The 72089-nt window shown below is 35.7% G+C and overlaps 1 protein-coding gene and 4 pseudogenes across 1 annotated transcript; all 5 read right to left on the minus strand.

Moving 5' to 3' along the window:
- Positions 1–1959: 1959 nt before the first annotated feature.
- LOC143534765 (putative carboxylesterase 18 pseudogene) lies at positions 1960–2712 on the minus strand (annotated as a pseudogene).
- A 6546-nt stretch (positions 2713–9258) lies between these two features.
- Positions 9259–10951, minus strand: LOC143534277 (putative carboxylesterase 18). Its single transcript, XM_077028798.1, has 3 exons — positions 10331–10951; positions 9818–10237; positions 9259–9309 (listed from the first exon to the last, which is right to left on the minus strand). Exons 1-3 carry the CDS (start codon positions 10919–10921, stop codon positions 9304–9306), a joined length of 1017 nt encoding a protein of 338 aa, XP_076884913.1. The 5' UTR covers positions 10922–10951; the 3' UTR covers positions 9259–9303.
- Positions 10952–18761: 7810 nt separating this feature from the next.
- On the minus strand, positions 18762–20081 carry LOC143534776 (putative carboxylesterase 18 pseudogene; annotated as a pseudogene).
- Positions 20082–24998: 4917 nt separating this feature from the next.
- Positions 24999–26019, minus strand: LOC143534787 (putative carboxylesterase 18 pseudogene; annotated as a pseudogene).
- A 30076-nt stretch (positions 26020–56095) lies between these two features.
- Positions 56096–56878, minus strand: LOC143534797 (putative carboxylesterase 18 pseudogene; annotated as a pseudogene).
- Positions 56879–72089: the final 15211 nt, after the last annotated feature.

Genomic DNA, 72089 nt, shown 5'->3' on the forward strand with positions numbered 1-72089 from the left:
TTTCACATAGACATTCGTGATGCTACCTACATAATACATATATAAATCCTACACAGTATAAAATGAACTTTTTTTTATTTTTCACATTAAAGTACATATAATAAATAACGTATCATATTAATAGCTTGTAAGGCCCCGAGCCAAGTAACCTTACATTCGGGTGTTGGTTATACTCATAAACACAGTTCTAAAATCAGAGTTAATTAAAACTTTTCGCAGGAATATAAAAGTCAACCATTCTTTCAAACCATCAAGTACTTGTCTTAAACAACAAAACAAAAGTCTTAACAATAAACATAAAACGACACGTGAGTCTTCTTTCTTCATATGCCAGCCTATCTGTCTCATTCTATTTACCTGTGTGCATACTAAAAGTCAGCTACGCTGAGTGAGTTCTAGTTAAGCAGTTAACATACATTACATTCATTTTTCTAACTCATACCTATCTGAAGGTACGTATTACATACCTAACTTACTAACCTTTCATACATACATACATACATACATACATACTTTTTTTCATAATTTTATACGGTTTACCATAAACTATTTTATCTCTACCATCTCAGATATTATTAGGGTCTGATCTTTTCCGTCTCAGATATTATTAGTCTCTTTTTTCTCAAATATTGTTAGGCTCGGTCCCTCTTTCACGAATAACCATACAACCTTACATACCTTGTCAAGAGACCATACATTCGTTACCATATATTCTTGCATACTCTATATATCTTTATTCGTCACCTGGATCCTATTACGCTAAGAGTTAATTGTAATCCCCTTTCTTAGTTGTGCATGGCTAACTGTTTAACAAGTTATAAGTGTTAATTGTCTAGTTCTAAATATCTCATATTTTTAAGTTAACGAGACCCAACTTATTAGTTAACGAAATCGAACTTACCAGTTAAAGAAACCAAACTTGTCAGTTAACGGAACCAGACTTATAAGTTAACAAACCCTTTAAAGATCGAGCCCCATGATTTTAGTCGAACCGAGTTTGGGTCGAGTTCCCCTTAACCATTCGACTCAAATTTGGATCTAACCCCATCTTGTTTCCGTTCGACTAGACTTGAGTCGGGTCCCTTATTCCAGTCGACTCACTCATTCGAATCGAGTCCTGATGCTCACATTCGATCCGATCGACTAGAGTCAAACCCCTATTCCAATCGACAATAATTATTAGTAATGGATGTAAGATAATAATAGATGCGTACACCATACTTTTCAGAGATACAGTGTATGAAATCTAATAATTACACAAATGTATCATTTGAAACACAGCTGGTATATATGCGCAACAATATCGGTTGCATTATACTATTACCTGTAACACATGTAATGTAATTACAATACTTATAATAAAATACTGTATATTTACCTCTTTAAAATGTTATGTCTCATGAAATTTCGTAGTGTAATTATCAATGCATGCAATACAATGTTCAAGTTTTTTTAACTTGCAATTATGCTATTTATCATTTTTTATTTTATTTTTCTTTAAATGAATTGCAGTTGATGATCCATTTAATTTTTAAAAATTTCACCATCGAAATTATCTTTATCATGAAGACTGTTCTTATTAAAGTGCTGATTACATAATAAATATACTAAAAGAATTGAGTAAATATTATTTATGATTCCACCGTAATTACAATTTAAATATACGCAGAAAGAAAAAATTAATTAACAAAATAGCATATTGCCAACAATTTAAACACAAGTTAATGTTTATTAGAATCAAACAAAATAGCATATAAACTTTTTCATAGCCTTCTTATTAAACTTCGATCTTCATGCATCTTATAAATCTGTATGAATTTTAAACGACGACTCCTACAACCATCTACTTTCTACTCCTAAAGTATTCGAAGAAAATAATCTACACCAGCCCACGCAGGATTCGAAGCATGTTCTTCTCACCAAAAGACAAATGTCTTATCACTTTGACAATGACATCTTCTAAATCTGTAGTCAAAAAAAGAATGCAATAAGCATAAAGTATAACTTTTGTAAACAAGAATTTTATACACAAACTAAAGTTCATCAATTGTTGTCTTACTAATATGTTTGTATAAGATTGAGTATGGGAAAATTTTATAGTGTAAATACATTTTGAAATTTAGAGGGAAAAGAAAGGGAGCATACCTTATTTAAGACTGTGTGCACGAAGCCTTTGACGTTCAATATAAGTTGGTCGTATTCTGGCAACTCAGGGAAGAGATAGAAACCATGAAACGTATTTGGGTAGTCCACCAAGTATGTTTGTTTCCCAGATTTCTTGAGCCAGTGGTGATACCTTAGTTGCCAGTCTCGTAGAATATCAAACCCAGTCACAACAACCATGGTGGGTGGCAAACCAATTTTGGATATGTCAACAGCATTGGGTCCGCTAACATTGATGATAGGATGGTCGCGGTTGTAGGGTTCATCAAGCGGCATGAATGCGCTCCATAACCAATCTGTCCGCTTCAATGACAGGATAGGCACCGACTCATCCAGCCGTATCTCAGAATCTGTCCGCTTCTCCCCACCAAAGAATGGTTGGATCGCCACCAGCCCAATTACCTTCAAAACATTATGTTAATTAGTTGCATTATCGTTTAAAAGGAACATCTAGGTAGTTATATATTGAGTCAGTGATGTATGTAGGGACCGTACCTGCAGTTGTTGAAAGCTGAGTTGAGAGGCTCTTTGAGCAACATGATGAGTCATGTTTCCACCATGGCTATCACCAGCGAGAAAGCAACGTGAAACAATTTTAGACAAGGGAATCGTGGAACTCAGCAAGGGTACCGCAGGTCAAATCCTATTCAAAATCGTGGAACCCAGCAGGTGACTCAATCCAATCAACATGCCCATCCAAACCGTGGGCTTAACAAATCTGCAGGCCAGTCCCCTTCACGCAACCAGTGGGCGTCCAACAATCCTTGGGTAGGTTTCCCACCACCGATGTCACCTAATTGGGCTAATTACTGGGCTCCTCCACCATGCGCTTTTCCCACTCAAGGTGGTTGGGCTGCTCCGTGGGCTGCTCAATCCCAGCCAACAACACAGGCTCACTCACAACATATACGGCCCAGGCCAATTTGGCCGAAGTCAACCCTCTTGAACCTAGTGAACTCGGAGCCGCTTTCCAAGCAATGACTTTGGACCCTAGTGAGCCTCAATGGCACATGGACACTGATGCTTCTGACCACCTCACATCCGACCCGGGTATGATTTCCCAACCTAGTGTAAATTCTGTCAATTCAATTTTAATTGGAAATGGCAATCGAGTCCCAGTTGTTGGATCGGGTCATACAACCCTTCCCCACTCCTCGAAACCCTTCCAACTCAAAGATATTCTTCACACCCCATCCATAATTAAAAAGCTTATTTCAGTTCGTAAATTCAGTATCGATAATTGGGTTTATGTTGATTTTGACCCATTTGGCTTTTCTGTGAAGGAATATCCAACTGGGAGGATCTTGAGCCGTCACAATAGCACCGGTTCTCTATACCCGCTCACCGCACCTGCCTCTATAGCCACCTTTGCTTTTGTTACCCAATCGGATTCCACGTACTGGCATAATCGTCTGGGACATCTCATGTCCCAGATTTTTTAATTTCAAATAAGTTTATTCCATGTAATAAACAAAGACTTTCGTTTATTTGTGATTCATGTCAAATTTCGAAACAAAAACGTTTACCCTTTATTTTATCTAATTCTACTACTTTATTTCCTTTTGATATGTTTCATTGTGATCTTTGGACTTCACCCGTGTTAAGCAAAAATGGCTATAAATATTATCTTATTATTATCGACGATTATACTCACTTTGCTTGGGTCTTTCCCCTTAGATTCAAATCAGAAACATACGACAAATTTACCCAATTTCACAATCTCATATTTACCCAATTTAATCGAAAAATTAAGACGTTCCAATGTGATATGGGAGGGGAGTTTGACAACAACCAATTCAAAACGTTCGCATCACAACACGGGTTACAATTTCGATTCTCGTGCCCTCACACCTCCCAACAAAACGGGACAGCGGAGCGTATGATTCGTTGCATAAACGAACTTATGTTATCACTTTTGACGCATGCCTCTTTACCACCTTAATATTGGGTCGAAGAACTTCACACATCCACCTACCTACACAACATACTCCCATCTAGACTCCTTAACTTTAACACACCCACCTCCGCACTCTACATGAAACACCCTACATATGATCACCTTCGTGTATTCGGATGTCTATGTTACCCAGACCTATCCGAAACCCGACCCCATAAACTCGCTCCCCGCTCCACTCGATGTGTGTTTCTTGGTTACCCCACCGACCACCGGGGCTACCGATGTCTTGACCTACAATCGGGAAAAATTATTATTTCTCGTCATGTAACGTTCAACGAATCCAACTTTCCCTTCTCCACTACATATACTCCCACATCCGACTCATATTCCTTCCTTGAAACTGAACCTTCCCCTCTAATTTTCCAACAACCCACCCCTCCTTCTACCCCATCATCGGTTGACCCCTCCCCCATGGCCTCATCACCTTCACCTTCAAATCAGCCAAGCATCCATTCTAGTCCAAATCCCACTCCAATACATACTCCACAAACTAACTCACACATGTCACCCACTTCTACCGACCCCCTCACCTCTCACAACACTTCACCACTCAACTCACAAATAAGCCAAGCACTCACTGACCAGCCTCCATCTATATCACAACCGTTTCACCAAAGCCCACCAACCAACATTCCACAACCACCACCTCACCCAATGATCACCAGGTCTAAATTGGGTATCACCAAGCCTAAAACACCATTTAACCTCAATGTCTATTCAATTTCTCCCATCCCCAAATCCCATATCCAGGCCCAATCCGACCCCCGCTGGTCTCATGCCATGAAAACTGAATATAATGCATTGATAGAAAATCACACATGGGATCTCGTACCTCGACCGAGTGACACGCATATTATAAGGTGCATGTGGCTATTTCGCCACAAATTTCATGCAAATGAGGCACTTGAAAGGTACAAGGCACAATTAGTTGTCAATGGTAAATCACAACAGGTTGGTATTTATTGTGATGAAATGTTTAGTGCGGTTGTAGAACCGACTACAATCTGAACAGTTCTAAGTCTAGCTTTGTCACGCTCATGGCCAATACACCAACTCGATGTTAAGAACGCATTTTTACATAGGGATTTAAATGAAACAGTGTTTATGTTCCAACCACCAGGTTTCGTTGACCCAAAGAACCCAACACATGTATGTTTGTTGAAGAAATCCTTATATGGACTTAAACAAGCCCCGCGGGCCTGGTATCATCGATTTGCCACTTTTATAACATAGTGCGGATTTAAAAGCTCAACATCTGATAGTTCGCTGTTCATTTATAAGCAAGGTAGCGACATGGCTTACTTATTACTATATGTGGATGACATTATATTAACAGCATCAAGTACACCACTACTTCGTCATTTCATTACTACGAAGTCTCGCGAATTTGCAATGACCGACCTTGGTCGGCTCCATCATTTCCTCGGCATCGAAGTACTACATCAGCAAAATGGTTTGTTTCTTACTCACGTGCATATACCAATGATATTTTGGCCCGGGCCAACATGAATGATTGTAAACCGGCTAACACCCCCACCGATACTAACTCGAAACTAAGTGCTAACATAGGGGTGTTACTTAACGATGGTTCCCTATACTGAAGTCTCGCTGGGGCACTACAATACCTAACCTTTACGCGACCAGACATCACATATGCCGTGCAACAAATCTGCTTATTCATGCATGCGCCACGTGAACCGCACTTCAACTTTCTTAAACGCGTCCTCCGGTATCTCAAGGGCACATTAGATTACGGTTTACACATATCTCCCTCCAAATCCACTTCCTTAACAGCATACTCTGATGCAGATCGGGGGGGGGGGGGGGATGCCCGGACTCTCGACGCTCCATATTGGGCTATTGTGTTTTTCTTGGGGACAACTTGGTATCCTGGTCAAAAAAACGACAACACACCATCTCTCGCTCCAGTGTAGAAGCGAATATCGGGGTGTCGCCAACACCGCTGCTGAACTTACATGGATACGTCATCTTCTTTTGGAGCTGCATGTTCCCATTAGACAAGCATCTATAATTTATTGTGATAATATCTCCGCTATGTACTTGTCACATAACCCGGTTCAACACCAACGCATGAAACACGTTGAAATTGACATCCATTTTATACGAGAAAAAGTGCGTCTTGGAGCTATGCGCGCTTTACGTGTTCCAGCAAATTACCAATACGCAGACATCTTCACAAAAGGACTCCCGAAGCCGCTGTTCGTTCGATTTAGATCCAGTCTTTGCACCCGACCAGCTACTACTTTGACTGTGGGGGCGTATTAATGGACATATTATGAATATATTGTATTTATCTAAACAGATTGTTTAGTTTAACTAGCTGTATATCTCCTTTAGAATAGGTGATTTGGTTTCCTCAATTATTGTATCTCGGTTCCTATTTGTACATGTATTTTGCAAAGGAATAAACAATCAATCGATTACCATTGATTAACACTATATAGTTTATAATATTTAAAGTTTAAACTAATGATATGAATTGTGGTGGTGATAGATTTTAGTAATATATAAATCAAATGAACACATGGACAAAAACACTAATTAACTTTTTTTTTAAATAAATTGCACACGTCTCACTTTACTTTTTTTATAGGTCCCGAAACCGGATCCGACAACGAACGGCTTTGTTCTTGATAAGTGCTCGAGACGGGTTCGGTAAATCAAACGACCGAACATAAATAATATAAAGATAAAATAAATGAACGATCTCGTTGTCGGTTAAAGATTTTATATATTAGTAAACGAACCGACCCGTCCAAGGTGAGCTCCCCTTGGGTAGATGACTTACATCATACAAAACACACACACAAAACTAACAAATGAAATCCTATTTATAGATAAAACCATTTCTTCTAGAAGCCTTTTCCTAATTGAAGCTTAAACGCGTGTTGAAGTTCTCGTCTCGTGTCCGGATTTCTCACCCACTTTAAATATTATCTTGACCATAAATATATAACGGGTTTTGTACTTTGAAATCGCAAGTCACAATTTTGGCCTTACAATCACCCCCTTGAATTGTGATCTCAAAATATCGTCGAACCGTGTCTCGCATTTCGCAAATCAACCTGATAACCGAAGCTTCTTCAATACACCCTCAAGGTATAATCCACCTAATTCATTCATGAACACGTTCTCGCTTCTTTATCCATCTCTGATATTAAGCAATATAGGTTCAGAAGAGCTTGATGAAATACCGGGGACGACGATCAAATGACAAAGCTTATTATTTACGTGAATGAAATTATTTAAATAACCCACCCTAATAAATAATTATCCCAGATACTCGTATCCCACATTTTCAGGGTGAGAACTTAAACAATTTAATTCCCTATTAACTCCAACTTGTTCAAAAATTATCACCTTAATAAATAAGCATCTTGGATGCTCGTAGCCCACGTTTTCAGGATCCAATTATCGAACGCCTTGAAAATAACATATAAATAAAAAGCTTTGAACACGGTTAAACAGTGACGAAATCCGAACAAATTTTATTTTTTCAGTTTGGTCAACCCGAACGTATAATTACTTCTCGGCCAAAAACATATTGCAAACATGTGGCTCGGTTCACTACACTTGCAATTGAATCATCTTTGTTTGAACAGGCCCAAAACAAAAGATTCCCATGCTATAAACAGCCTAAATAAAATAACATGCCCAGAACACAATTTCAGCCCAAGTATTAATAACCCAAGCCTAGTTCAGCCCAAGCCCATTTCTTAAAAAGTTAGGGCACAAAAGAAGTAAACCTTTACTATTAGCCATCATCAACATGCGACCAGATCTGGCTGGCCGTTATTCCAGTACAGGCCGCCTGGAAAAAATTCCGGCCACTACAGCCAGCGCTGCTGACCGTCTTCTTTTACTTTTAACTCCGGCCACTACTCCAACCATCATATCTCCAACATCATCAGCCGCCACCCTCACTGGAAACGCGATTCTGGAGGCCGGCCGACCGTTGGAAAAACGCGCCGCCCAAAAACCGCCTTCCTGCCACCACCGCACCCTCCAACATCATACACACAGTAGCTAACCACACGCCATAGAGGCCTCCATCATCAATATTTCACTTTATTCTCGGCCACCGAAAAACGAATTCCGATGACCACCGCCGTGCGCCGCCGTCACCAAACGCCACCAGCAACGTCTGGTCGGAAAATTGTTCTCCGGCCAACACCCTGCGCCAACAGCCACTCGCCTCCACTGCCGTACGAAGAGGTCACCTGCCACCCTCCGCTCTTCATAGAAACCCAATAAACGAGGCAGAGATTCTAGATCTACTCACGAGACGAACTTCTTGCAACTTTATTTCCCCAAATCTTCAAACCTTATTTCCAAACCTTCAACTTTATTTCCAAAACTTCAACGGAATTAACGTCTCGGTTCGGTAATAGCGGAAATAGAACCCGAATATCAAGAACAAAGTTGAGTCATTTGATTCAAACCCGCTCTGATACCAATTGTAGGTCCCGAAACCGAAACCGACAACAAACGGTTTTGTTTTTAATAAGTGCTCGAGATGTGTGCGGTAAATCAAACGACCGAACATAAATAATATAAAGATAAAATAAATGAACGATCTCGTTGTCGGTTAAAGATTTGATATATTAATAAACGAACCGACCCATCCAAGGTGAGCCCCCCTTGGGTGGATGACCTACACCATACAAAACACACACACAAAACTAACAAATGAAATCCTATTTATATATAAAACCATTTCTTTTAGAAGCTTTTTCCTAGTTGAAGCTTAAACGCGTGTTGAGGTTCTCATCTCGTGTCCGGATTTCTCGCCCACTTTAAATATTATCTTGACCATAAATATATAATTGGTTTCGTATTTTAATATCGCAAGTCATATTTTTTGCCGTACAAATTTGAAGATGTACTAGGAATTTTTTTTTCTTTTTTAATATTTTAATATTGCGTATTTGAACGTTCTAATTACATAATAAATTATAAATTATATCAAAAGGATAGAGGACTAAATATGATTTTATGATACCATTATAAGTACAATTTAAAATACAAAATGAAAGAATCAAAGAAATTTCAAAATAACACGTTATCGAAGACATTTAAACTGAAATTTAATAAGAATCACATAAAATAGGCTACACATATAGTTTCTGATATCCTTCTTATTGAACTTCGATCTTGATCTTCTAAATCTGTAGCCAAACAACACATGTAATTAGCGTCAAACAAATGCTTTAAACACAAAGTTTACACATAAATTAAAGTGTTTTTCTCTGATCTGGTTGATATATTTGTGTTATTTATATATTTTCTATTTATTACAAGGAAAATCAAGAGTTTAGTTCCTTTAACGTCTAAATTAAATAAAATTTTGGTATTAACTAAATATAAACAAAGCTAATAGATTTACTCAGGTGTCGGCTTGCAAGTTGCATCCATGAAAAAGCTGAAACAATGTATGTATTATTAAACAGAAAAGCCAAAAGAAGAATTTATATATACACATTATTGGGCAAATTGTGTCGTAATAGTAAAATCAAAGGCCTAAAGTATTATTATTTTGTTTTCATCAACGCCAAATCAGACGCTTATGCACTCATCCATTCAGGGTTGGTGCGGAGATGCTTTTAGCTTAGACATATGTTTACTTTCGATTAATTGTAGGTTTCAACACTCTGAGGGAAAAGAAAGGGAGCATACCTTATTTAAGACTGTGTGCACGAAGCCTTTCACGTTCAATATAAGTTGGTCGTATTCTGGCAACTCGGGGAAGAGATAGAAACCATGAAACGTATTTGGGTAGTCCACCAAGTATGTTTGTTTCCCAGATTTCTTGAGCCAGTGGTGATACCTTAGTTGCCAGTCTCGTAGAATATCAAACCCAGTCACAACAACCATGGTGGGTGGCAAACCAATTTTGGATATGTCAACAGCATTGGGTCCGCTAACATTGATGATAGGATGGTCGCGGTTGTAGGGTTCATCAAGCGGCATGAATGCGCTCCATAACCAATCTGTCCGCTTCAATGACAGGATAGGCACCGACTCATCCAGCCGTATCTCAGAATCTGTCCGCTTCTCCCCACCAAAGAATGGTTGGATCGCCACAAGCCCAATTACCTTCAAAACATTATGTTAATTAGTTGCATTATCGTTTAAAAGGAACATCTAGGTAGTTATATATTGAGTCAGTGATGTATGTAGGGACCGTACCTGCAGTTGTTGAAAGCTGAGTTGAGAGGCTCTTTGAGCAACATGATGAGTCATGTTTCCACCAGCGCTATCACCAGCGAGAAAGCAACGTGAAATATCTGCGTTCTGCGGTAACCATTTTGACCTGTTTTCTTTAATGTCAAGAAATTTCAACACATCAAGCCCGTATTCATGTTGCGTTGGGTGTCGATGCTCTGGTGCAAGGGGATAATCAACAGAAACAACTATGGCAGGCAAATCTCTTGCGAACCTCCCACAGAGATCGTCGTACCTAGCGTTGGGGGAGAAGACAGCGTAACCTCCACCGTGAAAGAACACCATCACCGGAAGATCTTCTAAGGCGTACTGTATGGGGACATACACGCGGAAGGAGAGCTTGCGAATTGGATCCACCACCACATCGTATGTCTTGACACCGTTGATTGGTTTGGATGAAGGAGAGGTTCGCGGGTCTACCAGGCTGAGAAGACGGCGGTTAACTGTACCGTCTTTCCGGGCCAATTGGTTGATCATAATGTCGACTGCCCATAGTGAAATTCGTGTTTTCCAAGGTAAGGACATAGATGTTGAAGCTTTGGCTGCAGATTCCATTGAATGATTAGAAATAGAGAGAGAGATTAATTGAATTCAGGGTGTGAGTAAACTGATCAAAATCCATATATTTATAGTGCAAAATAAAGGAGGTTATGTCACGCCAAATTTGATTATTCTCAGTCAAATCAGATAATGTTCGTTTAATTTTAACTTTAACCGATTGGCGTTGTCTGATTATTCGGTCAGTCAAAAAAGTTTCATTATTCTCTTTCAAACAAAGCATCTATAATATAATCATTTGTCCGAAGAAGGAAACCAGGAAGTAAAAGAAACGAAGCTTCCCAATCATTTAATTTAATTTATAGGGCACTGCATATTATTTGGACGTAAACATAAGCTGATAAATGATCCTTTTACGTCATTTATCTCCAAACAACGATCCTTCACAAGAATCGCTTATACTCGGTACTATTAGTACATTTTCGTCTCGAGTTTGATAATTACTTAACAATTAGCAAGTGTTAAAATATAACAATATATACGGTGCCTCGCTAACATTATTTTGTTGAGTAATAAAAGAATTTGGACTCGTAAACTATTTGCATGCTTAATGGAGAAAACACTAAAAGGAAGTAATATGGTGAAAGGAGTTTGGTGAACTTTAGCCAAGAAACTGGAAACTGCATATTAAACTTATTGACGAATCCATAATCTTTGTTACCTGGGCATAAAAATGTGTTACATATAAATTAGTTAGTCGAGTTAAGCAAACCTAAAATATTGATAAAATAATATGCAACATTTTCATCAACATTTTGAAAACGTATCCCTGACTCTGTCCGCGCTCTTGAAAACGTCATTGTCCACAAGCACAGAATCGAAATAAGCTTTGACGATGCACCAGGGCGGCCGCATATCATTTCTGATGGGTAAGTTTCACTTGTGATGCGTTATGCGTATCACATGACTAAGCCCCATCGTGATGGTAAGTTTAGAGCCTCGGATTTTCTTGTTTCTCATGAATTTTTTTCAGTTCATTTTCTGGAATTTGCATATTATTTACTCGTTTTGTTTCTCACAGAAAAGGATTCACTATATTTTCTGTTTTAACTCTGAGGTAAAGTCAATTAAATCAGCTTCATACTTTGCTAAATTAAAACTATCGATCTCTTTGTTATTTCCTTCACACACACACACATATATATAGAACCTAAAACGCTTACTTTTCTAATTCAAAACATTTCTGATTAACTTAAATAGGTTTCATAGTTTGACCCTAATAAATTGGCTTTCATTTATACCGTGATGGCAGGGTAACGGGTTCGGGTTATGTCGTTTTACAAAGTGGTTATTTTGGTTTGGTCGGAAGTATGTGCGGTTCACTCCCATATATATAAAAATCCCATGTTGTTTTAACTGATATTAGACAAATCAGTCACAATACAGGCCGGTCACAAATCAGTCGCAAAATTTGTGACTGCATTTGTTTTTCTAACTATAGTTTCAGTTGCAAAGCTGTTGCAAATTATCGTATGTAACTGGTTTGCTACCGAAACTGAGTTCGCAATTACTCAGTTTTAGTAGTGAGAAAAATAGAATACTAAATATGAATTGTGATTCAATTATAATTACAATTTAAAATACAGAATTAAAAAAGAATTTTCAAAATAACATATCACCGAAGATTTAAACTGAAAGTTAATAAGAATCACACAAAATAGCCTACAAAGTATCTCAGATCCTTCTTATTAAACTTCAATTTTGATCTTATAAATCTGTAGCCAAATAACACGTGTAGTTAAGACCAAACACAATTTTTACACATAAATTGAAGTGTTTTAGCTGTCGTCTGGTTGATATGTTAGTTGGTGTAATTAGTTATACATTTGTTTTTATTTATTACAACGAAAAACACGAGTTTTGTTCATCCAAGTAATATTATATATAAACAAAATTAAATAAAGCACAGGTTCAAAGTAAAGGGAATCAGTTGAATAGATTTACTCAGGTGCCGGCCTGCACAACGAAAAAGCCAAAAAATGTATATATTTTTAAATAGAAAAGCCAAAAGAAGAATATATACATAGGGGAGGTATACTTTGAGAACCTTGCTAGTTTTAAGAACTTAAAAACTTAATTCTTGACCATACATTTAATTAAATAGATTATATTATTTGGTTGAGATTAAATATGATTAAAAAATTAAGCAGGAGAGAGAATAAAAATGCATAGTGATTACACTAATTAAAACGTCCGTTACACATATGTAATAAGCCGACTCGGTGCGTAAAAAAATTGTAATATTTTACGTATTTGTAACCTACATATATTACGTATGTGTAAAAAAATAAAAAAAAAATTGTTACGCTAAGTTCTTTCGAGTTTTTAAAACTTAAAGTGGGTCTCCATTGAAATCTCCCCTACACACACACACACACATATACATATACAGGACACCGTAATATTTATTGTTCTTTATGTTTTCCGGCAAATTTATGAAGTCCGGTGATGTTTCTTTAATACCCAGGTGACATTCCCTTTCCTATTCCCTCTCCTTTAATTGGTGTATGTTAACTGTAACACCCCGACTTGGTTAGGGCTGACGTGTCACTCGATACGGTAATAACAGACTTTAAAAACGTTTTCATTAAAGTCTTAACCCTAATTTTAAAATCGCACAACGGTCCAAAAACATTCAAATTAAAGTGCTCGACAAAATGACAATAAAATAAAGTTGTTTAATTCAAAAGAATTTTATTAAGTTCCTCGTTTTCCAACGTCTAGCCTTTTACTCTCTTACCACACATTACCCTGATTCCCATGCTTCAATTGCGGCTATGTAACAACCGTAACAATCTTCAATCTCCTCCTTCAATTGCTATTGGTATCCGTTTCATGGACGTCTCTATGTTCGCCGGTCAAACAACTGAAACCAATATGCAAACATGCGATTTTTGTTTCATGGGCTCCATCTATTACATCTTCAGTTTAGATGATATGTAGCAAGGTATGATATCAAAATTTGCTTCCCTTCAAATCGCCCCCTGAAAGGAAATATGCATCTATTTGATCATCATATTACACTTTAAATCTTTATATATATATAACTTAAGTTTACTAATTTTCTTTCTGCTTTCGAATCTACATCAGGACTCGAATGACATAAAACCTTCCTCGTCTCCAAAGTCCAAACACTCCTTTAAATGAACCATTACCAGATGTCGCTGGTATACTTTTGACTTTTGAGGTCAAATTTAACAGTTTTCAAAATCAGAATTATATGACTTTTGTGTTTAAATGCAGGTATAATTATTCAACATCTTCACAAAGTTTGGCAAATTGTGCTCTTCAGATGCTAGAATAATTATTTTTTGAATTCGTGAAAACTCTAAAGAATTTTATATGGGTAATTAATATGCTCATTACATTTTTAGTTTGCCTTTTAATTATATAGGGAGCTATCAAGCATTGATGAGAAGAAATATAAGCCACTAAAACGGGTTACAGAACGGGAAATTTCTATGATGTTTATATACAAAAAGTTTGTGGCTTGGAGGTAGCATGGATTTAGCTCGGAAAAGCTCAAGCGATGCGACTCGGCTTAAAACTGAGCAGAGCGGGTTCAGGTCGGTTAGAAAGCGACCTTACCTCGACTTAGTTTGTAGCAAGCCAAATTGGCTCGGTTTGACTTGCTTGTTGGCTCAGGCTAAAGGTATTTATTTAGCATGTTTAATGTTTGTTAATGGTAGCATAGTGCTTGTGTGTTTGGGATTGAATTGGCAACTAATGAAGTTAATTTATATAAAACAATAGCATACTAGAATGGGTGTTTGTTCAAAGTTTAGATAATTTTAAAAATGGCAATTTTACCATTTTGTTAGGTTTTCGGGCCAACAGAAAATGGCTCGATTGGGATGAATGTCGCAACTGGTACATCGAGAGGGTTGGAGTTTTACAAGAAAAAATGAAGCATGCTTGTGGTTTCTAGAATGGGTGTTTGCTAGAAATTCCGGGTCGCTAAAAATTCTATCAAGTAGAGCCTATAAGTAAAAAAGAATAATTAATTACCAACATTTTCATATATATATTTACCGGTGTAAAGAATGGCTGTGGTGTCGGCTCCTTCTCACATTGATCCGCGACACTCAAAGATACGGCCATAGAAGGTTTAGGCCCGATACCTCTCTTACAGCCGCGTCGAGGACCCAACACCTTTTCAAATATTCCGACTGCATTTGAAATCGGCTCATTAATTTCTTCAAATTCGCCTTCGCTATTAGGCTAGGTTTGCTTCTCGAACTCTCTCCTTAATTCATTCTATATTTTACAACAATATACAACAGATGATTAATATATTTGAAAAATATATTTTAATAAATATATTTGAAAAATATACTTTAATAAACGCATACGTATTGACGCTCTGCCACCTCACTATCAAAAGCGCCATCACGTCGACAATGAGATTTCTTAAAAACTTGGAGCTCGTTCAAACGCTGTATAACATTAAATATTAGATCATACAATAAATATATAATTTTTGTATGTGTGTGTAAAAATATAAATCAGCTGCTATAGGATGCCGTCCCCCATCCCGGTTTATGTATTGTTGCTTTTGTCGATTCGCTTTGTTGACCGACGACCGATTTTCATGTGACTCGGTCTTGAAAAGGTCAACAACTTTCTTCCAATTTTCTTCACTCATCTCCTTGGGGGTTTGCTCTTTGTTAAGTCTAAATTAACCTTTCCAACCACAGCATTGCTTTGTTTTTTCGATCACTATATCGCTTTGAGATCACAAATTCAATGCCACCCTTTAGCATATTCTTTTGAGGATCTTGCTCTATCTCTTGCAAATTGAAGTATAGCTAGGAAGTAATTAAAAGAAATTAGTTAATTAAGTAAAAAACAAATAAATAAATGAAGAGTATTTAAATTAAAAATCACTTACACTAAGATGCTTTTTCAAAACATTTTTCTCTACTTCATACACACTAACCCAACTTTCCTTATCAAAGGCGATGCTCCTCCCCATAATTTTTCTTTTAATTTAATATTTAATTTATGTAGAAGGTTATAGTTGTAATCTATACAAATTTGTGAGTATGGTAACTAGTAAATGTTGTAAGAGGTTTCAAATAACAATTTATTTATTTTTCTTAAATATTTGCAAGAGGTTACTCAATTAGGACATGAAATTATTTATATATCCAATATATGAAAACCAAAATTTTAAAATAACTATAACACATATCCAACTTATGTGGTTTATGAAAAGTAACATAAAACGAATTTTTAAAATTCTTATTTACCTTTATTTCCAAAATTATTTAACACATTTGCATTTGATCCTACCTCATAGTGTTCTAACCCTTCATACATTAGATAAAACACATATCAACACGTTTATCAACAAACAAATCTACGTTTTTTTTATTTCTTTTCTTTTTATAACAAACAAACAACCATTTTTTAATTTCAAATTTAACCATGTTTTATTATAATATATACATAATTCAAATTCCCAAATCGATATTGTTCTATTTATATATTATCAACAAACAAATATACATCTAGTTCATTTTATTTTTAATTTCAAGAATTGTTATCTAAATTACACACACACACACACACACACTTCGAAATGCCACATACGTAGTACATAAATGAACATACACACTATAAAAATTACACGTACAAAATTCAAAATACTTCCTTCACAATACATACATGAACCTACATACGATAAAAATTGCACCAGCAATTCAAAATACTACCTGTGCAGTACATAAATGTACCCTAACACGATAAAATTTACACATATAAAATTCAAAATATTACTTACACAGTACATATATAAACCTATACAATACAAAATAATAATTTCTTTATTACATATAATAAATAACGGATAATACTAATAACATACACTTGTAAAATTTTCACATAGACATTCGTGATGCCACCTACATAATACATATATAAATCATACACAGTATAAAATGAACTTTTTTTTTATTTTTCACATTAAAGTACATATAATAAATAACGTATCATATTAATAGCTTGTAAGGCCCCGAGCCCGGTAACCTTACATTCGGGTGTTGGATATACTCATAAACACAGTTCTAAAATCAGAGTTAATTAAAACTTTTCGCAGGAATATAAAAGTAAACCATTCTTTCAAACCATCAAGTACTTGTCTTAAACAACAAAACAAAAGTCTTAACAATAAACATAAAACGACACGTGAGTCTTCTTTCTTCATATGCCAGCCTATCTGTCTCATTCTATTCACATGTGTGCATACTAAAAGTCAGCTACGCTGAGTGAGTTCTAGTTAAGCAGTTAACATACATTACATTCATTTTTCTAACTCATACCTATCTGAAGGTACGTATTACATACCTAACTTACTAACCTTTCATACATACATACATACATACATACTTTTTTTCATAATTTTATACGGTATACCATAAACTATTTTATCTCTACCATCTCAGATATTATTAAGATCTGATCTCTTCCGTCTCAGATATTATTAGTCTCTTTTTTCTCAAATATTGTTAGGCTCGGGTCCCTCTTTCACGAATAACCATACAACCATACATACCTTGTCAAGAGACCATACATTCGTTACCATATATTCATGCATACTCTATATATCTTTATTCGTCACCTGGATCCTATTACGCTCAGAGTTAATTGTAATCCCCTTTCTTAGTTGTGCATGGCTAACTGTTTAACAAGTTATAAGTGTTAATTGTCTAGTTCTAAATATCTCATATTTTTAAGTTAACGAGACCGAACTTATTAGTTAACGAAATCGAACTTACCAGTTAAAGAAACCAAACTTGTCAGTTAACGGAACCAGACTTATAAGTTAACAAACCCTTTAAAGATCGAGCCCCATGATTTTAGTCGAACCGAGTTTGGGTCGAGTTCCCCTTAACCATTCGACTCAAATTTGGATCTAACCCCATCTTGTTTCCGTTCGACTAGACTTGAGTCGAGTCCCTTATTCCAGTCGACTCACTCATTCGAATCGAGTCCTGATGCTCACATTCGATCCGATCGACTAGAGTCAAACCCCTATTCCAATCGACAATAATTATTAGTAATGGATGTAAGATAATAATAGATGCGTACACCATACTTTTCAGAGATACAGTGTATGAAATCTAATAATTACACAAATGTATCATTTGAAACACAGCTGGTATATATGCGCAACAATATCGGTTGCATTATACTATTACCTGTAACACATGTAATGTAATTACAATACTTATATTAAAATACTGTACATTTACCTCTTTAAAATGTTATGTCTCATGAAATTTCGTAGTGTAATTATCAATGCATGCAATACAATGTTCAAGTTTTTTTAACTTGCAATTATGCTATTTATCATTTTTTATTTTATTTTTCTTTAAATGAATTGCAGTTGATGATCCATTTAATTTTTAAAAATTTCACCATCGAAATTATCTTTATCATGAAGACTGTTCTTATTAAAGTGCTGATTACATAATAAATAAACTAAAAGAATTGAGTAAATATTATTTATGATTCCACCGTAATTACAATTTAAATATACGCAGAAAGAAAAAATTAATTAACAAAATAGCATATTGCCAACAATTTAAACACAAGTTAATGTTTATTAGAATCAAACAAAATAGCATATAAACTTTTTCATAGCCTTCTTATTAAACTTCGATCTTCATGCATCTTATAAATCTGTATGAATTTTAAACGACGACTCCTACAACCATCTACTTTCTACTCCTAAAGTATTCGAAGAAAATAATCTACACCAGCCCACGCAGGATTCGAAGCATGTTCTTCTCACCAAAAGACAAATGTCTTATCACTTTGACAATGACATCTTCTAAATCTGTAGTCAAAAAAAGAATGCAATAAGCATAAAATATAACTTTTGTAAACAAGAATTTTATACACAAACTAAAGTTCATCAATTGTTGTCTTACTAATATGTTTGTATAAGATTGAGTATGGGAAAATTTTATAGTGTAAATTCATTTTGAAATTTAGAGGGAAAAGAAAGGGAGCATACCTTATTTAAGACTGTGTGCACGAAGCCTTTGACGTTCAATATAAGTTGGTCGTATTCTGGGAACTCAGGGAAGAGATAGAAACCATGAAACGTATTTGGGTAGTCCACCAAGTATGTTTGTTTCCCAGATTTCTTGAGCCAGTGGTGATACCTTAGTTGCCAGTCTCGTAGAATATCAAACCCAGTCACAACAACCATGGTGGGTGGCAAACCAATTTTGGATATGTCAACAGCATTGGGTCCGCTAACATTGATGATAGGATGGTCGCGGTTGTAGGGTTCATCAAGCGGCATGAATGCGCTCCATAACCAATCTGTCCGCTTCAATGACAGGATAGGCACCGACTCATCCAGCCGTATCTCAGAATCTGTCCGCTTCTCCCCACCAAAGAATGGTTGGATCGCCACAAGCCCAATTACCTTCAAAACATTATGTTAATTAGTTGCATTATCGTTTAAAAGGAACATCTAGGTAGTTATATATTGAGTCAGTGATGTATGTAGGGACCGTACCTGCAGTTGTTGAAAGCTGAGTTGAGAGGCTCTTTGAGCAACATGATGAGTCATGTTTCCACCAGCGCTATCACCAGCGAGAAAGCAACGTGAAATATCTGCGTTCTGCGGTAACCATTTTGACCTGTTTTCTTTAATGTCAAGAAATTTCAACACATCAAGCCCGTATTCATGTTGCGTTGGGTGTCGATGCTCTGGTGCAAGGGGATAATCAACAGAAACAACTATGGCAGGCAAATCTCTTGCGAACCTCCCACAGAGATCGTCGTACCTAGCGTTGGGGGAGAAGACAGCGTAACCTCCACCGTGAAAGAACACCATCACCGGAAGATCTTCTAAGGCGTACTGTATGGGGACATACACGCGGAAGGAGAGCTTGCGAATTGGATCCACCACCACATCGTATGTCTTGACACCGTTGATTGGTTTGGATGAAGGAGAGGTTCGCGGGTCTACCAGGCTGAGAAGACGGCGGTTAACTGTACCGTCTTTCCGGGCCAATTGGTTGATCATAATGTCGACTGCCCATAGTGAAATTCGTGTTTTCCAAGGTAAGGACATAGATGTTGAAGCTTTGGCTGCAGATTCCATTGAATGATTAGAAATAGAGAGAGAGATTAATTGAATTCAGGGTGTGAGTAAACTGATCAAAATCCATATATTTATAGTGCAAAATAAAGGAGGTTATGTCACACCAAATTTGATTATTCTCAGTCAAATCAGATAATGTTCGTTTAATTTTAACTTTAACCGATTGGCGTTGTCTGATTATTCGGTCAGTCAAAAAAGTTTCATTATTCTCTTTCAAACAAAGCATCTATAATATAATCATTTGTCCGAAGAAGGAAACCAGGAAGTAAAAGAAACGAAGCTTCCCAATCATTTAATTTAATTTATAGGGCACTGCATATTATTTGGACGTAAACATAAGCTGATAAATGATCCTTTTACGTCATTTATCTCCAAACAACGATCCTTCACAAGAATCGCTTATACTCGGTACTATTAGTACATTTTCGTCTCGAGTTTGATAATTACTTAACAATTAGCAAGTGTTAAAATATAACAATATATACGGTGCCTCGCAAACATTATTTTGTTGAGTAATAAAAGAATTTGGACTCGTAAACTATTTGCATGCTTAATGGAGAAAACACTAAAAGGAAGTAATATGGTGAAAGGAGTTTGGTGAACTTTAGCCAAGAAACTGGAAACTGCATATTAAACTTATTGACGAATCCATAATCTTTGTTACCTGGGCATAAAAATGTGTTACATATAAATTAGTTAGTCGAGTTAAGCAAACCTAAAATATTGATAAAATAATATGCAACATTTTCATCAACATTTTGAAAACGTATCCCTGACTCTGTCCGCGCTCTTGAAAACGTCATTGTCCACAAGCACAGAATCGAAATAAGCTTTGACGATGCACCATGGCGGCCGCATATCATTTCTGATGGGTAAGTTTCACTTGTGATGCGTTATGCGTATCACATGACTAAGCCTCATCGTGATGGTAAGTTTAGAGCCTCGGATTTTCTTGTTTCTCATGAATTTTTTTCAGTTCATTTTCTGGAATTTGCATATTATTTACTCGTTTTGTTTCTCACAGAAAAGGATTCACTATATTTTCTGTTTTAATTCTGAGGTAAAGTCAATTAAATCAGCTTCATACTTTGCTAAATTAAAACTATCGATCTCTTTGTTATTTCCTTCACACACACACACATATATATAGAACCTAAAACGCTTACTTTTCTAATTCAAAACATTTCTGATTAACTTAAATAGGTTTCATAGTTTGACCCTAATAAATTGGCTTTCATTTATACCGTGATGGCAGGGTAACGGGTTCGGGTTATGTCGTTTTACAAAGTGGTTATTTTGGTTTGGTCGGAAGTATGTGCGGTTCACTCCCATATATATAAAAATCCCATGATGTTTTAACTGATATTAGACAAATCAGTCACAATACAGGCCGGTCACAAATCAGTCGCAAAATTTGTGACTGCATTTGTTTTTCTAACTATAGTTTCAGTTGCAAAGCTGTTGCAAATTATCGTATGTAACTGGTTAGCTACCGAAACTGCGTTCGCAATTACTCAGTTTTAGTAGTGAGAAAAATAGAATACTAAATATGAATTGTGATTCAATTATAATTACAATTTAAAATACAGAATTAAAAAAGAATTTTCAAAATAACATATCACCGAAGATTTAAACTGAAAGTTAATAAGAATCACACAAAATAGCCTACAAAGTATCTCAGATCCTTCTTATTAAACTTCAATTTTGATCTTATAAATCTGTAGCCAAATAACACGTGTAGTTAAGACCAAACACAATTTTTACACATAAATTGAAGTGTTTTAGCTGTCGTCTGGTTGATATGTTAGTTGGTGTAATTAGTTATACATTTGTTTTTATTTATTACAACGAAAAACACTGAGTTTTGTTCATCCAAGTAATATTATATATAAACAAAATTAAATAAAGCACAGGTTCAAAGTAAAGGGAATCAGTTGAATAGATTTACTCAGGTGCCGGCCTGCACAACGAAAAAGCCAAAAAATGTATATATTTTTAAATAGATAAGCCAAAAGAAGAATATATACATAGGGGAGGTATACTTTGAGAACCTTGCTGAGTTTTAAGAACTTAAAAACTTAATTCTTGACCATACATTTAATTAAATATATTATATTATCTGGTTGAGATTAAATATGATTAAAAAATTAAGTAGGAGAGAGAATAAAAATGCATAGTGATTACACTAATTAAAATGTCCGTTACACATATGTATTAAGCCGACTCGGTGCGTAAAAAATTGTAATATTTTACGTATTTGTAACCTACATATATTACGTATGTGTAAAAAAATAAAAAAAAAATTGTTTCGCTAAGTTCTTTCGAGTTTTTAAAACTCAAAGTGGTTCTCCATTGAAATCTCCCCTACACACACACACACACACACACACACATATATATAGGGTAAGGTTAAAATGAAAACTCATTTGATTTGTGAAAACCCGCGAAAACCCTATGTAACATCGTTTTTTTTGTTACATGTAATATATGTTTTAACATTTAATACAAAACATCGAAACATAAAAAAAAATGTTTTGCTATTTTTTAACATTTTTTTTACTAATTTTTATATATGTTTTCAGAAGAGAGAAAAGTTATATTTATATTTATATTTTTTATTCACTTTAATTGTGGACCACAAGATTTAAAAATTAATTAAAAACATGTGGTTGATAATGGATTTCTAAAGTTTTCACAACTCAAGTGGGTTTTCATTTTATATTTAGCCTACACACACACACATATATATATATATATTGATATATATATCAGGATCATGTGAAAACTTTTTGAAAATTAAAAACCATTTTGGACCATAAAAAAACACAAATATAAAAAAAATCATAAAACAAAAAAAAAAACACAAAAATAAAAAAAGTAAAAAAACCAAAGTTCTTATTAATCATCCTGGTTTCTAAAAAAAACGTAAAAAAAATATTCTCGGTTTAGCTAAATTATACATAAATGTATAATATGTACATATATGTCACACACATTTTTTTTTCCTATACACATATGTATAATTTAAGGTAAATGATAATGTACATATGTGTACATTACGTAACTAGAGATTAAATGAAAGTATACATATGTGTATAGGTATTATACGAATTAAAAAAAATTCGGTTTTTGTTATTATACATATTTGTATAATATGTACACACATGTTTTTTCCTATACATATATATATAATTTAAGGTAAATGATAATGTACATATGTGTACATTACGTAACTAGAGATTAAATGAAAGTGTACATATGTGTATAGTTATAATACGAATTAAAAAGAAAATAAAATTCGGTTTTGGTTAATGAAACCAGAATGAAATATAAGAATTTTGGTTTTTTTACTTTTTTAAAATTTTTGTTTTTTTTTGTTTTATAATTTTTTAAATATATTTTTAGAGGTTTTTTTTAGTGGTTCAAAGTGATTCTCAAAGTTCTCAATTTGATTTATATATATATAGGGTAAGGATCCTAAGAGAACCATTGGCAAATTGAGAACTTTGAGAACTATTTTGGATCACTTAAAAAACCCTCTAAAAAAATATTAAAAAAATTATAAAACAAACAAAATCGAAAATTTTAAAAAAGTAAAAAAATCAAAATTCTTATATTTCATTCCGGTTTCATTAAAAAAAAAACCGAATTTTTTTTTCTTTTTAATTCGTATTATACTTATACACATATGTATACTTTTATTTAATCTCTAGTTACGTAATATATACATATGTATATTATCATTTACCTTAAATTATACATATGTGTATAGAAAAAAACATGTGTGTACATGTTGTACATATATGTATAATAAAAAAAACCGATTTTTTTTTTCTTTTTAATTCGTATTATACCTATACACATATGTTACTTTTATTTAATTTCTAGTTATGTAATGTATACATATATATTATCATTTACCTTAAATTATACATATGTGTATAGGAAAAAAACATGTTTGTACATATATGTACATATTATACATATATGTATATGTATAATGTAGCTAAACCGAGGAAATTTTTTTTAGAAACCGGGATGATAAATAAGAACTTTGGTTTTTTACTTTTTTTATTTTTGTGTTTTTTTTTGTTTTATGTTTTTTTTTATTTTTGGGTTTTTTTGTGGTCAAAAATGGTTCTCATAGTTCTCAATTTTTAAAAAGTTCTCACATGATTCTGATCCTATATACATATATATATATATATATATATATATATATTACACTATAATAGAGATAGGCACCCTTTCATCTCCCTCATTCTCTCCCATAAGACATCGTAATATTTATTGCTCTTTATGTTTTTCAGCAAATTTATGAAGTACAACTTTGACTATTTCATACCAGCAATAGAATAATTATTGTTTGAATTCGTGAAAACTCTAAAGAATTTTATATGGGTAATTAATATGCTTATTACATTTTTAGTTTGCCTTTCAATTTATACAGGGAGCTATAAAAGTTCTAAATATCTCATATTTTTAAGTTAACGAGACCGAACTTATTAGTTAACGAAATCAAACTTACCAGTTAAAGAAACCAAACTTGTCAGTTAACGGAACCAGACTTATAAGTTAACAAACCCTTTAAAGATCGAGCCCCATGATTTTAGTCGAACCGAGTTTGGGTCGAGTTCCCCTTAACCATTCGACTCAAATTTGGATCTAACCCCATCTTGTTTCCGTTCGACTAGACTTGAGTCGAGTCCCTTATTCCAGTCGACTCACTCATTCGAATCGAGTCCTGATGCTCACATTCGATCCGATCGACTAGAGTCAAACCCCTATTCCAATCGACAATAATTATTAGTAATGGATGTAAGATAATAATAGATGCGTACACCATACTTTTCAGAGATACAGTGTATGAAATCTAATAATTACACAAATGTATCATTTGAAACAAAGCTGGTATATATGCGCAACAATATCGGTTGCATTATACTATTACCTGTAACACATGTAATGTAATTACAATACTTATAATAAAATACTGTACATTTACCTCTTTAAAATGTTATGTCTCATGAAATTTCGTAGTGTAATTATCAATGCATTTAATACAATGTTCAAGTTTTTTTAACTTGCAATTATGCTATTTATCATTTTTTATTTTATTTTTCTTTAAATGAATTGCAGTTGATGATCCATTTAATTTTTAAAAATTTCACCATCGAAATTATCTTTATCATGAAGACTGTTCTTATTAAAGTGCTGATTACATAATAAATAAACTAAAAGAATTGAGTAAATATTATTTATGATTCCAACGTAATTACAATTTAAATATACGCAGAAAGAAAAAATTAATTAACAAAATAGCATATTGCCAACAATTTAAACACAAGTTAATGTTTATTAGAATCAAACAAAATAGCATATAAACTTTTTCATAGCCTTCTTATTAAACTTCGATCTTCATTATGTTAATTAGTTGCATTATCGTTTAAAAGGAACATCTAGGTAGTTATATATTAAGTCAGTGATGTATGTAGGGACCGTACCTGCTGTTGTTGAAAGCTGAGTTGGGAGGCTCTTTGAGCAACATGATGAGTTTGTCAAGAAATCTCAGCACATCAAGCCCATATTCATGTTGTGTTGGGTGTCGATGCTCTGGTGCAAGGGGATAATCCACAGAAACAACTATGGCAGGCAAATCTCTTGCTAACCTCCCACAGAGATCGTCGTACCTAGCGTTGGGGGAGAAGACAGCGTAACCTCCACCGTGAAAGAACACCATCACCGGAAGATCTTCTAAGGCGTACTGTATGGGGACATACACGCGGAAGGAGAGCTTGCGAATTGGATCCACCACCACATCGTATGTCTTGACACCGTTGATTGGCTTGGATGAAGGAGAGGTTCGCGGGTCTACCAGGCTGAGAAGACGGCGGTTAATTGCCCATAGTGAAATTCGTGTTTTCCAAGGCAAGGACATAGATGTTGAAGTTTTGGCTGCAAATTCCATTGAATGATAAGAAATTGAGAGAGATTGATTGAATTCAGGGTGTGAGTAAACTGATCAAAATCCATATATAAGGCTGAGGGGTGTGGGGGGCTCTAATGGGGGCGCGAGTGGGGCTCCAGCCAATAATATTGTGACGTGTGGCAGAGAGAGAAACTGGATAAGGGGGGTGTTGGAGCCCCCTTTGAAGCCCCTGGCCCTGGTGTGGAGGGGCTCCAGCAGGGCTCCAGCAAATTTTTTTTTTATTTTTTTATAAATATATTCAAAAAACGTATTATTAAAAAAACTCATAAATTATTAAAAAAAACACACATTAAAAAAAAATACATTAATATCTAAAAATAAAATAAAAATAAAAGTACTAAAAAAAACATTATTATTATTCTTCGGCTTGGTCTTCTTCGATCAACCTCTTTCGGATACGTTCCTTTTGCTTTTCCATTAGCATTTGATCGACCGGATTTAGGTTACTGAAGTCTCTAGTAAGGAAGTCCAAATCTCTCATTCGACTTTTTTCCTTTTTGTCATTAGAGACCACCTCCATGGTTTTGTTGAATTTATTGAGGGATTCAACAAGATTGGCGATGTTTACGGCTTCCCCCTCAGCCGGTTTTTTCCCCTTGGCGTCCCGTCCCAATGGCCGCCTCCTCGGCGGTGAAGACGTTTCCTCCCCCGCAATGTTTAGGTCGAATCCAACGCGGCAATCCGACCCGGCGGAAGTGCTATACGCTCCAGACGAACTAGTTTTAGTCCGTTTCGGCCCTACTTCCGCATCAAGGTCCGGCGCCACCAGCTCAACCCACTTGGAACACCTTTTCAACCTCTCCCACAACTTTACATCGTCCCACGTCTTCACCGTCCCATACCTCAGCAAACACTCCTGCTTCCACTCTTCGAAAGTGAAATTGTAAACCGCCAAATCATCACTGCCACTTGGTCTCATACGACCGCTGTTCCTGTTGAAAAGATTAGTAAACAACCCGACAAATTTTCTGATTTCGGACCACCGACCCGAAATCATATCGGCGTTCCGCTCTGTACTCCCAACGAGCGTATAGAACGTCTCCCTAACCTTTGTCCAAAAAATCTTGCTCTTTTGGTAGTCGGCTGCAAAATGAATAAATAAATTTGTAAGTCATTTAACTTTTTTATTTAACTTTTTTATTAAAAATCATTTTTAAAAACGTTAAAACAATTACCGCAACGCCGATCCTCAGAAATGACTATCCAAGCCCGACACAAGGCTTCCTTCTCATCCGATGACCACGGAGTGGTTTTCCGTTTCGTCCTCGGAGTCGAAGCCGGTCCCGACCCGTCCGTTGCAACTTGTTTTTCCGGTGGACGCGTCTTCTTTGTCCCGTAGCTTCACCGTGTGATTCTTGTGTCTCCGGAACAACAAAGTTAGGATACGGTTGTATGTTGGATGGTTGAAATCCGGATGATTGTTGCGGCTCCGAATAAAACATCGGTTGGTCCGGTGACGACCATAAATCGTCGTCAATATAATCTGAATCTAGGTTTGGGTACCTATTTCCAGCCATGTTTTTAAAAAAAAGTTTGGAAGATGGGTTGATTTTGGGTTTTTTTTTGAAGTTGTGATAATTGTTTTAGATGAAATGGGTTATATATAGGAAGAAAAAACTTTTTTTTTTATTAAATAAGAGCCCAACGGCTCATTTTTAAGCTCCAACGGCTCTTTCACGTTTTCCCATGCCCCTTTACGCCATATTCGTCCCGCGAAGGTGCTTGCGCCTGCTTTGTTTTTCGTGCTCGCGCCCCTCTCGCGCCCCTCTCGCGCCCCGGGGGTGTGGTGCTAGCGCCTGAGGGCGCGAGCGGAGGGGCTCTAGCGCCCCCGTTGAAGCCCCACACCCCTCAGCCTAAAGGAGGTTACGTCACACCAAATTTGATTATTCTTAGTCAAGTCAGATAATGTTTGTTTAATTTTAACTTTAACCTATTGGTGTTGTTGATTATTCGGTCAGTCAAAAAAGTTTCATTATTCTTTGTCAAACAAAGCATTAAATTTAGAGAAATATTAAAATAAAACGGGGCCCACCTACCACCAAATTCATCGTCAACGTTCATCCATCTGCCATCATCTTCAACCTCTTCCACTCTTCATCAACAACCACCACCACCATCGATCTTCCTTTCTGGTAAAGATCCAAGCCGCTCATACTTTGTAGAACAAAACCCTTCTTCTCCGCTAAACCGATGGTGTTCCCCGACAAATTCACCGAAAATCAGATTTGCCGTCACCACCACTACACCACTCTGGCCACCTCGAACTCGCCAGAAATCTGAGTTGGGATTATTATTGGCAAATGGTCAATAGTATAGATTATTAGAATCCAATTTTCCTTTAACATAAATAACTTTAATATTTGTTTAACCTTTTATTCATGTTACTAATAACATTTGCATTACTAATAATTTATTATATTGATTATATTATTATATTTAATTTAACGGTTATCGGTTTTAATACTCTCAACTTTCATTCATGGCTGATAACACTCCTAACTTGTAACTTGTTTTCTCTTATCACTCCCGAACTTAACGAACCTTAATCCCGTTAGTTTTTTTACGAATAAAGTGACAAATAGTCCCTAAGGTTTTATAAAATATGCAACTTTTGTCCCCACCTTTTAGCATTCTTAACTCAAGTCTCTGAAGTGTGGGTGAAATACCGCGTATTAAATGAGTCATATCACATGTTTTGTGTGTTTATATACCGGAAACATGATTACTTTGTGTGAGTTTACGATTACAGGTGTGTGGAGCTTAAAGGAGCAAAATGGGAGCATATGAGATGGAAAGGAAGGGAGGATTTTATTGCATGGAATGCTAGAAAGTGAAGATGAAGACGTGACTGAAACCGGGGAATAAATCGGAGTTCAACGAAGAAATTACAAGAAAAATACTATGGTGGGTGGGTCCACCGTAGCCTGCGGTGACCCACCGTAGCCTACGGTGGGGGCTGCCACCGTAAGGTAGTGGGTGTGCACCGTAAGCTATGCTCCCCACCCGTAGCCTACGGTCGTCTGGATAGGGAAAAAATCGAATTTTAGGTTTTTTTAGAGCTATTTAAGGTCGGTTCAACCCTAAGACGGCTATCTTGGATATCACAACATACTTGGACGATTTTGGAGCATCTTTCCACCATTCTAATACATCTTAATCACCCGAATCATCCATGGCATCATCCACTCAAGAATCAAAGAAGCTATTCAAGACGACTATGCTAGGCTAAACCACTCGTGACCATCTCCGGGTGTAGGGTTGAGTTGTTCATTGGATTGTTGGTAATCTAAACCTTATTTTTGGATTTTGTTTGTGTGCTTGAACATACTTTTGGGTAATCAATGATACTTGCAGTTTATTAGTTATTAATTTTGGTCATCAACAATTAGGATTGAGTTCTTAGTGTCTTTAACCATAATACTGAGTGATTCATCATTGCCTAAGATTAACAATCAAGTAGATTATTGTTTAGCCATGTCAATCAATTGGATTAAGTTCTAACGATCAACATAGCCACACATCTAGTCTCTTGGTTTATTGCTTCAAACAAAGGTTATAAATTCAATAGGTTTAATCATCTATCTAATTTACTTCAAGACCTGAAACCTGGAGTTTGGTTACTTTTCAATAATTGTTTACAAATCAAAATCTTTAAAATCGCTTGACATCGTTTGTTCACCTAGTATAATTGGTAATTAAGTATTAAACTTGATTAGCACTTTCCAATGATTCCCTGTAGATTCGACACCTTACTTGCCCTAGCTAGTGAAGGTATTTTACAAATGTTTTTTGATTGACCTTTCGACATCGATCAGTCTCCACACTCAAACTCTCTGCCTCCATGTTCCCAATTGTTGCTCAAAACCATCACCGTCACCACCACGCGGGTAGCACCAACACCAACACCACCGTCACAACCGCATGCTACTAGCCTACAACCCTGCCAAAAATCCCCGTAAATCTGGACTCGCTTGAATCGCCACCCCACCACCATCTTCCATTCATCTTTAGTTACCTCAATCCAAACTCATCCGCACCATTTGACATTCGTCAATTTTAAAACTCGAAACCGGGCCTATTTTAAAATTCTGATATAATTCGGATTCGTATTTATATTGATTTCATATCATTTTGATTTGTTTTTTTATATAATTTATTGTTGTTGTTGTTATTATTATTATTAATATTACTATTATCTACATACTCATAGAATATTTAACTAAGTTTTCTTCATTAATTTATTTACTTCTCATGTATGTGTATTAATTATTTTCATAGTAACTTTAAGTCTTATATACTTGTGAATTCACTAATAGTTTTACGCTCGGATTAATGTAACAACATTCACATCATGTCAATTTGTAAACTCAGATAAACAATATATAGTTTATCAAATGGAATGTGTACTTCTAAAATATAAGTTGATATAGTCACTTTTATTTATTTATTTAAACTTATTATTTTTAAGAATACTTCATCCTCATATGCCTAAACCGTGCTCAAGTATTATAATATCTTTATTTTTCATCAATTGAGTCAAAACCATTTAATTCTTCATTATGATTGCTTAACACTAACATTTTGACTAGTTATTGAAATTAATTCTTTTTGCATTGTTATTCACAATTTTATGGCTATATAAACCAACCTCCATCTATTATTTTTCCACGCAATTTAAACACTGGTTTATTCTCACAATTTCACACTCTATTGTGTTTAATAAATTACTCAACTATGGATATTCCAAAGTCTCCGAACTCTTGTGTTTGGGGATCATCGAACACTAGATATGATTTGTCACAGCAACATATGTTATATCTCAAAAACTCAACCATCATCATTATAACATTTAAATGTATAATTTTCTTTTCTTCTTCAACTTAAGTATCATAATTCATATTTCTCTTAGGCCTCATCAGACCATTTTTAACATCTCACAATCTATCTCAAATCAAAAGTATGGGATACGCTACCATTCCCGCAAAATTGCGTTATGATTTCTTGCTACCAATGCTTCAAATTTGGACCGATTAACTCACTTTAGCTAAACGTATCATGAACCCATTTCGACCCAGTCAGTCAACTCGATGATTAACCATTTTCATAAGCCAGTACTCATATTCTTTATAGCAATCGCACTCACTACCCTCTTGAAGGCCTAACCTATTGCAAGGATGCAACACCTTCATACACATTCCATGGCCATTTGAAACTTAAGTGTACAATTTTTTTTCTACCCTCATCATATTCTTCAAAACTTCATCTTTATAACCATGCATATACTCCGCTTTTATTTTATGAAAATCTTAGAAGTATAATTTCAAATCCTCAATTAACGATAATATAATTAACAAATAAGTATGTATATATATATATAAAGCTTTCTTTTTAAATCAATTTTTTTTTCATAGCTTAAAATACTTTTCTTTTGTTTCAAACTAGATATAAGCTTTATGAAGCTATTATACATACTATCGCTATTGTATTGCAGACAAATATATATCTACAACGAATTGTTTTATCAAACGATCCTCTATTATATATATATATATATATATAAATATATATATATATATATATATATATATATATATATATATATATATAACACCGCCTAAAAAAACAATGATTTTACATTAAAGATTTCCCGCAAGCTTTAGCGGTGACTAAAGATTTTGTTTTTGTATATATCATGAAAAAAATAACGCTTTTGCAACCAACTTCCACAATCCAAATGGAGATTATAAAACAATCAATTTCCCTTTTTTCATCAACGCATATCAAAGTCATCTTTCTCGACTCGTCAAAAAAAGCATACATCTTAAAACCCATTTGAACTTCATTCGGCAAGCCTTTTTCACCATCACCATTTCCAACAACACTAACAACGCCGTGCTATTCCTTCGCGCAAGGAGCAAATATTTCAAAAATCACATATTCTCATCCGATTATCGTACCCTTGTTAAAAGCCACGAGCCTAACTTCCAATATCACCTTTGAAGCAAAATTCTCAAAATCCCCGCTCGTCTGAGTAACCGTATTTAATTGGAAACCGACTAACTATGAATAAAATCATTCACATGGTTACCGATGACCATAGAAGCAGTACCTGTACGAACAACTTTTTTCGTCTCCTACATTCGTAGTTTCAAACATCTTGTTGGTTCCTTTAATATGTCCAAACTCGAGATGCAAGTCCTTAAGAACACTCCAAGTTTTAAACACCCGTTATTATGTTGTGCTTGATTAGGTTCAAACTTCTCAGTAACTGACAAAATATTTTAGGGTGCCTAAATGGAACCCTGCACTCAAAGTTTTATTCCTATTATTGTCTATCACATATTTACCTTTAGTATTTCTTTTCTAACCCACACAATAAAACTAAATATGTGGACCATGCGATTATACTAGTTGTCGCACCCTGTTAAGCGATTTACGGAAGCGTAAAACGGTAATGTAACAGACACAACCGGTCTCAAACACATTGTTCATAAAGAAACATTACTAACTAATTTACAATATATTACATTGTTCTAACATCTTTTACAAACTAGGTGATACAATCAAAACTAGTCCGTTAACTACTTCACTTCATACTCGCATTCTTGCATCAATTTACACGGCCATGATCACAATCCAAACACGTAGCACATAATCAATCTAATTCAAGTATCTGTACACCTGAAAAGCATGTTGAAAACAGGTCAACTACGAATAGTTGGTGAGTTTCATAAGTTTCAAGAAATCAGTTCTGCGTACCACACGATCATAGTTATATGTACGCGCGTATGTAAAAATGTATTTACGTTTGTATATATGTACATCTGTATGCTTGTATGTACATATGTATATTTGTGTGTTTATGATATAATATGAAAAATTACAAGGAGATCGTGACCGTTTCAAGGAAATCAGTTCTGCGTACCACCTAATCATAGTTGTATGGACCCACTATAACATTAAACGCGAAAGATAGTTACAAAACAAGCATTGTATCATCCGTTAAGCCGAAAAAGACTTAAAAAACACTTATTTGGGATGTTCTAAGAGATGTGAAAATATTTTTGATTTTTACAAATAATAGTATGTGTTTCTAAATTTACAAGAATTGGCCGAAAAAACTCGTTTTCTCACTGTTTTTCGTACCCGATATATTTTTCACGCGAAAAACCGAACCCGAAATAAAGTTGGCCTCGGGATTTCATGTCCGAGCATGCAAAACGAGGCAGTGGGTTAAAAATTGGGCCCAAGAAGCTAGCGGCCGCCAATATGGACCTAAACCCCCCTTAAGTTTTTTTTTCCATATTTAATAGAGAAAATGATATTTTAACTTCAAATTCTTGCATCTTCTGGACTTTCAAGACCTGCTCATCCAAGTTTCAGCCAAACCCTAGGTGAAAACATCATATTTGATCAATTTTTAGTTCATGTAAACATGTTTAAATACATATAAACATAGTTTGATTGCCAAAAATCACTTCTCACCATGCTAAAACCCTAAAAATTGTCCAAAATCATATTTTCATCATACACATGGTTAAGAACCTGTTTTGATAAGTTTTTGGCCATAGACACGGATTAAAGGGTTTAAATCACGTTTTTACGGTTCAAAAGTTTGGTTTAAAACCCTAACCGAAACCCTAACTTTAAAAGCTGGTCTTTTGATGATACATGCTTGGTTTTGTGATTTAGGGCCTGTAGGTACTCTAGCTAGAAGGCCAAGAACCCGAAAAAGTGAGAAAAGGGTTGAAACATTCGAAAACCGCAAAGGTATTGCCGAAATACTCATTTAGGGGCGGTTTAGGATTAGATTATGACGTGCTTGTTGTTATCTTGTGAAATTTTGCAGCACATCAGGAACCATATGAATGAGTAACTGCCCAAATTTGGTAAATTTTCGATCATCTGAGAATATTTGGTGAATTTGTTACCATTTAGGGATGTTTATTTAGGAAAAATACTTAAACTGCTTGAACAATTATGAAATTTTGTGGAGAACTCAGGTATGACATAGTATGATTACCAATAAAATTTGGGGTCATTTGGAGAACCCTAGCTATGTTTTCTGGAATCGCGTTTATTCGAGTTTTTATACTCGTTTTTGGATCGAAAAGGTAATTTGGCTAGATTGTTATGTTATGGGAATTTTTACATGCTCATTCAGGAAGTATTTGGATCACTCAGAAATTCTATCGGATTTTTTAGAAATCGTTTGGTATAAACAGACGATTTTCGGGTTAAATATAGCCTATAAAATGATTTTTTATAAATTAATAAATCAGGAAATAATTCCAGAAATATTTTTATAAAGATCTACATATTTAGTTGATAAGTGTATAAATTTTCATAATTTAATGATAGACAGATAATTAATTATGCTAAATTGAAAGCTAACAAATTTATTTCTAATAAAAACCGACAGGTTTGTGATTAACGAATCTGTTGGAATATCAGAACATCAAGAGTGATCAAAAAGCATATTTTCAGGTTAATTGAGTAAAACCGAACCATTTATGAGAAATCCGGACAATTCGGATGGATTGTGCGCGTTTTTTTCCAAACCAGATGAAATAAACGAAAACGAGTCCCGTAACAAATCCAGACATCTAATATACAATCTATCTTTATAAATTTAATCATTTTATCAACCAACACGTTTACCCAAGTTTGCATACTCGTACCTGTTCTCCAGACGTGTAAATGATCAACTTTGGGTCAGCGGGGAAACTGGCCAAGTTCGGTTTTAAACATAAGCATTGAACAACGTCACAATCTAAGCTTATTGACGTGATCTGGGTGTGACAGCTACGCCCAGACTAGCTATACAGCCCAGTTTAGTATGGAGATTATAATAATATTAAAATATTAATATTATTATAATATTGACTATAGGGACTAAGTGATAGCAAGGGAAACGAACCCCGAGCTGACATCACACTGAGTACCTACTAAACTGTGAGTTTCATGACCCCCTTTTTCAAACTGTTTATGAACTTTTGGGATGAAAAGCATGTTTATATACGTTTATCTATTTGAAAACGGTTCAGGATATTAATTACCTAAATGTTCATATAGAAAAGTCCCCACAAACATAATGATTGGCTACGTGCTGATGAAAGGTGAATAGTTTTTTTAATTGATAAATTAGATGGAGATAGTACGAATGCCAAAACATCATGAAATTACACGTGACTACATGTTTATACAAACACGCTATGTAATGTTAAACATAACAAATTGGGGAATAACATGCTGTGTGAAGGCCATGGGTATAACGTGGTCTGTAAAAGCCATCAGAATATTGTGGGTGGAAGGGGGGGGGGGGGGCCACAAAAACAACAAACTAAGGTTGAGTATGGCATATGTGCCAAGTTCTGCTGCAACTTAATAACCAAAGTTGAGTATGGCCTATGAGCAAAGTTTTGCTGCAACTAATCAAACTAAAAAAAATGTTTTGCTATTTTTTAACATTTTTTTACTAATTTTCATATATGTTTTCAGGAGAGAGAAAAATTTATATTTATATTTACATTTTTTATTCACTTTAATTGTGGACCACAAGATTTAAACATTTATTAAAAACATGTGGTTAAGAATGAGTTTCTAGAGCTTTCATAACTCAAGTGGGTTTTCATATTATACTTAGCCTATATATATATATATGGTATTTCTTATGCTCACCTACATAGTATGTATACACGTGTGTGTGTGTGTATTATTTCCCTCATACAATCAATCGTTGTGGCTCTCCTTCCGCCAAAATACATATAATCAAAGTGTATTCCTAGCATTCATGCCAAAACATTTTATTGGTTCTTCACCAAGGGCGGATAGCTTGAAGACCAAGACACTTAAACAAGTATAAATATATTATTAGTTCATTTGCTTTAGCTTATGTGTGTGTGTTGAGAGTTTTTCCCGAGAAGAGCTCTCCCAGGGTGGTGAGCGTTTAAGTGTATCTATGAGTGTTCTTCATGTAGTTATTCGGTTATTAAATCATACCACTACATTATTATTTTGTGTTTCAATTGCAATTGTTCATCTTATTATTGATTGTAATCAAATCAAACTCTCGTTTATCACCGTTTTATCCACTTCCGCATTGAGGCTTGGATTTGTGCCTATCCACAACTTCTACGGTTCTACGTAGTGTAAGGATGCATGACTCTTCCCAGATTTTAACAAACTTGGAGGTGCAAGTTCTAAGAATGAGACCGTTAGAATTAAACGATGTATTAACCATGTACTCTTGAGGCATAAAAACAAATGCATTGTATGCATTAAAAGCTTTATATTTAACCAACAAAAAAAAAGATGAAGCTCATAAATAGGAACAACAGGGTATGTGTGATGTTTGGTATCAGGCATAACAAAACACCAATTGCAAAAGTAATAATGAATATGTTATCATGCTGTGTGATGTTGCATCGTGTTTTACTATGGTGAAGTGTTCTTACATATATGATCTTGTTAAAAAAGTTTTAAGTCTAATAGCCTACCTATACAGTATAATGTAATCTGACTTTGCTAAAGAACCTACTTTCTCTTCAATCTGCACTACAACCGGCAGTCTCTGACTAAAAACCAATTTTCCAACAGCCAATTAATTCATAAATATCAAAAATACCCCTGCTGCAATTGTTGAATACAGCACTACTGCAAAATAACCCAAAATCAACTGAATATCAAATTATTAATATCGAAACTGAACTTTTAACCTGAATCAAAATCCCTTTTTGATATGTTAATAAACAAAAACAAGATATCACGATTACCAAAAATACCCTTAACACCAACTGAAATGAACTTCATCAGTTAACATCCTGTTGGCCCGTTAACAAACACTACAAACGTTGACCTGCTTCCGTACTTGAACTGACCCGTGCGAAAACTATATATATTCCAAATTTTCCTTTCACTTCGATTATGACCTAGAGTCGGACAACCTGGTATTTGACTTCAAATTTGCTACAATAAACTGCTTGATAAACCTGCTGCTTAAACAATTCCCAAATACCAAAACTGCCCATTTTATTGTTTATGTTAAAAATGGTTATTTGACTTTTTCAAGTAAACATAATTGATTTAATTTTGCTGCATCACATCAAACACCAAATTAAATTCACATAAATGATGAAATCGAAAAAGTATTAGGATATTATACAGTTCCTAGGCTTGAATTCAATCAATTAAATGCTCTTTATATACCAAAAATGCATCCAAGTAATCCATTTTTTTTCATACCAAAATACCCTTTTTTTACGGTCTCAAATTTTTTTTCATACCAAAATACCCTCATTTTAAAGTCTCAAATTTATCTAAAAACCGATACTCATAATGCCAATGTATTATAAAATATCTAAATCAAGTGAAATCCAAATACAGTGACTCCAAACATCAAACATCACATGCATTAGATGCCCCAAAATTCATAAAGAGTACTAGCTTGCTTTAATAAAAGATCAGTAGACGAGCTTATGGTCATCATCATCGACTCATAACACGAAGCTTCATCATCGACTCAAACCCATAAGCATCTAAAAATGTAATGCTACTCAAAACACCCTTGGAGTATGCTATCACTGCCAACCCGACCATTCATACACGGTGGATTAGAGAGTTTTGGGAAAACGCCAAGGATTCCCTTTCCCTTACTTCCAAGGTGGCAGGAAAGAGCCTGAACATTACCGAGGAGGATATCAGACGGGAAATCATGATTAAAAATGGCTCAGATCACCATTTCAGCAAGGGTGATCGAGCCAAGTTGAAGAGTTTCATTGATGAGATTGGGAACAACATAGAATGGAAGACGCTTGAGAAGAGGCACCTCCCACCATACTGGCGTTTACTATTTCACAAAGTTGTTCACAGTCTATCCGACTTACGAGGAGGTTTTGATAATTTGTGGGCGGACTGGGTGGGAGTGATGTCCGCCATGACACACCGGGTGAAGTTTAACTATTCCAGGATGATATTTTTATGCATGATCGCCGATGCTTCTACAGAGGCTACATGGATGATGTACCCGCGGTTTGTATAGCTACTGCTAGATGATATGATGCCCGAGGTACCTAGACCGGTGTACAAGATGGTTCGTGATAAGAAGGGTAAGCAAGTGCCCTTGTCTGAGCCCTATCATGTCAAAATGATTAAACAGACGGTGTTAAATGCTATGTTGAGCACAAAGGGCAAGGGGTATGTATATCAGGATGAGAGAACCGGAAGGAAGTTCGGTTTGTTTGAGGAGACCAAGACTGCTGATGATGAGTCCATTGAAGAAAGTGGAGAGATTGTTTTGTCTGAAGCTGTGGAAGTTGAGTCTGAGGAGGAACCAGAGGATAGAACTAAGCAAAAGCACGACAAGAAACGGAAGGCCTTTCACAAGCCTTCTGTTGGTGGGTCTTCCGAGCCAGTGGAGGAAGAAGAAGAACAAGAGGAAGATATTCAACCCTTGAAGTGTTTGAAGAAAAGCGGAGACTCCAAGAAGGCTCAAGGTCTCGTTATCAAGCTTCCCAGTCCAGGTAAACCTTTCACTAAACCTGACCCACACACTACCTCACCTACCACCTTAGCCGAAACCTTAGCCACCCTTAAGGCCACACAAATCAAAATCCTCGTGTAAAACCAAACCAAAGACCGACTCAAATCCAAACCCAAAAAAACACTCCTACATGATTCACCTGTTAGCTCACCAGAACCTTCACCCACTTAATAAAACCAACCCTTATCCACCTTTCTAGAAAACCTACCACCTTCACCACCGCCACAACCAACAGACCAACCAATCGAAACCACCACTCAACCAGAACAACCGATATCAACTGATCCATTCCTATCCTCACCATTCAGCTCACCAACCTTTACCTCACCTATCAAGACAACTACCTTTTGGTCCTGAACATTCACTACATCACGACCAAACAAACCAACACCAACCACAACCTAACCCGAAGCTACTACACCACCACAACCAACATCATTACCCGTAACCTTAACCTCACCAACACTTACCCAATCCATTACCCTTCCTTTACAAACCACATCTTCACCTGTCCTATCCCTTACACCTCCTACCATTTTCAAATCTACATTCTTTTCACCTAAACCCATAACCGCCGGGAAGTCTACTAAGCCTCCAGTGTATACTGATCCTATTCTCGATAGGATCATTTGTGACAATCGTCAATTTCAGGTTAACTCCGTTAAATCAACTCCGTCAATTCAAACTTAAGATCACTGAATCTATAACACACACTTCATTACATTTAAACTAGGGTTTAAATGACGCTTAACACTTACTACATGTCTAGTCTTTAGGGATTTGCACCGAAACGCAAACGAGTTGACGCAAACGATTGATGAATAAACGAAAAACGTCAACATAATAATTATGTGTTAACATATGTGTTACTTGATTATATTGTGTGTAATGCTAGACAAGAAACAAGAAATAAGTTAGTTAAGTTAGAAAAAAACAACAATTGAAAGTGGAGGGACTTGAGTGTAACTTGTTATGTTTATAAATATATCATTAACTTAACCCTAACTATTATTATTATTATTATTATTATTATTAACCCTAACCCCGATCGGAACCCCACCCCCCCTCTCCTTGGCTGCCATCCACTTTATACACACATTCAATCAAGAAATCAAGCTTGTGATTGAAGAACTAGGTGCTAGGAAGGTATAATTGATCATCCTATACATCTTTACTACTTGATTTTGATGTTTGTTGGGTTAATAACAAACCCTAGCAGCCGATTTCATGTATACATGTAATCAATATGATTGTTGTTGATTGAGTAATGATTTGATAAGTAGAATTGATATTGTAACATGTTGATTGTTGTGTCTTTGATTTGAGTTAAAACACAAACCCTAATCAAGTATGTAATATGTAATTGATGTGCATGGATGGTGTTTATGGAGTCTAGAGGATCATATGAATGTATGATAGTTCATAGGTTGTTAATATGTTGAGTTTGGATGCAAACAGTTTCTGGACAGAATGTGTATTTGATGTTTAAGTGACTGTAACGAAGTGTAAATATGAAAATTGGTTGAGATTATTGGTACTATAGTAAACTAGGTTGAGTCTAGTTTCCATAGAGTGTAAATTTGTAATTTTTGGACAAGTAAAGGTTAACTTTTATGATTTAAACGTTGTGCAAAGCTGAGCTGTTAGACTTGCTGTTAGGTTGTTTTGTAAATGTTGTATCTCATGAACTACGAGACCAATTGGGTTGATTCCACTTCTGGAAGTTGACTCATTAAGTTAGGAACCTAGCCCAAGTGGTCTTGCATTTATTGAATTTTTCGTTTAACGGGAATTGCAAATAACATTCTGTTGCGCATGAATTTGACTGTTATGAGTTTGCTGTAATGATTTGATGATTGTGAGAAAATTATGTGGAATAAAAATATAATTAAATATGTTCTGGAAACCTAAGACATATATGCTTCTGTGATGATTTTTGGTAAATTAATTGAGATGCTATGATCGGTGGAATAGTACAATCTTTCAAGTAGGATTTCTGTCTCGGTGAAACTAGCTGCTGAGTTTTGTGAAAATGCATGAAACATGATACTTGCTAATTTATTGTTGTGTTTTGACCAAATTGCCCCTGAGGGGAATGATTACAAATTAATTGTCGTGTTTTGACCAAAATGCCCTTGCGGGGAATAATAGCTAATTGATTGTAATGATTTGACCAAATTGCCCTCGTGGGGAATAGTTGTTAGTTAATTGTTATGAGTTGACCAAATTGCCCTTACGGGGAGTAACTGCTAGTGATGTACTTTATGAATACATGACACGTATATGATTGCTTGCATATGTAATGTATCACAAATACCCTTGTTAAAGTCACACACGATTCACAAACGAAACACGAAACATGTTATGTGCATAGGTATTATGTGCCGGGTCTAGAGACTCGATAATATTCCGACACTTAGAAAAATCTCCTTGTTGTTTTAGAACGCTAGAGAGAGTTTTTCGGTGACGCGCATCTTGGTGATTTAAATTGGGAAATTCTTCGCAAACAGTGAGTTTCACTTTCCCCTCTTTAAACTGTTTTCAAACGCTTTTCACTTGGGGGAGATAACATACTCCACAACGCATTTAAGATTTTGTTATAAATTATATATCACTTATAAAGGCTAAGTGGCAAACGAAACATTTGAAGTCCTACACATCGAACCGGTTAATATTTAGAATAGCGAGTCACTGTTGAGTAGTACAACTGGGTTTGACAAACCCCACCCAACGCTAAACTCGAATGGAGGTCGAGCGAGTGTAATTTTGGCTAACACGTACCATGGTCTGGATGGCCTGGTGACAAGGCACTTAATAAACGAGTCAGCTTCGGTGTCGAACACTTAGTAATACTTGCTTTATAGGCTAGCTACCTATAGATATATAATTGACATAACACTATCTGGTAACGCTGTAACGCAAAACGCTGTAACGCTGTAACGCAAAACGCTGAACACAAACGCTAAACGATTTATTTTTGTATAACTTGTGAACTCACCAACCTTGTGTTGACACTTTTAGTATGTTATTCTCAGGTAGCCGAGGCGGGCGCGCGGTTTAGGAACATGCATTGATTGAAAACGCTTTTGTTATGCAAACTTATTTTTAACGGTTACCATAGGTTTTAAGTCGTCCTGCGTGACTCAACTTTTGGATTAAAGGTTTTTACGCTTCCGCATTTATTTACTCGTAAACGTTTTCATGGTTTTGAAACTTTGTTTTATGGTTTGATTATAACTGATGATTCCGATTCTGTTAGTTCACACTCTCTGACGGTAAAACTCCGTTAGTGGATTTTGAGGGTGTGACATATTGGTATCAGAGCCATTGGTTATAGCGAACTAGAAGCTGCATGCATACTAGACTATAACCGCGACGACCCATTAATTATAATGATACGCACTGCATAGATTTGTGTAGTCTTTATTATTTTATCTCTTTACCCCTTTCACTCATACGCGCGCGCATACACGGCTTACCTGTAGGAATGTCGACGCCACCCTCATCATCATCCGATTCGATGACGCATGCCCACGGGAAGGAACCGCAGTTACCTATCGCATCGCCACCCCGAGTAGTCCCGGAACTCGAAGCTCCCGCGCCGAAGAAGTACCGCCTATCCGGAGGCATATACGAAAACGACGTTAGCTGGGAATGGTACCCTAACATGATCAGACGTATGGTCTATCGCGAACAAGTTCCCCCATTGCCTCACCCGAACCACCCTGCTTATCCCAACACCCTACCACCCATAACCGAACCTGTAGAGCGAGTTCTCACAGCTGTTGTTTCATGCTTGGAGCGTGACGTGGGTTACATGCGCTATACGAGAGCCAACGTTTCCGGACTGTTGAAGGACGGAACCGAGACTAAGGAGGAGATTGCCCGCATGGCAGCGGCCATGAAGGAAATGCAAGAGACTAGTGATCAACAGATGAAGATTATGATGAAGATGCAAGCTGAGATGATAGACTTGCAAGAGAAACTCCAAAAAGCAAGGACCCGAACCGAGATAGCTCTAGAGGAAACCGAACAGTTTAGACTCAGTAATCGATGTGTCGATAGGCTCAGCCTTTGAGAATGAAAGGGCGGTTTGGTTGTTGACCTAATTGAACCTTTTAAATCGCCTGACTTTAGTGGAAAACATCTTAGGGGTTTTGTTTGTTTAACTAAACTCGTGACAGGACTGGAATGAAAAGCCGAGTCATACTCAAGCCTCGATTCACATGATCGTCTGTATATATTAGCTGTTTTATCTTTTGTATTTGTTTCTATTCATGCAAAGCCATGTACTATGATGATTTAAAAAAAAATTGCAAAAAGCCAAAAGGCAGAAAAAGAAAAAAATAAAAGAGAATGCGTTTGTAATTGCGTGCACTTGAAAGAGAGCTACAGTTTATAGTTTGTATATGAGTCGAAATGTTTTAACCATGTGGCAATAGGTTTAAGTCAAGTTGGGGTGGCTCGGCCCGGTAAAACCATAAAGGAATTGGTGAAGTGGCAGCAGGGCTTTTAGGTGTGGGTTCCACTTAGTCTTACAAACTAATAGAATTGTCACGTCTTATTTGCCTCGGTAAGTATTGGGGGCATGGGTTTAAAGTGGACAGCAATACCGACAATCGACCTGATCTAGTTTATTAGGTGAAAGTTGGAAGAAATATTTGGGTAACGGGTCACTTGTTCTAATTCTTTAAAAAGGAAATAATAATAATAATAAATAAATAAAACCAAGATTTGTCGGTTGAACTCAGATATGATCCTGTATAGAATTCTTTTTCAGGAACGAAAAAGTCTTAAGTGTGGGGAAATTTGATGTGTTGTAAAACACATGCATTTTCCGCACATCTTACCCCGTTTTTATATTATATTATATGTATTTTAATTTGTTTTATATAGGTTTTACATAGTTTTAATCATATTGTAGGTTATGGGTTACAAGGAAGAAAAACCGAGCTTTTCGTGGAGCTTTATGGCCTTTTACGCATACGATTTCAAGATCAAGCTCAAAGCCTGGCCCATATGCATCATGGAGGCCCAAGTCTTACACATTTTATAACATAAAAAGAAAATATGGAACCCTAGCTCCCTTGGACTGGTCTGAACGGACTGTGGCAGCAGCAAGCAAGAAAGAAAAAGTTTTTTTGGAGCTAGGGTTTGATCGTGTAACGGCTAGGGAAGGAAGAAGACAAAAGAACAAGTGTCGGTGATCGTTTCTCATCAGTTTTGACAGCAAGGAGCAGCCCCATATTCATCCATATCCTTTCACTTATTTCATTGTTAACACTTTAATTCTCTTGTTTAATTGTTAACTAGTTTTGCACTTGATTGAGAGATTGAATTGTTTATGATTAGTATTGTCATTGGATGATTGGTATGATGATTGGAATGGTTTATATGATGTTTTTATTGATCAATAGCTGTTGTCCAAACAATATGCTAGGCTAATCTTGTTAGTTCTACCTAGGAATGATGATAATTGTTAATGTTTGATGAGTTTTACGGATTGTTTGATTGATAGACTTTAGTTTTTATTGTAAAGTTTGATTTAGACATGAAATAGGTTGTGTTTAAGGGCTGGAAATTTTGGTGATTCATTGCATAAACCCCGTGTGTCGGTTGATTAGTTTTGTATTGATTGATTGGTGCTTGTTTGATTCTAGACTTTGTGTTTAGGGTTTGTTTGCGGTAGGTACCATCGTAGGGTTTTGTTGGCATGATTTATTGGATTAAGTACAGTGGTTAGACACCTTCTTTGAGACCGAGAGGTGATAGGAAGTTAGGGTTGTCTCATTACCTTTGCATGCTAGAATAAGAATTATGCGAGAGCGAGTTTGTTTCTTGTCAAGTTTAGGTGTTTTGAGCGACTAGTTGATCTATTTTAGTTTAAGTTGAATTGTTCCTCTATCCTTGGTTGTGTAGTATTCATTGCCATTAGGGTCGAGTGTTGGTGAGACCGAGAGGTGATCCATCATTAGAACACGTTAGCAATTGTTTCCTGGTTTGGTCGTTTTAGTCGATTTTGAGTAGTTTAGGCTTGTTGAGTGAGACCTAGAGGTAATCCAGTGAGCCCGAGTGATTCTTAGTCGTGTCATCTTTAGGGACCGGTGTCTTGATATCATCCAATCCATTAGCTTGTTAGGCCTAAAATTTGATTCAGACCTAGGTAGACGTTTTTCTCCATCCTTAGTTAACACAATTAGTTTGTCGTTAAGTTTTCTATTTTTGGTAAGTTTTGCCAGTCAGTTAGGTTAGTTCAGTTAAGTAATTAAAAATCAAAAATCAATTAAATACTATTCTAAGGTAGGTCTTGTCTACGGTTAGTAATCGTTAGCGTCTTACGTGTCCACGTGTTCGATACTCGGACTTCCTAGGTCTATACTACTTGCGATTTGTACACTTGCCGGTTGTGTGGTTTTAGGATTTTCATTTTATATTTAAAGCTTAGTTGTGAGGGTCGTTATTATAGGGTTATCCGACGCACATCATGTTCATACCAGAAAGGTAACCGGCCAAGTACAAACCGGTTTGTAACCGATCCTAATCGTCAGTTAGAAACCGGTTATCAATTTCCTCTTTAGAACAGGTTATTACCGTTTAAAAAGCTACAGTAGCTGCAGGGAGCCATTTTTGACTGTTGGGAACAGTCTGGAGACCTTTTTTATAAACATTTAGACCCATTTTAACCCTCCTTACTAGTATAAATAGGTATTGGGTGTGTTGGGTTGATTACACCACTTCCTGAGCTCTCAAAAACGAAAAAAAAACCGCAAAAACCAAAACTCAAAATCGCTTTAAAAACCTTAAAAAAATGGCAACACTTGAACAACTTGGCGGTTTAACCGTCAAGAAGATTGTCTCAACAAACTGAGACAAAACCCTTTGGGCTAGTTTCGAAAAGTGTGAAATGTCAAATGGGTCATTTAATGCTCGGTGCAAAAAATGTGGAAAATTTTACACCCCCGAATCGAACTCCACTTTAAGGCTTCACCTTTCAAAACATTGTCAAGTCATGAAAAACAATCTGGCCCCGGATCAAGCGCATCTTTCAACCAATGAAGCCGACATTTTGGTTTTCAACCTCGACAATGTTCGTGATAGGATGGAAAAATTTGTCATTCAATAAGGCTTGCCGTTTGATCACTTTGACAACCCACGCCTGACAAAGTTGATTCAAAACATGCCCCAACCTCGTTATCAACATGTAAGTCGCACTACCTTAAGACGCTATTTTTTAAAAGTATGGAAAATGCTAAAAAAGAATTATTTTTGGGTTTGGAAAACTTAAAAACCGGTGTTAGATTAACTACCGTCGTTTGGTTCGGTCGACACGGTATACCGTTTTTGTATCTTTGCGTTACCGCGTGTAACATCCAACTTTTTTGTTAAATAATAAATGAGGGAAAAGTTTTGTTATTAATTGTGTGTTGTTAAGTTAGTCGTGTGTTAAATGTTTGGATAAGGATTTGAAATGGGAATGGAGAGTGGGTGGTGGGACCCATAACCCACTATATAAACCCAACCCACCCACCATTTCACCATTTTGTCTCCCTCCCTACACACTAGAAAAACACACACTTCTTCTCTCAAACACCCGGATCCAAATCCGAGCAAAAGAAAGGTGAATCTTGTGTTCAACGTTAACGAGCAACAAGAAACGTTTGGAAGATCCTGCGTATTGTTCCGATCTGAACTCGAACCCGAAGCAAAAGGTAGGTTTCGGTTTAAATGGTTTAATTTTATGGTTAGAATCGACATTCAAACCGATAGAAGGATAGATCGGGGTATATGATGGAAGAAAAACATTAACTTGATAAGTTATAACCCCACGAGAATGTTATACGGTAAAAATGTGATGTTCGGGCCTTATAAAATGCAAGTATACAAAGTTGGTACAACCCAAAACCCTTAAAAAGGGTAAAACCGGGTCCTAAGGAAGAGTCACGAAGTAAAATGGCCATTAAATGGTAAAAACGAAGAAAAAGAAGAATTTCGCATTGCATGACCATGCGAAGCGAAAAAGGTAATTTCGCATCGCACAGTCATGCGAAGCGAAACAGTTTCATGTGAAGCGAAACAGTTCTATGCGAAGCGAAAAAAAGCATGCAAAGCGAAAAAGTCATGCGAAGCGAAATTCCATGCATGCGAAGCGAAATTCTTCCATGCGAAATTTTATAAAATTTATTTTCTGATGCATTTTTGTTAAAGGACTGTTAATTCTTCCAGCTCAACCCCAGCCAGGGGCGCTGCCCATTTTCACTTCCGCGATGTTGGTGTCGTGGCTCTTCATCAGAGGAGTCATCTTGTTCATTCCGGGAATATAACAACGTCCGCGGCGTTATTCGACCAGCTTGTCTTCTCATTTGTTCATCCAATGTTTTCCCATACTCTACACTGACCATTTCTTGTTCTCTTTTTAACCACATCACCGGCTCCTCGTCTCGGTATGCGTTACTGAGGTACCTTTGTGACAAGAAGACCGTGCCTCGATGAATTTGAACAATGGGTCCTGCTGTGGTCATTCCACCTCGATGTAATCCTCATTATTTCTTGATAACAACTCTTTTCGTCCGTCATTTCCTTCCTGGGGCCATCCGCATTGGGTCCTACATAGTTGGATGACAATGGTGTGGGTGAAGGAGGCCGGCCAGAGCTCATAACAATTTTTTAACATTCAGCTGCTATTCTAATTGTCCCATTGATGGCGGCGATGAAGAACAATATGTTAATCCTGGGTAGGCTTAACATAATGCCTTTACCGATGAAGAACTAATATAAAGCTAACCTTGGGTGAGCTTGGCTTAATAATCTCCAGTGAGTCTCTGCTAGGACTGTTATGAATTATGGCAGTCATAACTTGCTAAACCAAACACCATGCGCTCGTTACGAGAAGGGTAATAGGGGTCTTCTCGTAACTACCCTCCGGCGTGAGAGTTAGTATGGTAAGAGATAAGTAATTCTTAGAGAGAATAAAATTATGGGATCCTTTTACCGATGGTTTATCTCTGGTATTTATAGCCGAAGGGAAGTAGAATGATTGGGCCAGTTGTGTCACTCAATGGAACCTTCTATTCTCCTTGTTGAGCACGATAGTATCTCCTGATTGGTCGGCCAACTGGTATATGAAGATCTCTATCGTGGACGGGTACAACGTTGACCTTCTGTGATTGGTCCATCATGCAATCATGAGTATTATAGGGATCTCGACCTATGATTGGTTTTTCCTTCCATATCACATGTTGTCTTGCTTTTTTCCACAACATGTTTTCTGTTGAAATCTTTGAGTTGTTAAGTGTTAAGGGTTTCTTCCACAGGAATTGTATATCTTCCTGCGCAGAACGCATTTTGCATGAGGATGGTTATCCTTGCTTAATAATATCCCCTCCGTGGAGAGTATATGTTTCTCCGCGGATGGCATTCTGCATGCGGATTTTTATCATTGATTGATAATTTCTCCTCCGTGGGGAATATATGTTTCTCCGCGGAAGGTCATCCCCGCCTGCAGAGGATTTATCTTTGGGTCATGTGTTATTTGGTACCCTACCTCCACACTAGGATTGTTAAAAACTTAGATAATCTTTTTTGAATCTGACTCAAAGATCTTTAATGCCCAATAACCCAACTTGATTCTTGAAAATGCTTTGGTTGAGATATTTACACGTTGTAGTGTCCTATATGCTCCACTTCTATTACTCTCTCAAAACATACTTTTTAATTACTCATAAATGTATTACACTTTGCCCCTGACCAGCCCATTCAGTAGCTTCAGTCTCTTTCATCCAAGATTTCAGAAAATCTTCACTTCTTATCTATGTAGGCCTCAATTTCCTTTTCCGCATACAAGGAAAGCCTTTCATTTTATTATGACACCCCATCAACTTTTTCTAGACGCCCAGCTCGCCAAGTTCTATTGACATTTTGTTGGTTCTTGATTTCGCTATCAATGAGCACACCACTTTTTGGCTAATTACGTACACATCACTCTGGTTGTTTGATATGATTTCACGATTAACATATACACTAAATTTTTGTGAACATGGTGGTCTCTTCTTTTATTTAATGAGAACCGTTTATATTGGGGGAGAGGGAGAGCGTGCGGCCCATACAAAGATGGAGGGAGAGGCCATGTGTGTGTCAGACTTGGACAAACCACATCATCGATTTATTATACGTAGAACCCTGATGTTTAGTATTCCAATTAGATTCGAAGAATTCAAAATTTCATTTGACTCACCTATATTCGAATTTGAAGGTTTGAATTCACTTTTCAACAATTAAAAATCGATTCGACTCAATTCGAGTTAGTAATTCAATTTCGAATTGAATACTAATTTATAATTATAAATTTGAATTCAAAACGATACATTTTTTTTTATTTGTAAAATTATAAATTACAAAAGCCTTTTAAGTTTTAAAGACCGAAATTAAAAGTTCATCATATTTCTTATTAATTCGTGTAATTGAACATTATCACTTTTAATATTTAGGGGTTATTGCTAAACGTACCTCACCCCTTCGTTTTTACTAAACGTAACCTATCCTTCAACTTTTACAATAATACGATTTAAACTTTTTTATTTTTTTTTCTTGTCCATTATGTTATCTTTTATGATCATTATTATTTTTCAGAAACATTATTTATTTCTTAAAAAAAGTATTTTTACTATTTTTCTTTTTATACTTATAACAAAATGTTTTAAGTGTTTTAAATAACCAAATAAGTTTATTTTCTTATTATGAAAAACATTTTTTTTTCAGATTTTTTTTTTAAAAAGGGTTTTTTTCTATAATTAAACGTTTTAGTTTATTTGGAGAGTGTTTTTTATATTTAATTTTAACATATAGTTTACATTTAACAATATATATAGCTTTTTTAATAGATAAATAAGATTAAACAAAATACAATCTTGGTCAACAATTTTTGTTCTTTTCACACATGCCATTAATCTTATGCACTCGAAATCAACAAAAAGATTAATTGTTTTTATAAAGACGTAATATCATTATTTTTTAAATGTGTCTATAAAAAATAAATGTTATTTAAAAGATTTTTAATTTATTTAAAGAAAACATTTAAAGTTCTTTCTAAATTAATTTTTTTACTTAGCTTAAATAAACTTATTTATTTGTTTTAAATAAAGTGTTTTTAAATCTCTTCTTATTTCTAAAAAGAAAACCATTTAAAAAACTTCAACTGATGGAATATGACAAGTTTTGGTTTGGTTTTATATTGGGCGGGATATATAAAGTCGAATTAGAGGTATGTTTAGCGTGACCCATACTTAGGGATGTTGGAACTTTGCGTGATTTATTTGTTATAGACTTCTATATATATTACTGTTAAAAAAACTTAAGTTTGTAGTGATTTTGAAATTAGAATTGAAGTAGGTTTTTTTTACTGAATTCAAATCAAGTCTATTCGAAATTGAATATCAAATCGAATTATGAATATTATTTGGAATTCGAATCGAATCAAATTTGTTAAATCTATTTCAAACTCAAATTGAATTTGAATCTAACTTTAAAATTTAAAAATTCAAATAATTCAAATATTCAAATTTCGATTCATTAAACACCCGTCAAGCCTTTGAAAACATCAATTTAAAATACATAGGAATTGTCTCTCAAGTTATAAAGAAAAAAAAAGCTTGATTTATGATTTTACCTTTTATCTAGAGAGAAGTATCTAAAAGTCATATTTATTTGAAACGACAAAATGACAATTTGAGAAGACATGAAGATTTGGGCCGGAGTTTGTGATGTCTCAAGTTTGAATCCAATCCTAACCGTATTTTAGCGAAATTCTCCATATGGTGACGGGTTTTCCATCCATGAAACAAGAGATGATTGGCTTGAGCTACCCAACGTTGTTTGTAATAATGGCATATGGGCCACCTTAAGGGGTGTCTTACAAGTAAATGAATTTTTATTTTGACTCTAATTAAAATGTACTCTCAACTCTAATTAAATGAATTTTGACACTTCAGGTCTGTGTTATAAGTACAATTGTTGGTTTGCTGCATACAAATCAATAAACCCGTCACACTATTAAGTTAATTCCAAAACTTATTTCCAGCTTTAAAATTAAATATGTGAAGCATACCTAATAGGAATGATGATTGATGTACCACCCTGCACGTATTTAAAAACATTATAATGCTTGAATTCGGTGATAGTAGTGGTGGCGGTGCATCAATTCTCTGGCGGGGACCTATCAATGAAGCGGACTGACTAGTACAAGTGGCATTCATGCCATGGATAATTCATCATACCATTAATGTTTGCAGGCCACGATTGTACAGGTTAGTTACCGAAAGCTTTAATGTTATTGACAAATCGACCTATCATCAATGTTAGCAGGCCCAAGGCTGTGCACATGTTGAAAATGGACTTTTCAGCAACCATGATGCCTTTGTCTGGTCTGATTCTACGTGCCCAGAATACTTGGCGGACTACTGGACTACGTACCCAAACTCTTTCTATGTCTTCCCGCCGGAACCTAATCAGCTTATATGAGAAGTGAATGAAGGACTTTGTTCACCTATGCTCAGATCCAAGAGGAATTCTGAAACGTAAGAGAAAACAAACGAGTACGTGAGCTAATATTTTTTTTTAAACAGCAAAATGTTCAATCCTTTGACCACTCATTCTACACTACAAAAACCTTACCACCCAACTAAAATATGAATTACAATGTTTATTATACCACCCCACCAAAATATGAATTACAATAAGTGAACAAAGTAATAGGCCGAGAAAATATGAGTTACATAAACAGAATTATATATATGCACAAAGTTGAAAATAAAAATATTTAGTTTTTAATGTTATTAAACATTATATAATTATACACAATGATTATTACATAAAAATAAATTAATAATATTATTATTATTTTTATTATAATTATTATTATTAATTGGTTTTCTGTAAGACCCCAAATCCCGGGAATCCTACAGTTGGTAATCATGCAGGAAAACTTAACAAAATTTTTAAAACCCAAGACAGTTCCTTTCATTTTAAAAACTAGTTCAGAGTATAACATCCGCGGAAAATCATAAGTACATAAACAAGTTCTCAACTTAAGCTGAGCTGAGTAAGTTCAAGTTTTAATAATTAACATACACACAAAGTCAGCTTAAGCTGAGTAAGTTCAAGTTTTAATAATTGGCAGTTATATAAATCCTTCCAGGAGTTTAAATATAATATAGGAATGAGCAGTTAGGCCATGGTAAACGATAAGTAGTCATACTTATATATCTATATAATCAAATGCCTATGCATAACATCCAAGTAATAACATCAGCCACTTCATGAGGGTGAAGATTATCAACTACAAAGGAAGTTCAATCATGGATCTATAACCCATTTCATCTTGTATTTCAATTTTATTCAATCATTCATGTTTTATTTCATCTTGATTTTATAGGCTACTTTGTGTCTACGAACCATAGCTTTGAGTTGTTCAGGTGTTTTTAGGAAAGTTTCATAAGTGTTTTGTGTTGTACAAATTAAAAAGCCCGAGACCACTAGGCCTCTGCGTTTATATTTACAAATGCAATATAATTCAAAAAAACATAAGAAACTTAAAATGACAAGTAGCATAGTCGCTTCAAGCTTGACCATCATTCGTATAAAAAGTGCTAAATCCATATGCAAACTACAAAGTCTATTAACTTAATGAAAAGATTGACTTCGGGATACCAGCCTTCAACCACGTTGTCTTTTTTTAGTGCTGGTCATATTTCATACACTTTTAAATATTTTGAGTTGGGTTTTTATTGAATAGTAATCCTAATTGGCTCATACTTGGATTTACAATATTTCTTTATCAAATGTTGGTCGGATTTATGATAAGGAAGATTGGAATCTTCTCAACCTCCTCAGAAAACGGCTAAGTATGGAATTCGAGCAAGCCTAGACGATCGAGCATGGTTTTACTACTTCGAGCAAGGTCTTCAGAACCTTAAATGGTTAATTCTTCTAAGTGTTAAGGCTTCGAGCAAGCTACACTTCAACAAGCAAGAGTATTCTTCAATCGAGCATGGATTGCCAATCGAGCAAATATCTTGATCATACAAGTTTTAACCAAGTGTTACAAGCACAGGATGATCGAGCACACGGGGACAAGCATGGATGCAATAAGAAAATGTCACGTGATCAAAGTAAGGACTTCGAGCACAGTTCAGTTTCGGAGCAAGATTTACATCCGAGCATGATAACCTCTATAGGTTTTGTGCTAGGTCCGGTCCTAACAAGTGGTATCAGAGCTATGTAAGCTTGCTAAAGGCCACGAGACAGAAGGTTGAGTATCAAAGTTTGAAGCTTTAAAGGCTTTTGTGTGTGACTGAGTTCAGATCTGAAGAGAAGTCAAGCCATGGATGAACAAGAAGTGTCGACTAATAAGATCCCGAGACTAGTCGGTCAAGAGAACTACATCAAATGGAAAGTGTTGTTTGAGGCCGCTGTTAATTACAATGATACAAAACTATGGAACTCCATTAAAAATGGACCCTATGTTCCTTCTCTTACCCCAAATAACAATGCTAATGTGGAAAGGCAGATGAAAAAGAGAGAGGACAAAGCCATGTCCATGCTGAAGTTAGGACTTTCTTGGGAGATTTTCAGCAGTGTGAATCATCACACTAATGCTAAAGTGATGTATGATGCAGTTGTAGAAATGTTTGAGGGAATGTCGAGTTAAGGGATATTAAGAAGGATCGATTGAAACAACAACTTGACAGGTTCAAATTCAAGGATGGTGAGAGATTGAAGTCTGTACTGCAAAGATTCATGGCTATAGTGAATGAAATCAGAACCACAGATCTACAGATCTCTGATTTTAATTTCAACAAGAAACTACTCACATCCTTATCTGGTGAATGGTACACAGCAATCAAATTCATCAGAGAGAAGGAAAATTTTCCCAACTTTAAGTTGGATGATGTGATTTCATTTCTGCAGGCTGTAGAGCATGAAACGATTGAAAATCACATGTTGAAGGAGGAGAAACCCAGGTCTCCAGTGACTAATGCACTCGAAATCAACGAATGGTTTGGTTCGAATGGAAGTTGCTCGACTCGAATGGAATGGAATGAAATGGGGGAGTGGAGTGGAATGGAATGGTTGAGTGGAATGGAATGACTTGAAACAAAATTTCCAACCGAATTGAACCAAAAAATTTCAGTAGGCTCCAAGAGATCTTTTCGCTAACCAAGAACTTACAAGTACACCCAAACACTGAAATTTCACAAACTTTTCACAACCAAAACCAAAGAAACTGGAACTTTCTTTTGTGAACCCACAACTCACTTTTTCACACATACCACATGTCTCAAACACTCAAAAAAATATCAAGACTCAAGCTTGTGACCCAAAAATTACAACTAGTAGAGCCGAAAGTTCTGATACCAATTGTAGATCCCGAAACCAGATCCGACAATGAACAACTTTGTCCTTGATAAACGGTCGAGATGGGTGGGGTGAAATCATACGATCGAACTAAACAATATAACGATAATATAAATAGTGAACGACACTGTAATCAGTTAAAAGAAGCAAGAACCGACCCCACTCAAATGGGTTAAGTGAACCTTTTATAGGGTTCCCATTTTTCCAAAGTTTACATCTTAACCGTACAAAATAAACGCATCGAGTGCGAAATAAATCGACTAAAAGCAAACTAGAACGACATACACAATCCTAAAAACAATATAGAATATTGGCGCTACACATAACCTCAAACACACACACACACACACACATATATATATGTATATATGTTTGTGCGTTTGTGTCTAGAACTCATTTGGCGTTCAAGCTTTTAATTCTAATAATCTTCATCCCTACTCAAACCATTGTATAGTAGTAACTACTTCATCTTGTCATTTACATTCTATATTAGAACTTTAAAGTAATCGCTTCATCTAAAGCATAGAGCCTACCAAAATTCTCTCATTGACCAAGTATTCACACGCTACAATGCTCACATTAATCTGATAGCGGCAAAACAATTGATTCACATAATTAAGCAAACTCGTTAAAGTAATCCCACGGCCAAAGTTGTCGCTTAAACCCCAAAACTTAGATGAAAAATGTGTTATGCTATAACTATATCCTTGCGGTAACTATATATCTATGCGATACCTATACCGTCCGACACAATACATTGCATGAACTATATCAATTCAACTACTACCATGCATGTGATTACTTAATAACATGCGAAGACTTACTTCAGTTTTTGAGAAACCATAATTCAATTTGTTACGGGTGCTCGAACCGTTTAGTCTTGTAAATAAATTAGCATCGTTACTATATTCCACACACCTCGATTATCAATCCTTTGTGGTCCTATGCAAAACCGTTAATAAAGCTTTGTAGTCGACAAGTACCTTATACCGAACCGAACCAAACCAAACCTTGTGGTTGAGATTCGATGATGTTTGGAATTGACATAAACCTTTGATATAGTTAATCTTTGCCAAACATAATCCTTAATTCTTTACTAATGAGTTTGGATACAAGAAGGGTGTTTCTAGTTTTCCTCTGAGTTTCTCTTTCTACTCTTTCTCCATAGCTTGTAGAACCGTTTTTGTTCTAACAAAGGAGATGAGGTTGGGGTTGATTATTAGTAAAGTATTAGGATAGTTCCACATTACCCTCTTTAACTACCAAATCTCATTATTTTCTTTATATCAAACGAAATCTCGGGATGTTACGGTTGCACACATTCATGTGATAATGATATGTAATATAAATATATACGTAAATCCTAAATATTGTCAATTATGTTAACCGATTGTTTCAACAAATTTGTTCGAGTAAATAACTAAATGTGCCGTTTATATATTCGCATAACTGGATGGTTTTAGCCAAGAGTCAAAGCGGATCAAAGGTATTGCAAAATGTGTATAATCATACGGAGCTTATCTGGAATCTATCCAAAAGAAACATGCAAAAAACCAAATTTATGAGCTTTGAGTTGTTTGGGTGCTTACAACCTAGTTTTCCAAGTGTTTTGAGTTATGCGAATTAAAAGCCGTCAAGTTGATTTATTGGAATATACGTTTTAATTTTTGAACATAGAAGTTAGAAATAATTACAACACATATATAAAATCAAATATATTCAATTTTCTTGTGATTTTAATATTTTTAAAATCAGAATAATAAATGAATTCGTTCTTAATTGTTTGTATTCAAGCTGGATTGTTCACACACACATATGAATGCCAAAAAACATAATAAAACAAAATAAAAAAACCAGCATGTAAATAATACTAATACAATGGAGGATTAAAGAGCGTTTATAATTCAGTTACGTACAATATACATTAACTCAAATGCACAGAAGAAGAAGGTAAATATGATACTACATATTTACAAATATTTTAGCATAAAAGCTACTTGTGTTTATTTAAAAAATGAAAAGATAATCAAAGGAAATAACATACAAATGAATAAAAGTTCATAATATTATTAGTCTTTTCATGAACCCCATGTCAATGTAAATCTTCTAAACCTGAAAGCAAGCAATATACAAAGGATAATTGAGCATGTGAAATGAATATTATGAAATACATGAACAAATTAACAGAAGCAAAATATTTAGTGTTTGGAGGCTTTTCGTCAATACCTTATTTAAGACCTTGTTAATCCAGTAGCATATGTATACATATATATAGTTAAGTCGTACCTGGAGTTGCTGGAATTTGAATTGGGAGGCTCTTAGAGTCACATGATGAGCTAGGTGTCCGCCAGCGCTATCACCGACGATAAAGCACCGTGAAATGCTGGCATTCTCCGGCAGCCATTTTGACCGGTTATCTTCATTGTCCAGAAATTTCAGCACATCAAACCCATCGTCATGTTGGGAAGGGTGTCGGTTCTCTGGTGCAAGACGGTAGTCGACAGAAACAACAATGGCACGCAATTCGCTCGCGAACTTGCGGCCCACATAGTCTAATATCGCCACATCCGGGGAGAGGAAAATATATCCACCGCCGTGAAAGTACACCATCACCGGGAGATCTTCTTCAGCGTATTGCGTGGGGACAAATACACGGAACCAGAGATTGCGAGTTGGATCCACCATGACATCGTGTGTCTTGACACCGTTGACGGGTATGGACAATGCCGGGATCTGAAAGTCCACGAGATTGAGAAGACCGCGGGGCACCGTGCCGTCATCCCGGAGAAGTGGGTCGATTGCAAGGTCTATTGCCGATAGTACAATTCGTGTTCTCAAGGGCAAGGATAGCTGAGATTTCGGAGTTTCCGCTGCTGCTGATGATTCCATAATTAATTGAAAGACTTTTGTGATCAGAGAGGTACGTATTCAAAATTCAGGTTGTGTGACAAATGCTAAACACATCAACTCTATTTATACTGCAAAATATGCGACGTTATATCACACCATCTTTGATTATTTCAATATTTCAGTCAAATGAAACCTTCACCTGCATGTTCACACCAAAAAGGTTGGTCATGGTCAGGGTCTAGTTGAATTAAAAAATTCATCTTCAGTCAATAACTAATGTCTATTACAACTTTTTAGTTTTGTCAAAAATAAAAGGCTCTATTCATGATTTTCCCCTTCGTTAACTTGTTTTATATTGAATGTTTGTCCGTCACTTTTTATTTCAGATAAGCCGTCACTTTTTTAAAAAAACTTTCAACGTTTTAGTTTTACAAATGGCAAACATTTTGTACTAAATAAATGAAAATTAATATTGACAAATGTAGATGGGCAACTGTCACGAAAGAGGATGGTTGGAAACCATGGCCAAGTTGAATTATTTCTTTCAAATTAAATAAACTTTCACCAAATATTGTCTTCAGTAGTGTTTTTCAAATGACGATAACATATTTCAACTTGGCGCTCGGCTTTCAACTATGATGGGTTCTTTTAAATTAAACCTAGTATTCAACTTCTGATATATGTATAAGTGACAAATCACATTTTGGCAATTGCCAAGAAAGATAGGTCATAACTAGTTGCTTACAAAGCTCTTGTGTCAATAACTAATAATGCCGTTACGGTTATTAAATAATATAAAGGCTAGTTGGATTCCAATATTTAACAAATTGAGTTATTTTGTCCAATGTTAAATATAGGTAAAAATGTTAAATGTTCTTGTATTCCCTTAATTTTCAATTCATATGTAAAAATAGCATGCTGATTTAGTCGCTAATTTAGGTAATTTTATGAGTAGGAAGATTCATTTTTGTGACCCATTTGCGGTTTGTTATCGCTATTTTTATCTTAAGTAGGGTTCTTATTAGTTGAAGCAAAAGGCAAATGCTCTAATTAGATTTAACGAAGAAAGAAATATAATGATTGTCAAACATGGATATTATTGTATCAAATTTGAAAACGAAATTTATAATTGCTCGATTATTATTATTATTTATATACCAGTCATGCTTGCTTTTGGAATTTTCTTATGGTATTATGGGTATTACATGGAACAAGGGTGCTAGTAGTAAGATCGTATAGTTAACGAACTAGTTTTGTTTGTATCACCTTGACTGTGAAAAAATGGAATTTTTTGTTTGTGTTCATTCATTAATAGTATAAACAAATGGTTCATGAACATAACAACCGAACATAATTGAACATAGTTGAACGTACATAATTGAGCTAAAATCAGTTTAAAGTAATTTAAAAAATTATGTGTTGGACGTAAAGGTTTTATTAAAGCTAATATAAAATATATTAACGGACGTAAACTAACGAACTTAACAAACGTAAACTAGCGAGCGTTAATGGACGTAAGGGACTTTATAAAGGTATATTGGTAATTCAGGCAACAAGCATATTGTTAACATATTCAATTTGGGCTTAATTTGCAGCAGATTAATTTTGGTCAAACATAATCAGTAGCAGCCCCAGATTGGCAATTTGATATAAGTATGAAAGGGTAATTTTGTCTCAAAATTCAATGCGTTAGGTTCATTTGACTACAAATCAAAGATTAGTGTGCTATTGACTTATATTTTAGTAAAAAGTCAGCAAGGTTTTAAGTTGTTATTTTGATTTCGTGTTAGTTTGAGAACAAAGGACTAATTTGGAATGTTTTAAAATTCAAAAAAGTTTTTTGTTAAAAGGTTCTAGCCTAATACTTGGTTTTGGTTCGACTTTTGAGAGTCAAAGCTCAAGTAAAGGTAATCTGAGAACTAACTTAAAAATTTTAATAGTATAAATCTTAATGCTAAATTTATGAAATTTTGTAATGTTTCTTTCTTTTTTCCGTTCCAACATTATCTTGATTTTTCCTACTAAGTATGCAAATCTATATGTTTATAGTAATTGTAATTTTTAGTCACATTATCTGCATATAGTAAAAAAAAAGTTTTTGACTCAATAATATTAACTTCTCAAAACCGAAGTGTAACAAATTAAACTAAAATATTATACATTCATTCAGGTGTCAAATCAGCCTTGGGCACTCTACCATTAGCGGATCAGTAATCTTGGGATGGGGGGCGACAAGAACCTAATTCACAATGTGGTAGACTACAAGCTTTTAACGATCAATGGGTCAATTCTTTAACAATTTTTATATACTTTTTAAACGCTTCTATATCAATTTTTTTATAATATATACATTTTATAAAATTTTGGACAGAGTAACAAACAGGTGATCATGCTTCTGACTGGTCAAAGCCGAGGTCCCATGGTCTTTTCGAAGGAGCGCTCTTTTTGAAAATTAATACTGACAAATGTAGATGGGCAATCACTACAAAAAAAAAGCGCGTATTAGCGGCGACGGGTTATTAGCGACGACGCCCTTGATCCGCGTCTTAACGGATATGGGCCGTTGATTGTTGTGTTGATCCAAGGCTAGGGTTTTATACGAAGTTGTCGCCGCTAAGAAGTGTTATAACATTGCCGGGAATATCTATCTTCTTTCCCTCTCTTTTTCAGCTCTCACACATCTCTCTTCTCTCCCAATTGTCGTCTCCCACTTGCCGGGAATCGCCACTGCCAGCCATCACTTGCCGGGAATCGCCGCTGCTGGCCACCACTCCGTGCCCACTCCGACGCTGCCCCCTCCCCCCGCCGGCCACCACTCTGACACCCGGAAAATCGCCAGCCACCTCTCCGTCCACCACTCCGACGCTACCACCACTTGCCGGCCACCACTCCGACACCCGGGAAATGTGTGTTTTCATCTTTGTTTGTTTATAATTTTAGGTTTATTGCTGATTTTTTTATTTTATAAATAGCAAAGTGAACCGATCGGTTTATTTTAACATGTTAATTAGGACTGATGTTTGTGTTTGAACAATGGTGTTAATTAGACTTATATGTGGTGTTAATTAGTAGGGGTTTCATAGTTCGGTTTGAAACCGTAGCAAACGGTTTATCTCGCAAACCGGCTGTAAAAAACCGGACCGAACTGCAATGAATTTAGATCTATATTAGTTGGAATAAAATATTAAAGTTATATTAGTACATTATTATTCACTTTTTTTCAATTGTGAAGTAGGATGTTTAAGTATATTAATGCACTATAATATAAAAATTAGATATCATTCGTTTTTTTATCTCACCTATCATTTGAATCAACATATAAATGTTTCTAAAAAATGCACATGTCTTTTAGTTACAAATATTTTTAGTTTTGAATTCTAATCAAAAAAGCAAACTACAAATTGAAAAACCGTGAAACCAAACCGAAAACGGTTTGGTTCGGTTTCGGTTTTTATAATAAAAAACAGTGATTAATGGTTTGGTTCACAGTTTGATCTAGAAACCGTCAAAACCGGACCACGAACACCCCTGTAAATTAGAACTGATTTGTGTTTATAAACAACGGTGATGATTATTTAAATATTATTCAAATATTATTATTTTATTATTCAAATATTATTTTATAAACAAAGGTGCCGATTATTTAAATATTATTCAAGTATTCAAAGTTTACTTATTATTTTAATATTCAAATATACTAGTGTAATGAAATTATTATAAAGTCCACCATGTAAATCATAACTTATCAAAGAACCATGAGAATCTCATGCTGCGGGCCACTCATTTTACTCATCACAAACTTAGAATACCCGCCCAAAATTGATTTAGAAATCAATTTTGGGTTGTCTTCGTTTTGGGACTGCCTTTTGAATGCTTTATCTCATTTAGGATGTGAATGTGTATTATATGATTGTTCATTTAAGAAAGATTCGGTTGTCATTTTCCTTTTGCTCCTCGGGTATATATATATATATATATATATATATATATATATATATATATACTTGGGAGCTGCCGAATTTTTCATAAACAACCAATCGTATAACACATATTCATATATGAGATAAAGTATTCAAAAGATGGGTTTAGCAGCCTACCCTTGTAAATACTCAATCGGCCGTCTAAACAATCTTCCAATATATTCCCGTAGCCTGAAACCCTAAATTATGTTTCAGTTGTATGATCATGTCCACCGATAAAAATTGGATTACCCCAATCCAAGCATTAGATCAAATGAGTATCAGCAAGGACTCCAGTCTTTTATCGAGATGTGCAAAAAGCAAGTTGATAGCAGTGGCTTTGTAAGATGTGCGTGTTAAAAATGTCGGAATTCTTTAGTAATACCTTACAAAACTATGAAAGGTCATATACGTGCATATGGATTTTGTCAGACGTATACTGAGTGGATCTATCATGGCGAAAGTTTAATTCCTCCAGTTGTGATTGTAGACGAGATTACGCAAACTAACGATATGGCTGACGTTATCGAAGACGTTATGAATGAGCGTAGGGAAGAGGATACCAACGTTGATGATAGGGACTCGATAGCGATGTCCGTGATGATTTTGAAGAGTTGTTAAAAGAAGCCCAGTCAGAATTATATCCGGGTTATACCAAGTTTTCTTCCCTCAACTTTTTAACAATGCTTATGCATATAAAGGTGAAAAACAAATGGACTAATAGTTCGCTTGATGAGCTCTTCGAGCTATTGCAATCTTCACATCCAGAAGGCAACAAGATTCCCGCTTCTCATTATGAAGCGAAAAAGACATTAAAGAAGATTGGCATGGGGTATGAGTCAATAGATGTGTGCAAAAATGACTGTGCTCTCTTCTGGGCAGAATACCAATCGTTGCAGAATTGTCCTGTTTGTAACGAGAGTCGGTGGGTTGATACAAAAACGAAGGGTAAAAAGGTACCTCACAAGGCGTTACGATAGTTTCCTTTGACCCCAGACTAAGACGTTTGTATTGTTCGAGGAACACGGCAAAAGAAATGATATGGCACAGTACCGGACGATCAGAAGATGGTATGATGCGTCATCCTGTCGATGGATCTTCATGGAAAGAATTTGATAAAAAGTACCTTATTTTCTCTAGGGAACCTCAAAATGTTCGCCTAGGGCTTGCAACTAACAATTTCAATCCACTTGGTAACATGTCTTTGGCTCATAGCACGTGGCCAGTTGTACCCACCACATACTATTTGCCTCCATGGCTATGCATGAAAGAGTCCTCATTCATTGCTAATTCCCGGCCTTAAATCACCCGGAAAGGACATGGACGTTTTCCTTAAGCCCTTGGTGTGTGAGCTTAAGCATTTGTGGCAAGAAGGCGTATGTACTAAATACGCGGCGACAAACACATTCTTCACAATGAAGGCGGTGCTATTATGGACCGTAAATGACTTTCCAGCTCGTAGTAGTCTATCTGGTTGGAGCGGGCAGGGCTACAAGGCATGCCCGACTTGTAATGAAGACACTCCTTCAATATATGTAACAAATAAAGTCGTATATGTCAGTCACCGCTGATTCTTGCATGCTAACCATGCGTGGAGAAAAAGTTTGGACTTTAACGGTGAGCCCGAGACAAGATCCCCAGAAACAATTTAGTGCTGCTGACATAGAAGATCAACTCAGTCGTCTACTCTATCGTGTACCGGGCAAGCATCCCGATTATGGAGGTGTTAAGATAAAGCGAGAGGATTTCGAGTTGAACTGGAACAAATGAAGCATATTTTTTGAACTTGAGTATTGGTCCTCTCTCCAGCTGAAGCACAACTTAGATGTAATGCATATCGAAAAATGTGTGTGATAGTTTACTGGGTACTCTTCTAATGAACGATAAAACCAAAGACACGGCAAATGCACGAGTCGAGTTGAAAAATCTAAATATTCGAAGAACACAATGGTTGGAACGAAAGGGTAACAAGTTTTATAGGCCCCACCCAAAATACTCACTAAAGGTCGGTGATCGAAAGCTTTTCTGTCAATTTATAAAAGATGTTAAACTGCCGGATGGGTTTGGATCTAATATGAGCAAGAGAGTCACAGATAACAACTCTAACATTACTGGGTTGAAATCTCATGATTGTCATATTCTCATGCAACGCTTGTTACTGATTGGTTTTCGAGGGTTTTTGACCAAAGATATTTATACGCCTATAGTAGACCTTTACACGTTCTTTAAGCAGCTTTGTTCAAGAACACTATTGGTAGATGATATGAAGAAAGCAAAGAAAGCCATTCTTTTGATATTATGCAAGTTAGGTTGACATATCCTCCGGCGTTTTTTTGACATTATGGTTCATTTAGTTTTGCATTTACCAGATGAAGCACTTCGTGGAGGTCCAGTCTGTATGAGATGGATGTATCCATTTGAAAGGTATATGAAAAAACTAAAACATTATGTTAGAAACAAGGCAAGGCCAGAAGGTTCTATAGCTGAAGGTTATGTTGCTGAAGAGGCTCTATCATTTTGTTCGATGTATCTTCAAGATGTTCAAACTCGGTTCAATCGCCCCGACAGAAACGAAGATGCCGTTGTCAAAAAAACTAAGTTGTGGGTGTTTGAGTCTAAATGTCGCCTGGCTAGCGCAAAGAAGATCAAATATCTTACTATCAATGAGAAGGTCAATTTCGAATGGTTTGTCCTCGATAGCTGTCAAGAAGTTAGGGACTATATGAAGTAAGCACTCATCTCTTTAACTTTTTATAATCAATTAAGTATTTTCTCTTTCCTTATTGGGTCTATATTTTTGTCGTCAACTTAGTGAATTCAGATATGAACATCCCCAAAATGACGTTAAAACTAAATTTCCAAAGTGGTTTCTCGAGAAGGTAAACCGTATAATCTATTAGGTATTTCCCTTTTCATTTAGTTATGCATTTACCTGATGAAGTAATGCATTATTCTATATTTGTTAGTTATATTCAATGAAAGTACAAAATTTCTCCTGAATTCCACCCAGAGTTGTATTCTCTATCAATGGATGCGGAAATAAATGCCTTACTTACAGTGCTTGCATAGTCAACGGTGTTCGGTTTATAGTGCGTGGTCATGACGTAGAACGAACAATGCAAAACTCCGGGTTCCAGCAGGAGGAGTGAACCATGAGAAATACTATGGCCAAGTAGAAGAGATCATTGAGTTGTGTTATGGAAATGGGTATTCAACTGTCCTATTTCGGTGCAAGTGGTATGATACTCGAAGGGGTGTTAGACATGATAATAATATCACTAGTATCAACATAGAGCACGAATAGGACAAAGAAGATCAACTCATATTTGCTTCACAAGTCAAACAAGTGTTTTACATTCAAGAACCTTGTCGAGGAAACCAAAATAATAACCACCGATGGGTTGTCGAGAATGTTAATCATCGAAAAATTTGGGATCCACCTACATTAAACGATGGCCGCATTGAAAATGCTAAAAATGTTGACAATGACTTAGTAGAAGATCTTGACGTTGTTCATAACAATTCTTCATCTAATTGTTTACTTTCCATTGCCTTTACTCAATACTTGTTAAACACGTCTTCTCATGTCACTGTGGGTGAGAAGTCAACTGAAGTTAATCCACCAACGGTTACCGCTAATACATTGTCTGATAACGAGAGTGATAATGACAAGGATGATTTTGAGTACAACACGAAGGGATCGGAGGCAGACACTGAAGAATTCGAGGGAGAGTTTGATTAAAATAATAGTTGTAATTTGTATTTGTATGTGGTTATAAGAAAACTTTGTATTTTTATGTAGCAATAGAAAACTTGAATCGTATTATATATTTGTATTGCATATCTTATAACTTTTCAGATCATGGCGGACGTCATGCCTCGAGGACATGGCGGCGATGGTGCCGAGGATCTGCCATCTCCAGGTGGTTTTCGGCGAGGTGTTCACGAGGAGGATGGTAAGGGTTACTATAATTTATTTATTTACTATATTAAATACATATATTGTTATATTTATACATGTTGTGACCAATAAATTTTAATTGTATTTGTAGCTTTACCTCCTCGATGTAAGGGACGAGGTCCTGCCAAAAATAAGAAATTGGCAGCTGCATACAAGAAAAATGGGGGCCTTTGTCCCTCATATTTGACCGGAGTGCTACATTCATTCCGATTGGTGAGGTTGCCGACATGTTTATTCGTGAAGTGGGAATATACATGGGGAGGAACATCGCCTTTGACAAGGAAAGTTGGGCGAATGTGTCTGAAGCGGAGAAAAATGCTTTTTTCCTGCATCTTGGTTTAAGTGATTTGTTAATTTGAATATTCTTCACTTAATTATTTGTCTTTTATTTAATTAACTAATTTCTTTTAATTGCTTCTAGCGATACTTCAATTTACAAGAGATAGAGCAAGATCCACAAAAAAATCTGTTAAATGGTGGCATTGACTTTGTGATCTCAAAGCGATATAGAGATCGAAAAAGCAAAGCAAAAGGCCATTATACGGCTGTGGGTGGAAAGGCTAATATAGACTTAACAAAGAGCAAACCTCCTAAGGAGATGAGTGAAGAAAACTGGAAGAAATCTATTTATCTTTTCCAGACCGTGTCACATGAAAACCGGTCGTCAGTCAACACAGCAAACCGACAAAAGCAGCAATACACAAACAGGGGGAGACGGCATCCTATAGCAGCTATGGCTACAAAATGTAATGATTTATATTTTTACACACACATACAAAAATTACATATATATATATATATATTTATTGTCTGCATATTAATATTTAATGTTATACGGCACCTGAACGAGCTCCAAGTTTTTAAGAAAGCTCATTGTCGACGGGATGGCACTTTTGATAGTGAGGTGGCGGAGCGTCAATACGTATGTATTTATTAAAGTATATTTTTCACATATATTTATTAAAGTATATTTTTCAAATATATTAATCATATTTTGTGTTGTTATAAAATATAGAATGAATTAAGGAGAGAGATCGAGGAGCAAACTGAGCCTAATAGCGAAGGCGAATTTGAAGAAACTGATGAGCCGATTTCAAATGCGGTAGGAATATTTGAAAAGGTGTTGGGTCATCTATACGGGTGTACGAGAGGTATCGGGCCTAAACCTTCTATAGCCGCATCTTCGAGAGTCGCGGATCAATATGATAAGGAGCCGACACCACAGCCATTCTTTACACCAGTAAATATATATATATATATATATATATATATATATATATATATATATTATTTTGGTAATTTGGTTTAGGTAATTTTGACCCATACATGTTAGTAATTAATTATTCTTTTTACTTATAGGCTCAACTAGATCGAATTTTTAGCGACCCGGAGTTTCTAGCTCGTATGTCACAACATAATGCTTCGTCCTCATCGAACAAGGTATCAAGGAATCATGATGACCTATTCGACCAAGACGACATGGATGAGGAAGAGTGAGAGTATTTTGGACGATGTTTTATCTAGACGATTGTTATGTTTAATACGGTTGTTTTCGTGTTTTATCTTAATAGACGATGTTTTATGTTTATGATATATATGCGTATGAAATTTTTTGGATTTGTGTTGTTTTGAAAATCTAGAAATTATCATGAAATGCAGGAGAACGGGTCAGGAAAGGAACCGAAAATAGAGCAGTGCTGGACAGCATGCCTGCTACTATTAGCGGCGACATGTGACTATTAGCGGCGACACATGTCGCGGCTAAAACCCTGTATATTAGCGGCGAAATATATTATTAGCGGCGACAACTTATTAGCGGCGACAAAGTATTAGCGGCAACCGTGACTTATTAGCGGCGACTTGTGACTATTAGCGACAAGCTATTAGCGGCGATTTTGGTAGCTATTAGCGGCGACATGTGTCACCACTAATACGCAGTTTTCTTGTAGTGAATCACGAAAGAGGATGGATAGAGATCATGGTCTAGTTGAATTATTTCTGTCAAATTAAATAAACTTTCACCTATTATTGGATTTAGTAATGTTTTTCAAATGACGATACTATATTTCAACTTGCGCTCGGCTTTCAACTATGATAGGTTCTTTAAAAACCTAGTATTCAACTTTGTTATATTAAAAGTGACAAATTGCACTTTGGCAATTGCCAAGAAAGATAGGTCACGACTAGTTGCATACAAAACTTTTGTGTAAATAACTAATAATGCCTTTACAGTTATTAAGTGAGTTATATAAAGGCCTGTTGGCTTCCAATATTTAGCAATTTGAGTTATTTTGTCCAATATTAAATATAAATAGCTGTTACATGAAATATCTAAAAATGTTAAATGTTTATGTGTTCTCATACTCGTTAATTCATATGAATTGTAATCAAGAACGAGTGTTAACACAAGAATATTATCCTTGCTCAGTTCCCTAAGTCAGCTTCATTCGCTTGCATGCTCAATTTATTCATTGGTGTCTTGTTTTTGCAAGCAAAAAATATCCTATATCAAACCCATTCCACTAAGCTGAATTAGGTAACTGTTTCTCACTATTTTGTTTTATTTATAATATGGGTGGTTATTTTTGTTGCATCTTCTTCCCTTTCACATATGAAATGGATGTTCTTTTCGCTAGCAACAAATTAGTAATGTTCAAATGGTTGGTTGGGACATGCAGGGCTGGTTCAAGGAGTTACTTCAAAATAGGAGTTGACCCTTTTGAAAATAGTAAAACTCTACCAAGAAAGTTTAGCCCGCACCACATTTGCACTTGAGAAATACTCCACTACCTCCTTTTCATGCTTGGGCCCTGCCATTTTGGCAAAATAAATAAATAAATAAATAAGCCCACACACTCTCGAATACCACTAGGACATAGCCCATTGTCTTTTGCCCTAGAGCTTGAAAGCTTTTCAATCCATTTCCACAAGAAGGTCAAATTTTGTTATTTTTTAATTTATTTTTATATATTTATTTATGTTTTTGCTAAACTACGTTTTTTTTTTAAGATTTTAGGTGACTATTTTTTTATGTTTCAGCAGACCGTTTCAACGATTGACAATGTGGCACACATGTTTGTGGTGTTTTTTTGGGTAGTATAACGTTTTTTTTGTAGTTTTTGGCTTAAGGAGGAGACCCTTGGGCTACCATTAAGGACGAGCTAGCTTAAGCATAAATGAAAATTGTTAGCAAAAATGCGTGGAAGCCTTGTGGACTTTAGATTCCCATGCTAATAGTTGGGCATACCTTGAGAAACTATACAAGCGAATTTACTTGGTATTAAATTTTATATCTTGCAATGTCATCTTGCCTCCATTTAACAACGTGCGACAAAACGAAATATGCAAAAAGGAAAATTTATGGGTTGTGTACCACAATACATTTGCATGCACGCTTTTGTAGTGTCGTACATCTTCCATAAGCATGTTTTACATAATTCAGCACATTTAGTCAGGAGCAGAGACCACTATTTGAGAGAAAACCTGACTACTCCACTCACTCTGCATCCGATTATCGTCTACAACTTCATGAGGGTGAAGATTATCAACTACAAAGGAAGTTGATTCATGGATCTATAACCCATGTCATCTTGTATTACAATTTTATTCAATCTTTCATGTTTTATTTCATCTTGATATTGTAGGCTACGTTGTGTCTACAAACCATAGCTTTGAGTTGTTCAGGTGTTTTTAGGAAAGTTTCGTAAGTGTTTTGTGTTATACAAATTAAAAAGCTCTGGACTAGTAGGTCTCTACGTTTATGTTTACAAATGCAATATAATTCAAAAAACTTAAGAAACTTAAAATGACATGTAGCATAATCGCTCCAAGCTTGACCATCATTCATATAAAATGTGCTAAATCCATATGCAAACTACAAAGTCCATTAACTTAATGAAAAGATTAACGTCAAGATATCTGCCATCAACCACGTAGTCTTTTATTAGTGCTGGTTATTCCCATGTTTTACCATTACAACCAGGAAACCCGGCATGCATACTAAAAGCCAGCATAGTTGACTGAGTTCTTTAAAATTCATGAATCATAGCAATACATCAACCATGAAAGCATTATACAACTACGTGACATTTAAAGAAATTATTCCTTTCATATATCACAAGTCCATTGCTTACAATATCTTGGATTGGCACACCGCCTCTTAACATGCACATACCACGAGATCATTATGACCTAGTGGCTTACTCATCCGCACTCATCTCGATACTATCATTGATGAATGAGTGACTTTCATTCCCATAACATACCCTAGTAATAGTTAAAGTAGCAAGCCACAAAGAAATCCCATACCAAATCATTCATTACCAAAACTTGCCTCTTTTGGTTTATCCGAACATCATCATACCAAGATTTAACAATGCAAATACTTATAAAAGCATTACCTTTATTTCATAGAAAAACATCATACCAACATCACGGTTATAAGCCGAAAATGTTTCCTTTCTTATAATCGTTGAATGTCATAAAAAAACAAACATTGAATTGAAAGCATTACTATGTATACGCACCACCTCATAGTAGGTAAAGTGTATCTATAACTCAACTGTCTCTTAATATTTCACTCTGCATCCGATTATCGTCTGCAACTTCGTGAGGGTGAAGTAATCGTTGTCATTTTACATTCTATATTAGGAGGCTCGAGTCGAATATGATTCGAGTGGATCTGGATCGGCTCGAGTCGAGTCGGCAAGGGACACGAGTCCCGTTTGAGTTGAGTGGATGAAGTATGAGTTCGACTCTAGTGGAATTGTAAACTCGATCCAAAGCCTTGACACGAGTGGATTTAAGATCGACTTCAACTACATTAACTCGAGCGGACTCGAGCGGTTTGAGAAAACGGCTCGAGTGAGGTCGAGCCGATTGGAAGAGGAATGGACTCGACTCGAAGTTGGGACTCGGCTCAAACAAAAAGGACAATGGTCAACTCGATTGGATCCATGGTTGGCTCGAGTCAAGCAAAGAGGTGAAGGGTTCGGCTCGATTGAATGGCAAGAGGGGTGGTTCAACTATAAACCAAACCCAAGCACCAACTTCTATCGTACAACTCCAACCTTCTTCTTCCTGTCGCGGCTGCCGGAATAGATGAACGGCGGAGGCCGGCTGTGGCAGGTGTTAAGGAAGGAGGAGAGGGGTTGATGGTATAAATATGGTGAGGGAAAGGGCTTTTTAGGTAAATAATAATAATAATAATAATAATAATAATAATAATAATAATAATAATAATAATAAAGGGTTAACATAAAAATATAAACCAAACTTAAAGCCTGACTCGTTTAAGAACCCGACTTACTACGAACTCGACACGGACCCAACTCAAGTAAAACATGAACCGAACACGAGAACCGCCTTGTTTAGGAATCAAAGCCCGAATGTTCGTTTAGAAACCGTTAAAGCTCGTTAAAGAATTATAATAATGAGGTTAAGGTTTAATAAACTAATAAATGAAGCTAAAGTTTATTAAACTAATATAATCGATTGGATAAGGTTTTACGGGTGGTTTAGTTAACGTAAAGGATAACTCCGTTAACTTTTGAATGTAAAATAATTAAAAATAGAGGATTAATACATGCAATTTAATAAACTGTTAGTCGAGCTCAACTGAAGAAAGGAATTACGATTAACTCCGAGCGGACCCGACTACAGGTGAGTTCTAGCCCCTTTTCTGTGTTACGTTTTTTGGGGCTGTGTGCATACTTGTAAGACCCCGAAACCTTGGAATCCCACAGTTGGTCATCATATCCAAAAATTCATAAAAATTTAAAACCAAACAATTCGTTTTTATTTAAAACAAGTTCAGAGTAAATAACAACGGAAAAAGTGTAATTATTTAAAGAAAATCCCAAATATGGGTACAAGTGTCCAAAAATCAAATATAAATATAATATCCGTTTTATTGGAAATCCTCGACTAGAAATGCCTTCAACCATCCGAGTAGTCCCTGGCACGTCCAAGAGATAACCTCCAATCTTTAACCTGAAAATCAATCTAACATACACACAAAGTCAGCTTGAGCTGAGTGAGTTCAAGTTTTAATAATAGACATTTAAATAAATCATTCCAAGGGTTTAAATGTAAAACGAGATTATAAAACATTCCAAGAGTTTAAATATAAAAACGGGATTATAAAACATTCCAAGAGTTTAAATATAAAAACGGGATTATAAAACATTTCAAGAGTTTAAATATAAAAACGGGATTATAAAACATTCCAAGAGTTTAAAATATAATACGGGATATGAACAGTTAGGCCATCATCAACACTAAGTATTCGTACTTAGACATCTATATACATCCATATATTTATATCCCTATAAATACCGTCCAAATAATAACATCATGGTCGAGCACACGTACAACTCAAACACGTAACATCTCATCCAAGTAATAACATCAGGGTCGAGCATACGTACAACCCAAACACGTAACATCCGATGATGATCATGCCACAAGAGCCTCCCCCCTCACGGGCTTTTCAGGACCCGCCAGAAGATTTAAGAACCTGAGTCATATAGTTTGGCCCGGCCAAGATCACCATCCATCCGTATGCAAACACAAAGTAGGTATACACAACATCAGTAGTCGAAACGACTACAACATCGCCAAATAGAGGCCAAACAATAATTTATATATATATATATATATATATATATATATATATATATATATACATACATACTATAACATTCCAAAGCCAACTATATACTAGCAAGCCTATATAAAATAGTTTAAACGTTTCATCAGGAAAAATCGTTTAATACTAGGAATTAATACTAGGCCTAATAGCAACCTCGAGCCTAGACCACAAGTAATTTTAAAACCCGAGTAATATATTTGACCCGCCAAAATGATGATCACGCCACACGGGCCTCTCCACCACGGGATTTGAAAACCCGAGTAATATATTTGACCCGGCCGTGATTACCATACACACACACATCAATAAGCCCACTCACATCATTCTTAGTCACGAGGAACTAAATATCATCACACAACCGTAGGCTATAAGGTAACACATACTCATACATACATACATACCTCCATACATTCATACATACATACATACATATATATATATATATATATATATATATATATATATATATATATCATCCCAAGACATTCCAAATTACAAGTAAGCCTATGGGCCATAAGGTAATATATATTAATCAGTCCAATACATGAACTAAGTAAATAGGTCTACTTGTATTCAATTACTACCAAGCATATTAACATTATCGAGTCTAGACCATATTCAGGTATATAACCTTAAGGAATATAAGACCATAAACGAGTCTACAATATCCTAAGGCAT

The sequence above is a fragment of the Bidens hawaiensis genome, unplaced genomic scaffold (assembly GCF_021521415.1).
Source record: "Bidens hawaiensis isolate Kalapana, Puna unplaced genomic scaffold, B.hawaiensis_p1.1 tig00000760_1, whole genome shotgun sequence".
In the NCBI taxonomy this organism is placed as follows: Eukaryota; Viridiplantae; Streptophyta; class Magnoliopsida; order Asterales; family Asteraceae; genus Bidens; species Bidens hawaiensis.

What these genes read in the sequence shown, in the direction of transcription:
- LOC143534277 (XM_077028798.1), bottom strand. Translation starts at nt 10,921, where the DNA reads ATGGAATCTGCAGCCAAAGCTTCAACATCTATGTCCTTACCTTGGAAA. An exon ending in TCAGCTTTCAACAACTGCAG is followed by an intron (nt 10,238 to 10,330) that starts GTACGGTCCCTA and finishes AATGTTTTGAAG; the next exon opens with GTAATTGGGCTTGTGGCGAT.